Below are 62120 nucleotides of genomic sequence, written 5' to 3' on the forward strand. Positions count from 1 at the left end.
AGCCACTTGGTTTTTGCGTTTGGAGGCTGCATCATGGTGGAAACAAGAATCCTTTTAGTTGTCAGTTGAAGATGTCGCAAATTGGGAGGTTTTCAAGCATCTATTTCAGAAGAGATTTATACATCCGGAGTATTTGGATCGTAAGAGGGATGAATTCTCAAAACTGAAGCAAGGGAAAATGTCAGCCACTAAGTATCATCGAAAGTTCACTGATTTATCCAGAGATTGTTGCAAATCTTGCTGAGATGCTCCGACCTTTTAAGAAGGGTGCTTGTAAGAAGTTGCGTTCTATGGTGACTTCGACTCCCTGTTCCATATATCAAGAGTTTTTCAAAGTATTACTTTGGGTTGAGGACTCCGAGAATGCTCCGAATGATAGTGATAAGGAGGAAGAAAAAGGTAATACTCAGAAAAATAATACTAATCAGGATAAATGGCAGTCATCATACTGTATTCGTAAAACACAAAATTTTAAGCAAAATGGCAACAGTTCTGGTTCATCCAGGGGTGGTTCAAATTCTGCTACACTGCGGAGGGGTGGTAGGTTCACAAATGGTTCCCAATTCCAGAGGTAGAGAAATCCTAACAGTTCTGGTGCTCCACTTTGTTGTAGGTGTGATAATCGTCATTTTGGGGAGTGTAGACAAAGTGGCAGTGATAGATGTTTCACTTGTGGTCAAACGAGGCATAGGGCTAGCTAACCAGTGTTCGTAGAATCAACAAAAACCTCAGCCCCCTGCATTACCACCAATTGTACCCCTTCAGTAGATTCAGGGGCTTTGTGGCTATACTCCGACAGGTTATGGTGGTGCTTACCACTATCAGATAGATGTAGCTCCGTATTCCGGGGGAGCGTACCAGTATCTAGCTGATCCGTATTATTAGGGTAGTTATCCATAGTACCAGGGAGGCTATATGCCGTATATGCCCTATCAGGGCGGTACACCATAGTGATATACTGGAGGACAGTCCCAGAACCTTGATGTTGCCTCTAGCAGTGTTGGTTCGTTGAGGCAACCTAATTAGCCCAGTTAAGGACAAGGTATCTAGGGATAAGGTAATCAAGGAAATAGAGGTCATGGAGGTCAGTGATGCGAAACTTATGTGACACAAATTAAACCCTCTTGTGACAATTGTAGTATATGTATAAGTAGGGATCGTTCTTAACCGGGGATTAGGAGGGATTGCAAAATCACTTGGAAACTGACTCAAAAACGTAAAATAAAGTTTAAAACACTAAACTAAACTCAAAGAATGCAAAACTAAACACTTAAAACACTAAAACAAATCAAAAGACTCAAAACAGCACCAAAACACTCAAAACTGCCTTAAAAACACTTTCTGGGCAGTTTTGAGCACTTTGACTACTTTGGACGAATTTGGGAAATAAATTGATTCAAACACTTAGAAACACAAACTAAGATACTTTCTAACTAAATTGCACAATAAAGTAAAGGGGGATTTGGTTTTTTTGACGAAATTAACTAAAATGCACAAATTGTAATTAAGGGCAGAATGTAAATATGAATGTGATGAAAATATGGATGGAATGCTAGCTAGAAGGTTCTTCTCCACACATGTTACACTTGCATACAAGATGATTTTCAATTGGTCTTTCGATAAATTATGAAACTCAACACCCGGGGTTAATTAGGTCCGCTTAAATTAACCGTCAAGTTCTCCTTAAGTTAATGAATTGGATGGGTTAGCGCAATGCAATTCAAAACATTCTCCAAAAGTCCTTTACGTGAAAAGCATAATAAAGATACAATCAAAGATCATTAAGCATCATGAAAACTCTAAGTGTTGACGAGGCCTTCGTTACTATGATGAGCATGAAACTAGTGCCAAGAATTCATTTAACGCAATTGTTTATAAGCAACCTCCACTACTTGTGAATATAAGTTCATAACTATTAGGTGAAACTCGCTTATATTCTAGCGTCATATTCATGCATGAAAATTAAGCGTGCACTCTCAATAAACATACATAAATAAGTTATCAATCAAACAGTTAAACAAATTGAATCCACAACTCATGAAATTCCAACCAAAGGTAATCAATTCATATTGCAAGCATAAACATGGTTTCGAATCACCCCCTAGCTAAAGGGGGTTTAGTTCCTCATACGTACAAGACAAAGATAAGTAAATTTAACCATTGAAATCGAGGAAAGGAAAAACCTAAAAATTCCAACAACTCAAACTTGAATTGTATGAACGTTTAGGCCCTCTTCTCCTCCTCTTTGTTGCGGCACAAGGTCTAAGGATAGGTTTTGGGGTGGTATTTGTATGGAGGAATGGATGTGTGATGGTAGGGTAGTGTTTTGGAGGGATGGGGAGTGGTTGGAGTGGCTGCAATGGAGGAGAAAAGGTGCAGAAAATGGAAGGGGATGCACGGCAATGGTTGTGTTTTTGTGTGAAGTGTGTATGAATGGAATTGTTTTGTGATTGCTTTGTGGTTTTTGAAGTGTGTATGAATGCATGGTTTTATAGGGAGAGAATGGGAGAGAATGTGAGAGAATGTGGTTGAATGATTAAAGAGGGAATGCATGTGGAATGACAACTAGAGAGTGAATGATTAAAGAGGGAATGCATGTGGAAGTGTGGTTGATTGTTGGAAGGGGAAAAGCTGGAAATGGGATGGGAGTGCACGGCAAAGAGTGGAGAAAGGGGTGAATGTGCATGTGGCTGATTTAAAGAATGGGAGAGAGTGGAAAAACAGCTAGGTTGGTTGGTGGAAAGCTGGAATTGCAAAGGGGAATGCATGTGCACGGCAAGGTGTGGAGAAAGGGGTGAATGTGCATGTGGCTAGGTTGGAAAGAAAGGGAATGTCTTTTATTTCTGAATTTAGGCAAGGATTTAGGAATATAAAAGTGTATGTGAGTTATGGCTGAAATAGGTATGAGAAAGGAAGGTGTTTAAGTGTTTTAAAATAGGGAACAAAGCCCTTCCTTGCACAGCAAGGAAGGGAGACACAAGGAAACACACAGCATGGATTTTAATGTTGCAAGGGACATTGTTTTGTGGCCTAGAATAGGTAGGAGTCCTTGATATTGCTCAAACATAAGATCTTTAGGTCTTCAATTTTGTCCATTCCTTTTGCTCCAAGCATATGCTATCCATTCGAAGCCCAATTTTGCTCCAAAATGCTCCAAAATGCACCTTTTTGCTTCCTTAGCCATATGAACCTAGAAACACACGAAAATGGCATAAAGGACTAAAATAACTAAAGAAACACAACGTAAATGCATGAGAACAAGCCAATTAAGTCACATAAATATGCTCCTATCAGTCAGCAGCAGGTGCAGGGCCGTGTTCATCACATCACTCTGCAAGATACTCAGAGCAATCCTGATTTGATTATGGGTACATTAAATATTCTTGGTCATTTTGCTAAAGTATTAATTGATTCAGGTGCCACACATTCTATTATTTCTCATATGTTTGCTCAAAAGACTCAACCACACCCTACTCCCCTTGGTTATGAATTGGAGTTTTCCATGCCTAGAGGCGAAACTTGTTATGTTTGCTAAGAGTATCAAGGATGTCCTTTTTTTTTTTTTTTTTTTTTTTTTTTTTTGAGGATGTCATCATGCCAGCTAATCTTGATCCTCTGGATATTGTCGATTTCGATGTTATTCTGAGCATGGATTGGTTACATTACAATCGTGCCAAGTTGGATTGCAATGAGAAGGTTGTCACTTTCCATCGACCAGGCTTGCCTATGGTCACATTTGTTGGTAAGCATTGTGGATTAAGACATGGCGTTATCTTGGTCGTGAAAGCGAAGCGATTATTGAGGAAAGGATGTCAGGGCTATCTAGCTCATATGGTGCTGAATGAGGATACTTCTACTCGTGTGGGGGATGTTCGGGTAGTCAAGCATTTTCCTAATGTTTTACCTAGACTACCACCAGATCGGGAGGTGGAATTCGCTATAGATTTAATTCCAGGTACAGATCCTAGTTTTTTAACCCCTTATCAAATGGCTTATACTGAATTAAGAGAATTGAAAACCCAATTATAATAACTTATTGATAAGGGTTTCATCCAGCCGAGTACTTCACTGTGCGGAGCTCCAGTTTTATTTGCACGAAAGAAAGACGAAACTCTGAGGCTGTGTATTAACTATCGACAGTTAAACCGGGTGACGATTAAAAATCGTTATCTGTTGCCTCGTATTGATGACCTTTTTGACCAGCTTCAGGGTGCCTATGTGTTCTCAAAGATTGATCTAAGATCAAGGTACTATCAGTTAAAGATCAAGCGTGAGGATGTCCCAAAGACAGCATTTCGAACTCGTTATGGTCATTACGAGTTTCTGGTGATGCCATTCGAGTTAACTAATGCTCTAGCAGCCTTTATGGACCTAATGAATCAGGTATTTCACCCGTTTCTCGATAGGTTCGTTATTGTCTTCATTGATGATATTTTGGTAGATTCTAAATCTAAGGCGGAGAATACTAGACATCTCACTCTGGTCTTGAAGAAGTTAAGGCAAAATCGGCTGTATGCAAAATTTAGTAAATGTCAATTTTGGCTGGATCAAGTGTCGTTCTTAGGACACGTGATATCAGCCCAAGGTATTCTTGTAGACCCTCATACGGTAGTTGTAATAGAGAATTGGGAACAGCCTTATACTGTCACGGAAGTACGGAGTTTTCATGTTCTAGTCGGCTATTATCGATGTTTTGTGAAAGATTTCTCAGCTATAGCTCTGCTATTGACGAGGTTAACCCAGAAGGGAGTTAAATTTGAGTGGAGTGATGATTGTGAGCGAAGTTTTCAGCAACTGAAGTATTGTCTCACTTTTGCACCTGTGTTAGCACTTCCGGATGACAGTGGAAACTTTGAGATTTATAGTGATACTTATTTGAATGGCTTGGGCATGTACTAATGTAGCATGGTAGAGTGATTGCATATGCCTCGCGACAATTAAAGCACCATGAAATGAATTATCCCACTCATGATCTCAAGTTAGCCGCTATTATCTTTGCATTGAAAATCTGGAGGCATTATTTGTGCGGGGAAACATGTCGGATCTTCACCGACCATAAAGTCTTAAATATATTTTTACCTAGAAAGATCTTAATCTCAGGCAGCAGAGATGGGTTGAGTTGGTTAGTGACTATGACTGCACGATTGAGTATCATCATGGACGTGCAAATTCTATAGCGGATGCTTTAAGCAGGAAATCCCAGGGTCGACTCAACACCCTTTATGCACACAGTGTTCCATTCTTGACAGAGTTGCGATCTACTAGAGTCACATTAGGGGAAGATTACCAAGGAGCTTTACTTGCTAGTTTTCAAGGTAGGCCAATTTTGTTGGATAGTGTACTCAAAGCTCAGGCGAATGATCCGGAATCTCAAGAGTTAATACAAGCAGTGTCTAGAGGGAAAAGGAAAGACTTCAGGATTCGGAGACGTGATGGTATGCTTATGCAGGGTGATCAGATGTATGTACCAGACATAGCAGAATTAAAGAAAGATATACTTGATGAAGCATATATTTCGACCTATGCGATGCATCCTGGGAGTACCAAGATGTATCACACCATTCGACCTTTTTTATATTGGCCTGGTATAAAAAGAGAAATTGCTGAGTATGTGAGTAGTTGTGCAGTTTGTCAGCAAGTTAAGGCAGAGAGGAAGAAACCTTTTGGGTTGTTACAGCCACTTCCAGTACCTCAGTAGAAATGGGAAAATATTATCATGGATTTCGTGTACAAGTTACCTCGTACACGGAATGGTTATGATGGTATTTGGGTGATAGTTGATCGACTGACTAAGTCAGCACACTTCATACCAATTCGAGAGAATTACTCGTTGAGTCAGTTGGCAAAATGGTGCATTTCGGAAATTGTCAAATATCATGGTGTTCCGATGAGTATCATTTCTGATCGGGATCCCAGGTTCACTTTTAAGTTTTGGGTGGCTTTCCAGGAAGCTCTTAGTTCAAGATTGTTCTATAGTACGGTTTATCACCCTCAGACGGATAGACAATCTAAGAGAACCATTAAGACGCTAGAAAATATGCTGAGATCCTTGGTTTTGCAGTTTGGAGACTCTTGGCATAAGCATTTAGCTTTGATCGAGTTTGCTTATAATAACAGTTATCATTCTAGCATTGACATGTCACCATTTGAGGCTTTTTATGGTAAACCATGTCATACCCCGTTATATTGGTTTGAGGTTGGCAAAAGAGTGCTAGTGGGCCCTAAGATTGTGGATGAGACCACGTAGAATATTCAGGTAATTAAAGCTAACCTGAAGGCGACCCAAGATCAACAGAAAAGTATCGTGGATAAACATGCCACCGATAGAGTATATAAAGTTGGAGATTGGGTATTCCTAAAGTTATATCGGTGGAAAGGCGTGGTACGGTTCGGTAAGAAAGGTAAGTTAAGTCCTCGGTATATTGGAACCGTATCAGATCACTTAGCGAGTTGGTGAAGTTGCGTACAGACTTGAGCTACCTCTAAAGTTATCAAAGGTACATGACATTTTCCATGTGTCTATGCTTCTTCACTATGCCTTTGATCCATCACATGTAATTCCTCCTCAGTCATTGGAGATTAACCTGGATTTGACCTACGATGAAGAACCGATGACGATCTTAGATTGGAGAGATAAGGTTCTTTGGACCGTTCGTATGGTGAAAGTTTTGTGGAGGAACCATTCAGTCGAGGAGGCTACCTAGGAAATGGAAGAACACATGCGAGACTTGTATCCATGTCTGTTCTTTGATTATTGACGTGTTAATATGTAGAAATTTCGAGGATGAAATTTTCTTAAGGGGGTAGAATGTGACAATCCGTCCCAAATTATTATATATATCTTCTTCCTTAGTGTGTAAAGTGATGATATTGCCCTCGTTGGCTTAGTGACGTGGATGTACATATGTAGCTTTAAATTATTTCTCACTATCGTAATTAAATCATACTTAACGTCAAGAGCGCATTGACGCAAGTTAGGGCCGAATCGAATTCGTAACGAAAATGTTATGATTATTTGAATATGTAAATAGTTCCAATCATATATCACATATTCACCAATCACAATAGTTCCAATGTTCTTGAGCCAATCAGATTTTTGGGTTTCTTTCTTCAGGCCAATTGAGGATCCTATTTCTCCCTCCCTCTTTCTCAAGGCAGCCTAATCAGAAAATGATATTTTCTGATGTTGCCCAATCAGAGACACACACGTGCACCATTTCCCCTCTCTTTCTCGATCCTTCTCTTTCCTTTTTCTCTTTGCATCGTGACACCCACATAGACCATCATCATCAAACTCTAAACGGATTATGTCTTTGGAAACCACCATCATCTCCTCTCAACCTCACGAACTCAGCTATACCCTTAACTCATCGAACGGACGACAGGAACCTGAGAACGCAGAAGCTCCGACAAGGAGCTAGGTGGCTCTAACGTGATCGTGGACATTTCACAAGTTTTAAGACTCGAGGGAGCTTCTAAGCAACTTGTCTAGGACCGTAGAGGCGCGTTCGAGGGATTCCAGTTTTGGCTAGAACTTTAGAGAGTTTTTCTGACCATTTTCCATTGGTTTTAGGACTTCTAATAGGTATGAATGTGTTCTACTCTTCAAGACCTTCGAATCCGGCGAGGGCAAATGGCGGTGGACGTCGGATTTCGGCAGAGTAACCGGAGAAAAAGGGGAATATTCCGTTAACTTTAATGAAATATTCTAACAGTGTCAGGTACAGTCAGTTACCTTTAACGGAATATTCCTAACGGTGTCAGTCACACGGACGACACATGCCTGCGCTTGGTCGGTGCATGAGGGTGCGTCCGGCATCCAAATTTTTTTCTAAAAATATAGGGGTGTTCGTGTTGTCGAGTATATCACGTTGGTACATTCAAACACCCCATTTGAGCAATGTATGAGGAATTATTCCTAGGCTTTGTTTATGTGTTATCGAATTAACGTTAAAATAGTTGTATCGCATATACGTGAGACATACCCTGATGACGAGCGTTGACAAGCGAGGTTAATGGGCTACGATCCTGCTACTTATCAATGAGTGGGCATTTTTTTTCTATATATATATATATATGCTTCACAATTTCCAAGAAAATGTTTTTAAATGAATTTATGCCTTGTATGCCATGTCTATACCGCTTATTACTATATTGTTGCATTAGTATGAATTGTGAATTGTACTATTTGATGCTGTGGAGGCTCAGGTAAGCTTCAGGTGAGTTAGCATGTGGTTGGTCTTGTGGCATTGCATATTGCTATGCATTTATGCATTTAGAGCTTATTATGCTACACCCCGGTATTAGTGCTCCCGCCCAAGACTAGGGCACAACTTTCACATGATTGTTCACCTCCCACACCGCATGCTCACCTTGGATCTAAGTTTTGGTGCTAGCCTGTTATACAAACCACAATAGGTGGTTCCGACTCGTAGATGACCCACGATTTATCGCACAGCTTTCACGTGATCGTAGCACTTGAGCGTACTTAGTTACACTCAGCCTGTCATACATGTCACATTAGGGGACTCCGACTCGTGTGCAGATGTATGTTGATGAGTTATAGGTCCAGTCGTACAGGTTACGTTAGGTGACTCTGGCTGGCATGCTAATTTATATCGACTTTTCACCTGGCTTACATATTTTAGTGTTGAACGTTATGACATGGCATAATTATGTTTTCAATGCTCTTGAGCATTGTTTTTATATACATGTGTATTACTTTTTTTTGGAAACTATACGGATTTTACAGAGAAGGGTTATTATGTTCATAAAGATAAATGTGTTTTCAAACACTTTGTTTTTGCCCACTCACCCTTCAGTTTTGCGACCCTCCAGGTTCTAGGTAGATGTTCATCTTTGGTGGCTCACGAGGACTACATGGCGATTCTGACGTTTCCATATATAAAAGTAGGGATCATCTCCCTGTTTTTATAATTAGTACTTAGTTAGTTTGATTGCACTTTGATTTTACCTATGCTCTGATATGCATGTATCTTAAATTTGATCACTTTCACACACTTACATATTATCTCTAGTTAAATAAGTTTAGTTTTGGTTTTTAATTATTCACATTTCTTTTATTAGTACCACTTCTGTTGCGCACTTGGCTACATCACTTTCGCGTGATGGCCAGCATGTCTCGACTCCGGTCGGGGTGTGTCACTTAAGATGTTTTGAACGTGTTTAAAAACAAAGAAAATAATATTTAATAAACAACTGATGGTATGATGATTCGATACAACAATTGTAATTTACATAATAAGTCATAGCTCTTATAAATTCAAAGAGTTGTACAATTGGACTCAATGAATAATATTAGACCATGTTAGAAGAAACTCGTGGATAACAAGAATTTCAACTTTACATACTAAGTCATAGCTCTTATAAATTCAAAAAGTTGTACAGATGCAACGTGGATAACTATCCCAAAATTTCTACTCCTGCTCAACCTCTGCAATTTTTTTTCATTTCCTTATGACACCATCACACAACCTTCATGATTTTCCTTATTTTTTTATTATATTTTCCTTTCCCCTTCACATGGGCACCAACAACTTTCACTTATCCTTTCATTTTTTTTCTATTTTTTCCTCTCTTCCCACTTATATTTATATTATATTTTTATGCCAAAATTACCAAATTACCCTTGCATTATTTGATGCATTATTTTAGGCTACTTTTAAACTTTTTTGTTTTGGGAGCATTTTTGTACAAAACTTTTTGGTGAAGCCATGACCCCAAATTGGGGCTACTGGCTTTATATATAAAGAAGATATATAAAAATTCACAAATTCTAAATTCCTGTTGTGGGCCTAATTGTTGGAAATGTGCCCTAAAACCAATCATATGATGATACTTTATGGACATTTCACATGTTAAACTAATCTAGTTTAATATTAAGGGCAAAAATTATTGTTTGAGCCGTCTCATATAAATGTTATATGCTTAAACGATAAGTCCAAGGAATATGTGATTGGAAGAATGCGATCTAAAGAAGTTAGATTCATGAGACCATTCTTTCATTGACACATCCTAAACGTTCCTGATCATAGGATTGTCAATTGGGCATTGACAGTCCGTTAAGATCAGTACGTGCTATGTCTTCTCTCAGGGAGAGTAACTAGTCTCGAGTCATTGATGTGTGTGACATCAGGACAAGTACGTAGGTGCTCAATAGAGAATGAGTTCACTGAACACGATCAACGAAGAGTTCTCATATTCATGTCACATGAGAACTCATGGTTGGGATAATGCAAATTAGTCTTTTGACCTGAGGCATCACAATTGTCTTGTGGTTAGGTCCTTAATCTTTGATTATGTCAAAGTCACTCCATCAGGAGGGTGTCCACGGCATCGTTGGGGTTAAGCCACTTAGCCATGGAGGCAAGTGAATGCGCAACAAGGGATCTCTAACCTTCAAACTGTTTGAGGGAGAATACTCTATGATATGATTTAGAATCTCTGGCCAGAGTATGAATGAGATGTTGGAATGCGTTCCAGATCATATTCAAGGTAATCATATAAGCACAAGACTCACATTGGATAGTAGACATGAATAAACTATCAAACCAAACAATGTGGTCAAGAGTATTGTATTAGAGAAAGACCGTATTGCATTTGTAATCCTAAAACTGAATAGGTTCTCCACCTCTTCTGATTAGCTTGGGTAACCATGACATGCTGCTAGGCGTCAACCATGGTTTGTGGAAGCCCTAAAAGTGTATTATCACTAACGGGAGAATTGAAAGTAAGTTCCAATTCACAATCGATTTGAAAGAGTTTGAATCGCCCACTGCCTCGCTAAAAGGAACCTAATGGATCGTACACCGTGTAAGGTAAAGATTGAAGATTCAACGGAGATGAGTAAGAATAATTAAATGGTTTAATTATTTATGGCAAGGATTAATTAATATGTTAATTAATCAAACGAATAAGTTCGTTAAAGACCTCGAGATAGTTTTGGACCTTAAGGCCCAATGGGCTTCGAACGTCAAGTCCATTGACTTAAGTTGTATGACAACTTAATGAATAATGATTCACAAAGGCCCAAATAGCCCAAATAAATCCCCTTAAATTCGGCCATTTAGAGGAGGGTAGTGAACTTGGCTTAATTGCAAGTTTGCCACTCCATTGTGAGGTGGTATAAAGACATCTTTATAACCATTTCATCCTTAGGGTTTTTCTAAGGAGTAAAGATGAAAACAAACTCTCCTTTCTCTCTAAAATGGCCGGCCACTCTTGAGGAAAACATCTAGCAATCTTACTTCCTCAAGGTCACTCATTTCTTCTCCAATCTTACTTTGGTGTGGAGACTTAGAGGTTCTCAATTTTGGGAACTTGGAGAAACCTTTTCATCCATCCAAATCCATGGATCTAAGATGCAAGGAATGAAGGCCCTCTCTTTGGGTGATTAGCCTTTGCTTATGCAAAGAGGAATCTACAAAGGTATTGATTTCTCAACTCACTTTGTTTTGAGTTGAGTCTTGGTTCACCTATCTACTAGGCTTTGAAGTTCATGGGTTAAGTTTTGTTTTTGAGTGCATATAAACATGATTCCGCCTTTTAATTGTTAATTGCATGTTGTTGATGTTGCTCAAATGAACTTGTTTTTCACAAATATTCCTTCAAGTGGTATCAGAGCCTAAGTCTAGTAGTTGGTGAATCCTTTTGGGTTTTGTAGTTCATAGTTTGTGATTTGAATGTTGTAATTGTTACAAGCTTTATTCTTGCTTTTTTGAATGTAAATTTTGTTAGAAAATTTGCCATCTCAAATGTTGTAGATGTAGTTCATATGAGCATTAATTTTGGAGCTAAAATTTGGTGCCATGTTTTTGGGGAAATTCGGCCAAATCCAAAGGGTGGATTTTTGGGTTCTTGTTTGACTTGTTAAAAGTGTTTTAAAGTGACTTTTGGAACCCCTAAGTACCCTAGGATATTAACCCTCTTTTGAGTTGTGAAAATTTGAGTTTTTGGTGAAAGAAAACATCCATGGAACTATTATGAGTTTTCATGTATGTTCTTCATATTTCTTGAAGTTCTTACCAAGAACAAAAAGTTTTGAAGTTTTGATTCAAAAGTTTTATGTTTTTCATAAAGTTTTGTTTTTCAAATGGTGGGTGATAGTTATTGGTGAGATGTGACTAAAAGAATTTTAAAGTTTTATAAAAAACATTTTCTTACAAACCATCAAAGTCACCTTTGTCTCACCTACCAAAAACCACTTACAAAACTTTAGATTTTTTCAATTTTTCAACACTATGGCCGGCCACCTTTGGTAAAAGGTGATGGAGGGACTTTTGTGCAATTAAATAAAGTTTTGATACTTTTGTGTATTTGCATTTTGACCCCAAAAGTTTTTGTTTTAACAAAGTGACCCAAATTGTTGTGGTCATTGTTTTTGGCCCAAATTAGGTAGAGAACAAAATTGTTTTGTCTCTTTAAATGAGAATTGGATTTTCATTTCATTTAGCTCCATTTAAATCAATTCTATGGATACAAAAACCAAATGAAAATGTTGCATTCAAGTTTAATTAGTTAAAGCGTTAATTAATTAAAGAAAGGGTGATTATGAACCTAAGCCTACGATAATTGAGCTATGTGAATGGCCGTTTCAAATTTGTTTGAACCATGGGAATGTGTAGATTAAATTTTGGTTGTAATTTGATATGATCAATTGTTGTAAAAGAGCATAAGCTCTTCTTTACTTTAAAGTAATTTGATTTGATCAATTGTTGTAAAAGAGCATAAGCTCTTATTTACTTTGAAGTACTCCTTTCTTGTTTTATTCGATATGCATGAAATTGGAGTAGTTGGGTCCAACGCCCAATAAGACAACACGCCTTAATGTGATTAAACGCGTAACTAAAATCAATCACCATCCCTAGACCGAGATTCAACACTAGGCTCGTGTTGAATCGAATCAAAGGTTCATAGTCATCCTAAGGCCCTAAGGCAACTATATAGTCCATCAATGAATGCAAATCTTATGTTAGTAGTACCATATAGTCTTGCTTTAAAAACCGTTTTAAAAGCATAGTGGGAGTATTATATACTACTAAATCAATCATATGGACCAATAGTTGTAATAGGACCAAAATGTTTTAATTGGATTAAAATGTATGTTTATATGTGATGAGACCTAAAAACCCTCAACCAAATGATTATTAAGTTGATAAGCGAGAGATGCTTTGAATATCTCTTCGTAGGCCTTCCACCGTGGTGGGCTCCAATCGTTTGTGACTCATGCACCGGCTTCACCCTATAATGGGGAAGTACAAAGTATGTGCTTACATCCAGGAGGAGTCCATAAACATATGATGAGGTGAGGGTAGACAACGAGTATGACCAACATGATATAATTCTGAGGTTGTGCTTGAACCTCTACATAAACTAAGCATGGTGGGAATAACTTAACTAAGTGCAATGGTGCCAACATGATATAATTCTGAGGCATTCATTCTCTAGAGGCCAAACTAGATGGGTAATTACAAGAGTTGTAAATGACTAAAGTGTTATTCTCTCATCATTATTTTTGCTAACCAACATGATATAATTATGAGGTGGGCTTGGTAATGGTGAGTCTCCCATACCCCGCTAAGAGTTCAACAAAACTCTCGAATTCCGATGAGGGATATGGAATTTGCCAAAAATAGTGGGTGGTGCTATTTTGATTGAAAGACCCGGATCAAATAGCTTAAAATCAATCAATTTATATTCGTTATGTATTTGTTTACCAATATATTTGCAAACGCTATCCAAAAATTGACAAAGAAAAACCGAACGCTTAAGTTTCCGAACTTGGTACCACAATCCCATAGATTGTCTTGAATGGATTGTAAAAGTGCCTAAGTAGTCTCATCCTCACAATCTTCCTATTGATAATGTATCAATGGAAGAACATGTTAGATAAGTCTATCATGAAAAGGACAATACAAACTCTAGTGCTTGTCTCTTTGTTACACGAACAAGGAACTTGAGAAGTAAGCACAAGGGCATGGACACTTTATGTGCCATGATTCTTCACTTACAAATTGTTGTATGAAGAAATGAGAGTTGCCTTGAACAACTCTTGAAAGTTTGTAATTTTGTTGAGAACATAATGGTTGGTTGACAAAAATAGTCCATCAACATGGACTTATGATGATTTTGAATCATTGAATGTTGAAGTGTTAAACCACTTAACGAGACGGAAACTAGGCAAGGACTTCACCTTTGTGTCCCTATCCTAAATGGTTCACTAAGTTTATTGTAAACTATATAGTGAACAATAACCGCACGCTCTCCAAATCGTTTGATGTGTATAACACATTTGAAATAAGTTTCAAGAGAGATAGTGGGAGTTTAGGGACCATGACTATTGTAGTCAAAAGGGAAGTCAAATGAAGAAGGCAAAATAACTCCAAGGGAACAAACTTTCTTTATGAAAGGATGGACATTGGAAGGGGTATTTGCAAGAAATGTCTTGCAAGTGTCAAGAACACACCTTTTGAAGATATTGTAAAATGTTCTTGAAAAGTTCATAACAGTTGGTTCTTCTACTTGAATGCATGATTCTGTATTAGTAACTATGTTTTACAATTGTTGTAAAAGTGTGCTAATAAGAAGTAGAAGATTAATGAGAGAAGAGAAAGTACTTCACATTCCAAACGTGAATCGAATATAGATCTCTGCGAGAGCGGATTGTACTTACTTCCTCATATGAACTACCAAAGAAATTGGAAAAACCAAAGATTGTCTTTACGTCCCAATTTTAAGGAACTTAATTCCGTCACTATTGTAGAGATGGATGAATGTTTTGTTTGACAAAACATTGTTCTTTATAAATGAATGATTAGATGATGGTAATCTAATTAATTGTCTCTATAGTAGAGATGATGTGGTAGTGTTAACTGTTTAAGAATATAACGATGCTTAAAACCCAAAAGGTTGCAAGGTAGTGACTAATCCCAACTAAGTTGTGATACCTCTAAAACATAAATTACGAGTTGGTAATAGATGGATGCATTGGATCGTTAGACCCGGATCCAATACCTTCTTGTTATATTGTATAGAGGCGAAATGTTCGAATCTTGAATCTTTTGGAAAGAAGAAAGAATCACAAAGTTGTTAAGGATAATTCACTTAGATGTTAGTGGCACTTGTTCACAACATAATACTACTCATGTTGTATGACATTCACCGAAGATCACTCTCGGTTGGACTATAGTTTATTTTGAATAAACACAAGTCCGAATACTTTGCAAAAGGTTTCAAAGAATTCAAGAAATGTAAGTAGATGAGTAAGACGTCTAAAGTATTTACCTCCTTAGATTTGATCCAAGGAAAGATAACACTTTAGATGAGTTTCCTTGAAAGCTATCAAGGAAAATAGTATCATAAGATAATGGATTTCTCCATTAGGAGAAGAACGAACTTGAATAAAATTTAGTTCGTTGGATGTTATCTATTACCCATATATAGGATATATATACTTCTAAAACAATATGATTGTCAATTAGAAGATCTTCCAAAATTTTCATAACTCCATAAGATGTAGTTGGAAAGAAAGACAAATCTTAAACATGTTAAGATTTGGGGTTGTGTGCTAATAAGCAATATTTGTTTGATATGATCAACAAATATAACAACCTAGTTCCTACACCACAAGCTCCAAGGTAGTCGAGAAGGATTTATAAATCGTCTCAGTTGAATGGTTTGAACTTTATGACTATGTCATAGAGTTACACCTCTTAATTCGAAAGAAATAAGAATGAAAATCCTTATGACTACACTTAGTGGGACCTATAAGCATCTTATGAGAAAAAGGATCAAATCGTTTGATTTCTCATAAAGATGTAAATGAATCTTTTGTTTACTAGGTTTACAAAAGATTAGTGGGAGTTAATCATATTCCTAAATTTGAATATATATACATGATATATATTAATTTTGAAAATGAAAGGAATTCTTCATCGTTAAAGTTATGACTTTAAACATTCTATAATGATAGAATGTATATGGGAGATATAGTCTATGGGATGGAAATCTATAATGATATATTTCAAGATATAATTGGATTATATCAATCCCTAAAATAGACAAGAGATGCTAGGAAGTTTCTCATATGATGATAAACTTCAATTAGAATGACAATTCTAGTGAGACTAGGAAGTTGTTCTTCTCAAAGGGAATGTACCCTTTGACTCCCAAAGAAATTATGCGTAAATAGAATCCTTTATGCATACGCAGAAAGGTGCTTTATGTATTTCATATTGTATGAAAACATTGATATAAGTTGTACCTAGAACGGTACAAGATGATATCAGTGCAAGCCCAGGATCAGAACCATGACAACTGTCAAGTGAATCCTTAGGTATTTAAGAAATACTAAGGATGGATTCCTCAAGAATGAGGAAGAATTAGAGTAACGTAATGGAAGCGTAAATGTATTAGATTATGAATCTAATCCATCATAGAATATCTCTTCATTATGAATGAAGTGATAATGAGATATCTCTTTATTATGACTAAAGAGATATTTGGGTGGAAACGTTAAAAGTAATGACTTTAATGTGTTCCATCATGTATGCAAAATATATTGCCATATAGAAGCTTACAACATTGTTGTTTGGATGGGAAAGTTCATTTATGAACTCTCCATTCGGTTCCAACCAGAAAGTGTATGACACTAATGGGGCGATAGCTCAAGCCAGGGAATCAAGGTCTCATCAAGGTCCGAACTCAAATGAGAGACTGAACCACATGATTGAGAATCATGTATAATGGTGACGTCGTTATTCTCAAGGTTGCTTCTATGGATAACATATAGATATCCATTGTCTAGGCCTACTACTCAGCCATTTATGAAATGACTACAGAAGAGGTATCATCACTGATGACTAAGCTGATTGGCTCTAGTGCAAGTGGGAGATTGTTGGAAATGTGCCCTAAAACCAATCATATGATGATACTTTATGGACATTTCACATGTTAAACTAATCTAGTTTAATATTAAGGGCAAAGATTATTGTTTGAGCCGTCTCATATAAATGTTATATGCTTAAACGATAAGTCCAAGGAATATGTGATTGGAAGAATGCGATCTAAAGAAGTTAGATTCATGAGACCATTCTTTCGTTGACACATCCTAAACGTTCCTGATCATAGGATTGTCAATTGGGCATTGACAGTCCGTTAAGATCAGTACGTGCTATGTCTTCTCTCAGGGAGAGTGACTAGTCTCGAGTCATTGATGTGTGTGACATCAAGACAAGTACGTAGGTGCTCAATAGAGAATGAGTTCACTGAACACGATCAACGAAGAGTTCTCATATTCATGTCACATGAGAACTCATGGTTGGGATAATGCAAATTAGTCTTTTGACCTGAGGCATCACAGTTGTCTTGTGGTTAGGTCCTTAATCTTTGATTATGTCAAAGTCACTCCATCAGGAGGGTGTCCACGGCATCGTTGGGGTTAAGCCACTTAGCCATGGAGGCAAGTGAATGCGCAACAAGGGATCTCTAACCTTCAAACTGTTTGAGGGAGAATACTCTATGATATGATTTAGAATCTCTGGCCAGAGTATGAATGAGATGTTGGAATGCGTTCCAGATCACATTCAAGGTAATCATATAAGCACAAGACTCACATTGGATAGTAGACATGAATAAACTATCAAACCAAACAATGTGGTCAAGAGTATTGTATTAGAGAAAGACCGTATTGCATTTGTAATCCTAAAACTGAATAGGTTCTCCACCTCTTCTGATTAGCTTGGATAACCATGACATGCTGCTAGGCGTCAACCATGGTTTGTGGAAGCCCTAAAAGTGTATTATCACTAACGGGAGAATTGAAAGTAAGTTCCAATTCACAATCGATTTGAAAGAGTTTGAATCGCCCACTGCCTCGCTAAAAGGAACCTAATGGATCGTACACCGTGTAAGGTAAAGATCGAAGATTCAACGGAGATGAGTAAGAATAATTAAATGGTTTAATTATTTATGGCAAGGATTAATTAATATGTTAATTAATCAAACGAATAAGTTCGTTAAAGACCTCGGGATAGTTTTGGACCTTAAGGCCCAATGGGCTTCGAACGTCAAGTCCATTGACTTAAGTTGTATGACAACTTAATGAATAATGATTCACAAATGCCCAAATAGCCCAAATAAATCCCCTTAAATTCGGCCATTTAGAGGAGGGTAGTGAACTTGGATTAATTGCAAGTTTGCCACTCCATTGTGAGGTGGTATAAAGACATCTTTATAACCATTTCATCCTTAGGGTTTTTCTAAGGAGTAAAGATGAAAACAAACTCTCCTTTCTCTCTAAAATGGCCGGCCACTCTTGAGGAAAACATCTAGCAATCTTACTTCCGCAAGGTCACTCATTTCTTCTCCAATCTTATCTTGGTGTGGAGACTTAGAGGTTCTCAATTTTGGGAACTTGGAGAAACCTTTTCATCCATCCAAATCCATGGATCTAAGATGCAAGGAATGAAGGCCCTCTCTTTGGGTGATTAGCCTTTGCTTATGCAAAGAGGAATCTACAAAGGTATTGATTTCTCAACTCACTTTGTTTTGAGTTGAGTCTTGGTTCACCTATCAACTAGGCTTTGAAGTTCATGGGTTAAGTTTTGTTTTTGAGTGCATATAAACATGATTCCGCCTTTTAATTGTTAATTGCATGTTGTTGATGTTGCTCAAATGAACTTGTTTTTCACAAATATTCCTTCACTAATTTACTAAACAGTATTTAATACTAGAGAGGGACAGGGCCGACGACAAAAGAGAGAGAAGAAAGAGATGTAATTTTGAGGTGTGTAATATCTCACCCCACTGTACCTTTATTTATAGTAGTATAGAAGGTTAAATCCTTACCCTAATAGAATTACAACTCTAATAGGATATTAACTACTGAAGGGAATATTCAAAGATATCCTTAGATACACTAGGATTTACACAATCACATTTCTAATCTAATAGGACTGCAATACTCCCCCTTGAGTGTGTAAATACTTAAATAAAACATCGCATCAGATCTTCAACAGATGAGGTAGAATAGTTGATGAAGTCGTCTACACAACGGGTGAATGCGAGTCTCAAATTTAAAATAAAGTATGCATGGGTAGTAAGACTCACAAAATCTCGCTATGGTAAAACCTAAGGTAGGTAAAGACCCATAAATAACACAAAATCTTGCTATGGTAAAACCTCAGGTAGGTAAAAACCCATAAATAAGGAGAAAAGTGAGAAGTATGCATAATGTCTAAAACAAACATCAAACAGGACGAAAGTAGTGAACTCAACGGAGTGTGATCATCCCAGGATGGGTGCCTCATTAAAACCTCGTTAAGTAGCAAAAACCCAGTGGGAAAAATGCTCCTAATCGTAGGAAAAAAAGTACATTAAGATCAAGTTAGTATGCTTCTGGATACTCCCCTTATAACTTCCAAATACTCAGATAATTTATGCATACCGATTCCTTGGACGAGCTTCTGAAAAGTAGACTTGGGCAATGACTTGGTGAAGAGATCGGCTAGGTTGTCCTGGGAACGGATTTGCTTGACTTCAATGTTCTAATGTTGTTGTTGCTGGTGAGAATAAAAGAACTTCGGTGTTATGTGCTTGGTGTTGTCCCCCTTGATGTATCCCTTCTTTAACTGCTTGATACATGCTGCACTGTCTTCAAAAATCGTCGTAGAAAGGTCAAAGACGGAAGTAAGACCACTAGCGCTTCGAATATGTTCCATGACTGCTCTAAACCAAAAACACTTACGCGATGCTTCAGGTAGGGCGAGAATCTCAGCATGGTTCAAAGAAGTCATAACTAGCATTAACTTGGTAGACCTCCAAGATATAGCGGTGTCTCTAACAATAAAGACATACCCGTTTAAGAGCGTGCCATATATGGGTCAGATAGATAACCAACATTTGCATAACTAATAAGGTGGGAATCAACCCGAAGATCGAGGGGGACGGCGGCTCATCTAGAGGATTCATGGATGTAGAACAAGCCCAAATCCATCATACCCATGAGGTAGTGGAAAAGGTCTTTAACGCCATTCTAGTATCTACATGTAGGCACGTTGTTGTATCTAGCCAAAAAATTAACAGCGAAGGAGATGTCAGGTCTAGTGCATTGAGCCAAGTACAATAAAACACCAATTACACTTAGGTATGGAACTTCAGGCTCTAAAATCTTTTACTCATCCTCATTGGGATGGAAAGGATCTTGTTTAGCATCTAGAGTCCGAACGACCATAGAAGTACTTGAAGGCTTCACTTTATCCTCATTAAAATGTCGTAACATCTTTTGGATGTAGTTCGACTAGGATTCCATCCGAACAATGCTCGATCTCTAGGTCGAGAGAATATCGAGTTTTCCCAAGATCTTTCATCTTAAATTCCGATTTCAAGTGAATGGCAATTTCCTCAAGCTCTGTGGATGTTCCGATAAGGTTCATGTTGTCGACTTAAACTGCAATGATCGCAAATCCGGGATGTGACTTCTTTATGAACATACATGGGCATAGTTCGTTGTTCACATAACCCTGACATGTCAAATATTCATTCAGACGGTTATACCACATCTACCCAGATTATTTCAATCCGTAGAGTGATTTCCTCAATCTAATCAAGAAAGTTTTATGTGTTCTATAACTATTTGAACCAGTCAATGGAAGTCCTTCTGGAACTTTCATGTAGATTTTCGTATCTAGATCTTCATAGAGATATGCGATTACCACATCCATGAGCTGCATATTTAGTTTTCAAAAAACTACCAAAATGATAAGGTAGCGAAACGTTATGACGTCCATTACGGGGGAATACGTCTCCTTGTAATCAATCCCAAGGCGTTGAGAGAAGTTTTGCGTTACGAGGTGTGCTTTGTATTGCACTATTTCATTATTCTCATTACGCTTCCTCACGAAAACCTACTTGTAACCCACAGGCTTCACATGTGGTGGAGTAGAAACTACAGGCCCAAACACCTTATGTTTCGAAAGTGAATCGAGTTTGACCTGGATTGTTTGTTTCCAATTTAACCAATTTGTTCTACATCGACATTCATCAATGGAACGTGGTTCAATGTCATCGATAAGCATGATGTCGAAAGCAATTGTATACGAAAATGCATCATCGTCAATCATCTCATTCCGATTCCAAACCTCATCTAATACTGCGTAATGGACTGAAATCTCACGATTCTCGGGAGGCTGGTATGTCTCATCAAAGATATCACCGTAATCTAGAATAACTTTATGCGTTGGAACAGATGAGTAAGTAATGGTTCGATTCAAACTAAGGTTACTAGTTTGTGTCATTTTCCTCTTCGGGGGTTGTGAATCCTTTGAACCAGAGGGTCTGCCATGCTTCATGGTAGGAGTAGATGATTAGCTAGCCGCTAGTGTACCAGGTCACGTGAGAGGTGCGACTGCCCCACTTTTGGGGACTGTCTAGCCTTCCAAGGTGGTGATATGGTGTACTTTGAGTACGTCTATCCTTGCAAGTGCGTTTGCAGCGGGTCTATGTGATATCATCACCTTTGCTAGATCAGTAAAAACACCTGACCTGCTTTAAGCCATGCTTTGAAGATTTAGAATACGTCGCACTTCAGTTTTAGACTGAAGGGTGCAAGGATTTAAATGAGACATAATGGGAGTTATCCACAACAATTCGCTGCATTCTACAAGAACGTTAGTGATCTTATCTTCCCCTAACGACAGGAAGATTGTTTCATCGAAGTGACAATCTGCAAAACGTGCAGTAAAGAGATCTCCTGTCAAGGGCTCTAAGTTTAATAATTTGTGCTAGGAGTTTTGCAAATGCAGCATTATCCAGTCAAATTGACTTGATCAGATAATCAAGGTGGTGAGCCCTAAGCTTAATAATTTGTGCTAGGAGTTTTGCAAATACAGCATTGCATGTGGACAATAAGTAGACATGTGACCATCGCGTCGATGCATCAACCAACACCATGAAGTATCTATATGGTCCACATGTTGGTTGGATAAGTCCATAAATATCCCCTTGAATCCTCTTAAGAAACTTAGAGGGGTCGTGAATAATCTTTGTAAGTGAGGGTTGAATGTTCAACTTCCCAGGGAGCATGCTTTGCAAAGTGGATGACCGGGATAAGATTTTAAGTGATGCCCATGTGATACTTTGAGGATACGACACATCATATCTCATATGGGGTATCCCATTCGATCATGCCAAAGCAGGAGAGTGATCTGGAACCCAATCATAGGGCCGATCACGTGTTGGGTCTCCGTAGATCGAATGGTTGTTATGTATAACCCACTCGGGAGACGTTATGACTTCGTATGAATATGTTTCTAGCCATATTCGTAAGAATTGATACAATGAAATTCAGAACCGTTCTCTTCAGTGGTTTCAACATGATATTGATTATCTTGAATATCTCTAAAACTCAACAATGTTCTGCCTGAACGTGGAGAATAGAGTGTCTCTTTAATGGTTAATTTAGTACCATTGGACAACATAATACGGGCATTTCAGTATCCTTCTATCAGATTGGATGTGCCTGAGAGGGTTGTCAGAGGTGTATTTTTAGCTATGAAGCTAGTAAAATAGTGTTTCTCAAGCAATATGGTGTGCATGGTGGCACTATTAGTCGGACAACTAACTTCCTCATTAGTCATACCTAGAAATAAATTAATTGAATTGATCACATGCATAAATATAATTCCATTCCTTCAGTTAATCGATTCGAGATATAATATCCATAAAATAATTATTAATTCAAAACAAACCAATCTAAACAAATAATTCCAAAGACTAAGAAAAATTGTCCAAAAATTAAACCATAAACCTAAAATATAAGGGAGGGGTTCGGGCATTAGGGGTGTAAAAATGCCCTAACATGTCTTAGAAAAAGAAAACTTTATTCTTCCATGGGAGTTGATGCCTCCTGAAAATCTGAAACCTCCAGAGTTGTAGTAGTATCTTCGGAATGTTCTACATGCACAAAATTAGTCTCACGACAGGAATGATAATTGGCAATAGCCTCGGGGGTAGCTCAACATATGCCTGACCAATGATCCCTTGATAAACAGCAATAACACATGTTCAGTTCAGTGGAAGTCGATTGAACAATAGCTTTTCCCTTGTTCTTGAAGTTTGGGGCCTTATGTGCAAGGGGTTGGCACTTCTGGGTCAAATTTCCTCCCTTAGGTGGGCCTCTATTTTGTTGATCTTGGGCCTGTGGTGGGGATTGCTGCCCATTTCCAGAGCCATGACGGGGTTTTCGTCGATTGTGGCTACTAGAATTAGTCGCATGAGCTTCAGGCGGAGTGTTCGAGCGGTGGGTTGAGCTTGATGATTCTTCATTAAAAGCTGGTTCTGTTTTTAGCGAGAAGTAAAACAAATATCAAATCCGAAAATTTGGTGAACTTTTGTGCCCTATATTGTTGTTGTAGGACAATATTAGTGGCATTGAAGGATGAATAGTTCTCTAGGAGATCTTGTTTGGTTAAGTCTTCTTTACAAAACTTAAGCATTGATTAGAATCTACAGACTTCAGAGTTGTATTCATTCATATACTTAAAGTCTTGGAAGCGTAAATACTACCAGTCGTGTCTTGCTTTAGGCAAGTAAATGTCTTTTTGGTGATCGAAGTGATCGGCCAGAGCGAGCCAGAGGGTGTCACAGCCCGTCCCGGACTTTTCGTACCGTAGGGGTGAAATGACGATTTTGCCCCTATCATGTTTGTTTCTTTGTGTGGTTGTTTTTGAATTTTGTTTGGCTGGTTTTGGACCACACACACTCTCCCACACCCCCTCACCCTTTTCCTTGTCCCGTATCCCTGTCCCTTTCCCTCTCTCTCCCATTTCTATCCCCATATGTACGGACACACCCAAAAACCATTGAAACCTTCACAGATCGAGGAAACAAATTACATATTCGTGAGGATACCTTCGTTTTCACGTCGAACTCGGGATACCCCGATTTGGTCACTGTTCATGCACACATTAATTCTTGTGTTTTTGGGAATTTCAAGCTTGTAAGAAGCTTGGTGAGGTCCTTAGGAGGCTCGGGGTGGTTCGTTTGAAGGTTTTGAACGTCGGGATCATGAGTTACAAGCTTGGCCGGAGTTGGTGGTGTTTTCCTGGCGAGATTCCATGGGTTTTAGTGCTTGAAAGTGGTATGGAATTGTTCCTCTTGTTGTAAGCTTCATTTTGGTACCAATTTTGTGAAATTTGGTTGAAAAACGAAGAAGATACAATGTTTTAAAGTTTTCCCGATTTTTCGGCGCCGGCGACAGCGCCGGAGTTTCGCCAGAGAAGATGATGGAATATTCCGTCAGTTTGGACGGAATATTCCTAACGGCGTTAACGGAATCCGTCAGAGTTAACGGAATATTCCTGACGGCGTTAACTGACGCCGTCAATGTGCCAGGCACGTGCCTGCGCGTGGACGACGCGTGTGGCCGTGCCTTGGCCGGCGCGTGGAGGCGCGTGCGGCGTCGAAATTTTTTTAAAAAAATATGGGGATGTTCAGGAGGTTGAGTAAATCATGTTGGTGTATTCATACACCCAATTTGAGCATTGTATGAGAAGTTATTGTGTTGGTTATGTGCTTTATTAACGTTTTTATAGTTGTTTCGCATATAGGTGAGACTTATCCCGAGGATGAGCGCGGTCACTCGAGGCAAGGGGGTTACGACCCTTCTACATATCAGTGAGTGGGCTTTTGGTTTTCCGTATATACCTATATACTTACGTTTTTCCCAGAAAGTGATTGGAAACGTTTATACATTTCTATGCCATGCATATTGTTGTCGTTGTTTATGTATTATTAGTAGCATATATATGTTTGTATGTTGGTGTTGCGAGCGCACAGGTAAGTGCCAGGTGAGTATGGTTTATGCTTATGTTCAGTAGTGATTGAGATGCGTAGAGAGCTCATAACCTGCACCCCCGGTGTTAGTGCTCCTGCCCAGAGTTGGGCACAGTCCTTCACGTGATGTTCACCTCCCGCACCATACGCTCATCTTGGATCCAAGTTAGGTGCACATTCCTGTCATACAGACGACTTTAGGTGGTTCCGACTCGTAGGTGACTCGTGATTATTCGCCCAGCCTTCACGTGATCGTAGCACTTGAGTGTACTTATTATACACCCAGTCATGTCGTACAGACCACTCTAGGTGGTTCCGACTCGTGTGCAGGTATAGTTAGTGAGATGGAGATTTGAGCTCTAGATTCAGCCGTACAGGTCACGTTAGGTGACTCCGGCTGACAGATTACATGGCATTGAGATGACATTTCCTGAGCACTTGCGGAGGCATTGGACATGGCATAGTTCTGAGCATGATTTATATATATGTATATGCTATTTTCTGGGAAGTATACAGGTTTTACGGTGAGGGGTTAGAACTTTATTTATGAAATGGATTTTTGAAAAGCTTTGTTTTTGCCCACTCACACTTTCTGTTTTGCGCCCCTCCAGGTTCTAGTTGGCTAGCACTTGTGGTGACTCCCCAGAGGATTTTCCCTGCATATCTGACAGATTATCACCAGTGTTGGACCACCTTTGGGTATGTTTTTGTAGCGTTGTTTCTCTCGGATTGCATTACGTCTTCGTGCTCTGAATTTTGATTTCACACTTACTCTTGCACATGTTTGTTCTTACACTGTTTATAGCTGGTTTTTACTTATTCGTACTTTTATTATTATTTATTTAGCTTTCGCACTGTGCACATGGTTACGTCACTTCCACGTGACGGCCAGCATGCCCTAATCTCGATCGGGGTGTGTCAGAGGGTACGTGGATCATTCTCTGCGAAGTACTCAGTCTGCAGTGCATCATAGATGTGTCTGTGGATAAAGATCATAGCAGTAGTTTTCTGAGCTTCGTCGACAAGTTCATTGTCGGCAGGTTCCTCGATAGTAGCTCTAAGACTCTTTGCACTAAGATGGAGCTTCACGTCTTGAACCCACTTTAGCTAGTTTCTTCCAGAGACTTCTAAAGAGGTGAAATCGAGCTTGTTCAAGTTTGACATGTCCCTAAAACAGAGGGTACAACAAAACGTGGTTGGTCGTATGGAAAGCCATATACATATATTGTAGAACATGCGGGTTCTATAGACATGTATTGGTTTAATTTAAGCATGAAAGCTACGGGTTTCATGTGGTAAATTTTGAATGAAAATTGCGGGTTTCAAAGACACTAAATTCAAAACTACATGTTCGATTTAGCTATGAACGTTGAATTTATATATAGGGGTACATAGAAGAACACATAAGTCAATATACAATAAAGTGTAGTGAATTTATGGATTGTTTTAGGAACCCAAATGTGAGTGCATCGGGACTACGAAAGATAATCAATGGTTCAACGAAATGAAATAATTTATTGAATCATTAATTGCCAAAAAGTAAATGGATTGCCGATCACTTTAATTATCAGATTAATGGACTGCCGATCACTTTAATTAATTCAATAGACTATAACCATTCAGGTTTAATCATAGAAGCAAAAATAATAATAACATTTGGGTTAAAGTTATAGCCTAATCTCGGTGGGCTTGGGTGTCGTGTGCGAGGTAAGGCCCTAAAAGGGGTTTAATGGGCCACGGGTTAGCTGTAGAGCAGCCCAATCATGGCTGTAGGCTATGAGCAGTGTTTGGGATAGGCTCAGCAGTGAAGTTGCTGGTTTGTGGGCCACAAAAGGCACGGGTGCATAGGCCTAGCATGAAGCTGGCCTATGATGGGTGCGCGCAAAACCCAGCAAGAGCCGGCTATTGATGCGAGAATTATACGCACACAAATTAAACCCTCTTTTTGTCAAATTGTAGTAAGTATGTAAGTAGGGATCGTTCTTAACCGGGGATTAGGAGGGATTGTGATAGGAGCATATTTATGCGACTTAATTGGCTTGTTCTCGTGCATTTACGTTGTGTTTCTTTAGTTATTTTAGTCCTTTATGCCATTTTCGTGTGTTTCTAGGTTCATATGGCTAAGGAAGCAAAAAGGTGCATTTTGGAGCATTTTGGAGCAAAATTGGGCTTGGAATGGATAGCTTATGTTTGGAGCCAAGGTGTTGGACGAAATTGAGGCACTTTAGGACACAAAACAATGGCCCTAGCCCAATTTCATAACCTTGCCATGGCTTATCCCTTCTCCCCTTACCTTGCCATGCAAACCACCATATTTTAGGCCCATTCTATGTACTTAAGCCCTAGCCCTTTAACCTTGCAGCCATATCCCCTCTTTTATCCACATGCATTCATAATCATTCATAATCATTCACCACCAATTCAGCCACATGCACTTGTTCAATTCATCATTGCACATCAACACATTCCAGCATTTCCACATGCATTCCCCTTACAATTTCAGCCAAGCCACATGCATTTCCAACCCACATGCACCCTTTAATCATTCAACCATGCAGCACACATCACCCATTCACATCCATTTCAGCACACTCCACATGCATTTTGAGCTTTCCACCAAGTTCCTAGCTGTCATGTTCCCTCTTTTTTCACCTATAAATAAGCATCCATTGCAGCCATAATTCATTCACTCTTGCATTCACAACAACAACCATTCACGCCAGAAATTCATTCCCTCTCTCTAACACAGCCATACTTCACCATTCTTCATATTTTCTGCCCAAAAACACTCCTTGCCTTCCCCTACATCCATCCCTACCCTAAACACATCATTCTACATCATCCATAACCCCCAAAACTCACCAAAAAACCCTTGTGCCGCAACAACAAAGAGAAGGAGAAGAGGCCTAAACGTTCATACAATTCAAGTTTGAGTTGTTGGAATTTTTAGGTGTACTTCCTTTCCTTGTTTTCAATGTTTACTTTGTTATTACTCTCTAAGTTTGTTGTAATCATGAGGAACTAAACCCCCCCTTTTGCTAGGGGGGGATTTGAAATACATGTTTATGCTTGCGTTATGATTTGATTACTTCTAATTGCGTTTCATAAGTTGTGAATTCAATTTACTTATCTATGTGAATTACACTTATTTATGTATGATTTATTGAGAGTGCACGCTTAATTTTCATGCATGAATATGACGCTAGAATATAAGTGAGTTTCACCTAATAGTTATGAACTTATATTCACAAGTAGTAAAGTTTGATGATCTCAATCGCGTTAAGTAAATTCTTGGCATAAGTTTCATGCAATTCATAGTAACGAGTGCTTCGTCAATGCTTATGGTTTTCAAAGAACTTAATGATTCTTGCTTGTATCTCTATTATGCAATTCATATAGGGAACTTGTGGGGAATGTTTTGGGTTGTCGTATGCAATCATCCAATTCAATAACGTTCGGAAAATCTGAGGATTAATTAGTGCAATTCACGGTTAATCTGGGGCGTTGAGAATTCATGGTTTATTGACAAGCAATTGGAAATCGTTTTATATGCAAGTATAACATGTGTGGAGATGAACCCCTTAGCTAGCTTCCCATCCATTCAATTCCATCAAATTCATCTTTACTATCTGTTTTAATTTGAATCTGTACATTTAATTTAATTTCGTCCAAAACTCAATCCCCCTTTACTTTATTGTCTAATTTAGTTAGAAAGTGTCTTAGTTTGTGTTTATAAGAGTTTTGATTCAATTTGTTACACAAATTCGTCCAAATTCACCAAAGTGCTCAAAACTGCCCAGAAAGTGATTTTAAGGCAGTTTTGAGTGTTTTGGGTGATGTTTGAGTCTTTTGGTTTGTTTTAGTGTTTTAAAGTTTAGTTTTGCATTATTTGAGTCTAGTATAGTGTTTTATATTGTGTTTTTACGTTTGAATCAAACCATAATCTTAAATTCGTCCAACATTGGGTTTAAGGTCAGAAACTGCCTAGTTAGTGTTTTTAGGCAGTTTTGAGTCTTTTGAACTTATTTTGAGTCCTTTGAGTCTTTGTGAACGTTTTTAATTTTGTTTTTACGTTTTTGAGTCAAATCCAAGTGATTAACAATCCCTCCTAATCCCCGGTCCAGAACGATCCTTACTTATACTTATACTACAATTGACAAAAAGAGGGTTTAATTTGTGTGCGTATAAATCTCGCATCAGATTGCAAATCTCTTGGAAACTGACTCAAAAACGTAAAATAAAGTTTAAAACACTAAACTATACTCAAAGAATGCGAAACTAAACGCTTAAAACACTAAAACAAACCAAAAGACTCAAACATCACCCAAAACACTCAAAACTACCTTAAAAACACTTTCTGGGCAGTTTTGAGCACTTTGGTGAATCTGGACGAATTTGTTTAACAAATTGAATCAAAACACTTATAAACACAAACTAAGACACTTTCTAACTAAATTGGACATTAAAGTAAAGGGGGATTTAGGTTTTGACGAAATTAAACTAAATGAACAGATTGTAAGTAAAGGCAGAATGTAAATATGAATGCGATGAAAATATGGATGGAATGCTAGCTAGAAGGTTCTTCTCCACACATGTTACACTTGCATACAAGATTGATTTTCAGTTGGTCTTTCGATAAATTATGAAACTCAATACCCCCGGTTAATTAGGTCCGCTTAAATTAACCGTCGAGTTCTCCTTAAGTTAATGAATTGGATGGGTTTGCGCAACGCAATTCACAACATTCTCCAAAAGTCCTTTACGTGAAAAGCACAATAAAGATACAATCAAAGATCATTAAGCATCATGAAAACTATAAGTGTTGACGAGGCCTTCGTTACTATGAACAGCATGAAACTAGTGCCAAGAATTCATTTAACGCGATTGTTTATAAGCAACCTTCACTACTAGTGAATATAAGTTCATAACTATTAGGTGAAACTCACTTATATTCTAGCGTCATATTCATGCATGAAAATTAAGCGTGCACTCCCAATAAACATACGTAAATAAGTTATCAATCAAACAGTTAAACAAATTGAATCCACAACTTATGAAATTCCAACCAAATGTAATCAATTCATATTGCAAGCATAAACATGGTTTCGAATCACCCCCTAGCTAAAGGGGGTTTAGTTCCTCATACGTACAATACAAAGAGAATTGAAATTAAACATTGAAATCAAAGAAACACCTAAACATTCCAACAATTCAAACTTGAATTGTATGAACGTTTAGGCCCTCTTCTCTTCCTCTTTGTTACGCACAAGGTCTAAGGATAGTGTTTTGGAGGGCTTTAGGTGTATGGAGGAATGGATGTGTGATGGTATGATAGTGTAATGGTGAAGGAAGGCACGGCACAAAGTGATTGTTTTTGTGCCGTGTGTTGTGTGATTGAATGGATGGAATGGTGGAGTGAATGGATGAATTTCTGTGGTCTATTTGTGTATGAATGAATCCTCCCCTTGTGGCTGCAATGGATGTTTATTTATAGGTGAAAAAGAGGGAATATGACAGCTAGGAGGTTGGTGGAAAACTGGAAATGCAAAGGGGAATGCATGTGGCTGCAAGGTGTGAATCATTATGGGTGCATGTGGCTGAAATACTTAAAGAGTGATGGGATGCACGGCACAAAAGGGAGATGGCTGATTGAGTGTGCATGTGGCTGATTTATGAAGGGAATGCATGTGCAAAACAGCTAGAAAAAGTTGTGGAAAGCTGGAAATGCAAGGGAGGCCATGGCAAGGTTGTGTTTGGTTGCATGTGGCTGATTTAAAGAATGGGAAAGTGGCTGTTTTGATGGAGGAACAAGTGCATGTGGCTGAATTGTGGTGCAATGATGGAGGAACAAGTGCATGTGGCTGAAATGTGGTGCAATGATGAAATGGGAAATGCTGGAAATGCATGGAGATGCACGGCAAAGGATGGGAAAAAGGGATGATGAATGTGCATGTGGCTAGGTTGTGTAGTTGTGATGCATGTGGCTGAAATTGGTTTGATGAATGATGTGTTTAAATGGTTAAAAATGGGAAACAAGGCCCTTCCTTGCACGGCAAGGAAGGCAAACACAAAAGGGATACACGGCAAGGACTTTGATGATGCAAGAGACTTTGTTTTGTGACTTAGAATAGAAAGGAGTCTTCAATGTTGCTCAAACATGAGGTCTTTTAGGATTTAACTTTCCTACTTCAAGTCTTTAATTTCGTCCATCCTCTTGGCTCCAAGCATATGCAATCCATTTAATGCCCCAAACTACTCCAAAATGCACCAAAATGCACCAAAATGCACTTTCTTGCTCCTTTAGCCCTTTGTACCTACAAACACACGAAAATAGCTTAAAGTACTAAAATTACTAAGTACTAGCAACATAAATGCAAGAAAACAAGCAAACTAAGGCGCATAAATATGCTCCTATCAGCTATGTTATGGTCCAGTTCTAGGCAAGCCTAGCCATATGTTATCTTTGTTGATCGCAGGCCGAGGCAGATGGCAAGCCTAGCAAGCAAAGCTTGTTGTAGGCGGGCCGAATCGTATACAGGCAAAGCCCAACAAGCAAAGGTTGGTGGCTTGATGGGCCTAGACAAGGACAGAGCCCAGCAAAGGCTTGCTGGCCTGCTGGAGTGGACTCAAGGCTTCGAGAGGTCCATGGCGTCAAAACGATGTTGTCCTAATTGTGGCATGGCTCGGCGGTGCAGCGTGGAGCCACAGCTCAACAGCAAAAAATCCTAGAACTTTTTTTTTCGAATTTTATGGTTAAAAACCCTAATTGCTTCTAACTCAATTTCGATGCTTTACTCACAAATTCCACATAGCATAGTTGTGTATTGCATGAACAAATATATATATATATATATATATTGACAAAATATATGAACACATATGCAATATATATAATTGAAAGGAAAATATAAATATAAGGGTTCATGCATCATGGAGAATGTTTTCATGGTTTAAGGTCGTTTCAAATATCTTAATTTATTTTAAAATAACTTGTTTGGCAGAAAATAATTGAAAGCCCTTGATGTTGTAGAAGAAAGCCTCCTCCACGATCCTTCAGTTCCTTAGCTTTTGGCAAGATCGTGTCGATAACGTGTTGTAGGCCTAATTTACTGAAATGTATTTAGGACTAGAGAGGGAGAGGGCTGGCGGCAAGTGACAGAAGAGAGAGAAGTAATTATGAGGTATGTATTATCTCACCCCATTATGCCTTTATTTATAGTAGTGGGGAATGTTAAATACTTACCCTAATAGGATTACAACTTTAATAGGATATTAACTACTAAAGGGAATATTCAAAGATAAGCCTAGATACACTAAGATTTACACAATCACATTCTTAATCTAATAGGACTGCAACAATTCCATCATTTTAAATTCTCTAAAATATTCGATGCTATTAAAATAAAAAGGAAATAGTCATTTAGTATTACGGTCTAGTGATATTCCTTTTCACTTGTAAGTGAGAGGTTTTAGATTAAATTCTCGTCAAATGTGAATTTGAACCACTTTATTATTAGTTCATTATGAGATTAAGTTTAGAGATAATATGGTTTGTTTAAAAAAAAAAAAAAAAAAAAAAAAAAAAAAAAAATTCCGTGTGCGGGGAAAATAAAGGGGTCACGCTAATTGGCGGGAAAATAAAGGGTTCACGCTAATTGGCGGGAAAATAAATACACCTGTGTAGTGTGGGTGAGGTCACACCGTCTCACGTCGCAGACACATGTACTCTGAAAACCCTCAGAGAACCCAACAGCAAGAGCAAAGACGATGAACAAAGGCATAAGCAGAAAACGGCCAGCGGCGCCACAACCGGCGGCGAACCCATCCAAGCAGCAGGCCACGTCCCCAGAAGACGAATTCGTGGACGAGGACGAGGACGTCTTCCTCGACGAAACCCTTTTCGAGACTGAAGACGACCTTGTTCTCCGCGACATCGAGCAGCGCCAGTCCCTCGCTTCCCGCCTCACCAAGTGGGCCCGCCCGCCTCCCTCCCATGCCTACACTTCCGCTTCCCGAAGCGTCGGTCTGTCAGCCTTTTCCAATTTTGCTCGATTCTCTATTTTTATTTTTAATTTATTTTTTAAAAAATTTTAAAATCTCGTTCTTTCCTTTGTTGTGGGTTGTAGCTTTTCAGCAATTGGAGATTGATTATGTAATTGGAGAGAGCCATAGAGAATTGCTGCCTAATTGGTCCGGCTCTGCTGCCATTATCCGAATTTTTGGGGTTACAAAGGAAGGTTAGCTTGTGCTCCTAATTTCTTTTAGGGTTGTTATTCTGCTGTGAAAATGTTTGGTTGGTGACTGAGAAACCTGAATAAAACTGTAATTTTGTATAACCAAACCATAAGCTTTGTTTCGTCAAGCATGTTGGTTATTTGTTCGCAAAAATGCAACTTTTACCAAGTATTCTGTGTTGCTCCACGGGAATCAAATATGCTACTAAACTAAACTAAACTAAGATGATGCCTTTTCTGAGTCTGATAAGTTGTCTCATCATCTTAGGACATAGTGTTTGCTGCCATGTTCATGGATTTGAGCCATATTTCTATATTAACTGTTTCCCCGGAATGGGCCCTGACGATATTTCCAGGTTTCATCAAATTCTTGAGGTATTGTTTTGACTTTATTTCTTGAGCAGCTCAGATGTCTTTGTTTTTGTTAAGTTGCATTACTTTAATTGGTTATGTCTTTTGCGTTTGGTAATTCAACAGGGGAGGATGGGAGAGGTCAACAGGAACAGCAAGGTACCAAAATTCATTCGCCGTATTGAAATGGTGCAGAAGAGGAGTATCATGTATTACCAGCAGCAGGATTCTGAACCCTTTCTCAAAATCGTTGTTGCTTTGCCAACAATGGTGGCCAGCTGCCGGGGTAAAATTGCAGTTTCATTAACATTCAATAACATGCAGGATGTGATTACTTTCTTGAATTAAACACTGATAGGATTTTTTACCTGCGCAAATAGGGTTAAAATCATTGAAAATACTTGCAAGAATACAAGGTAATTGTAGTATAATTGCTCATGCAAGGTCGATGTCCCCAAAGATTGTTTGACTAATTCGTAATTAAATCAACTCTTAATTAACTATTAAAACAGATTTTTATCAAAGATTTGAGATTTTTGAGTTTGAAAATATTGAATTAACAATTAAAGAAACCGAGAAGTTAGAAAACAAAGGCAGCAAACAGAAAAACGTTTTTTTATTAAAATCAATTTAGGGAAAGACTAGGGTTTAGCCGTCACCGTCACAATCCTATGCAATTCTATCAATTACTTATGAATTTCCACATCCATGCTTTGAAGGTTGGGTTTTCCTAATGCATATTTTCTTTGTGATATTCAAGCGAAAACGTATATCTAACATGCAATCCGTCTGTGATGTTCAGATCAAATATAAACATGCAAGACTCATTAAACTTTGTGAAAACCCTTTGAAAAACCATGCAACCCTTAAGAGCATGATGTTCGCCTTAAGTGAACTTACAATTACTAATCACAAGAAGCCCTCCTCAATTTCAGGGTGATGTTCCAACAGAAATTGCATCAAATAACTTGTCTAAATACCCTAATGGTGATCAATCATTAAAATATATAGGTAGTTTTAATCGCGGTGATTAATAATTCAAAGCAAGCATGCATCCATTCATAAGCAAATTAATAAAATTATATATTCATGCTAAGGTTCATGGCCTAACCCTAGCAAAAGGAATTAGTTACGCATAGTCATAATTGAAATCATAGAAAATATTATTGAGAATAAAAGGAATGAAAACACCTTAAAATAGAAAATCTTCAAGAACCCTAGCAATCACTCTCTGTCTCCAAAATTTCATAAAAGAAAGCCTCCTAAAACTAAGAACGGCCAAGCAATATAATTGCTAAGCCCTTTGACAAATCCTAAGACATAGGTCTCTTATTCCAACTAGGAAACTAAATAATAATAAAATATCTTAGAAAATAAAACCCTAATTAAACTAGGAGAATCTGCCAAGTACTTGTCCAGCCACGTTTTAGCTTCAAATCTCCTCCAAATCCGGCCCATAATAGCTTACTTTAAGGATTAGAACGTTCTGAACACATCTCCAAAAGGTCACAAACCCATCTGAGGTCATCTTGGGCTCCAAAAACGCTAGTCGAGCCCAAAACGCCACTATTCCAGCACTGCGCATTGCTCCTTTATTTTATCACCAGAAAATAACCGCTTGGTGGAAAAATCTGAAATTTTGACACGATCAAGCCAAGTGACTGACGAACGTCCTCCAACTGGAATTACTCCAAAATTCGTCCATTTGATTATGTTTTGCTCCAGAAGAAGTTGAAAGTCCTGTATTGAAAATACAATTCAAAGTATCAAAATTCTTCCAAAATATTAACCAAAATATACTAAGAATAGGGTTAAATGTATATATAAAATCCGCTCATCAAACACCTACATGCAGGGAAATGCATTTTATGGGTGATTATCACATCATTTCTTTGATGATATTGTTCTCTCACTTCTTTCATGTCTTTCTTTCTGTATCATTGTGCTGATCTAATTTACTCTTTGTAAGGACTATATTTCTGACCCCACTTATTGGGAAAAAGGCTTTGTTGTTGTTGTTGTCGTAAGGACTATATTTGGAGAGCAGTTCTCATATTGTGTCTGCCACCTTGCGTATCAATATGTACTGCAATTTAGCTTATGCCTAATATTGGTTTGTTCCTCTTGTATGCTTTCCCAAACTGCCAGGCATTCTTGAAAAAGGCATACAAATTGATGGCCTTGGTATGAAGAAATTCATGACATATGACAGCAATGTTCTTTTTGCTCTTCGTTTCATGATTGATTGCAACATAGTTGGTGGAAATTGGATTGAGGTCCCTGCTGGAAAATATAAGACAACTAAGCCCTTGTCGTACTGCCAGTTAGAGTTCCATTGCCTGTATCCTTACAAATTCAAGACACTATCTGGGGTTTGGTGAACAATTGAACGAATGCCATTTACATTATGAGTTATTTCCTACTTGGTTTATCTTTCCTTGACAAACCATTTTCTTAGATATTCAGACTTGATCAGCCATACTCCAGAAGGGGAATTTTCGAAGATGGCTCCATTTCGCATATTGAGCTTTGATATTGAGTGTGCTGGCCGTAAAGGTCATTTTCCTGAGCCTACCCATGATCCTGTGATCCAGGTTCAGTTCTTTTCATTCTGAGTATCTGAAATAAAATGTTTAAGTGATTTTCATGTTGCATGGTAGATATTTTATTTTTAAAGAGCTGTTTCTGAAACGAATTGTTTTTTTTTTTTTTTCTCTTCATTTTATAGGTGGCCAACTTGGTTACTATGCAAGGAGAGAACCAACCATTTATTCGGAACGTCATGACTCTTAAGTCGTGTGCTCCAATAGTTGGTGTTGATGTGATGTCTTTCGATACAGAAAGGGAAGTCTTACTGGCTTGGAGGGTAATATAGTTGAACCTAAATAATCTTCTTTACTTAAAATAGAAAGGGGAAAGAAACCTTGTAATTTTGATGTAACACTATTGTTAATTGACTAAAAATGTATTTTTCTTTTGAGCTAACTACATTTCACACCCTTTAAGTTTGATAAGCTAAGAAAACAATCTGTATGTACTCAAGACAAAGTCCTGTATCCAATCATCTGATATCATGTTACTTGCATACCATGTGATTCTTTTCATTTTTTTCTGTAGATGTCGTCATTACCTTCATGTCTTTGACTCAGTTGTATCTGTGTCCACATATTTTTTGTCTAACTTGTTCTTTAGTGCTTATGATTTATTCATCTATAGTCTTTCGTAATGATAGATTTATGATTTTTTTTAATATGTTGTGCCTAATATGTAGGGACATTATTAATAAAAAGAAATTTTACCATAGGGAAAGAACCCTCTTTAAAAATGTAGATTACTAGATGCATCTATACCTAAAATGAAGACTAGTTAGAGTAAAAGCAAAGAACGAAGTGCACCTCCAAGGGAGATGTCAAATGGAATTTTTTATTCTATTAGTGGGTGTTTTAACTATTTTCTATGCATGAAGTTTTAGATGCTAACCTAATTACTAGGCTACTGCCATTCACATGTTGTGCACAAAAAGGTGTGTCAATCTCATATAATGCAAATCTAATTGTCATCCTTCTTTTATGCCTTGCTATGTTGAATAATAAAACTCTGCTTGTAGGATTTACTCCGCGAGGTGGATCCAGATGTCATAATTGGATATAACATCTGTAAATTTGATTTGCCATATCTCATTGAGGTAACTGAAGCATTTCATTTTTGTTTTCCATTTGATTTAACAGTATATATTCTCTAGTTTGTTGTACCAATGTGTGTCTAGTTCTGTTAATTATGTATCAATTTATGCCCATTTTGTGGAAATGGGATATCAATTCGGACTTGTTTCAGTTTTGTCAAATTCATCTACCCTGTTTTTATTTATTTATGTTTATAATGTCTGTTGACACAAACATGATAAGAATAATTTTGTGCCAAAAATCCAAACATAACACAATAGCTCGTGCCAATTTCATAGTTGTGTGATGATTTGATTATGTCCTCAAAATTTCACCCCTGAAAGAAGAGCGGGTTAGAATGCTAACTTCTCTGCAACATCATAATTTTTGCATAAGGGGTTGCACCTCCATGGTGCTTTGACAGATCATTATTCATTGACAAGAAAAAAAAGTTTCAATAATTTGTTGTCTTTGTTTTCTGGTTTTCAGAGAGCTGAGACCTTAGGAATTGCTGAATTTCCGATACTTGGCCGCATAAAAAACAGCAGGGTTCGGGTCAAAGACACTACTTTTTCTTCAAGGTAATAAATTATAAATTGTGACGAGACTTTATATTGTATCCTTTTTCTATTGTCGGTATTCCAGTGTGGACCTTTTTGATTGATGTTTTTGCGTTGTTTCTCTTTTGTATAATTGAGGTAATTTTAACAACTTATATGAGGGTTGAATTTACAGTCGACCCACAGAGTGACTTAGGCTGTGAATATTAGCTTAGTTAACTGAAACACTTCTGCAACTTTGCCACATTTATTTTTACTACTATGTAATTTATTCCACTGTTTTGATTTATTTTTGTTGTTGAAATGAAACAAATTTTATTGCAATAAACAATTAAATTGCACCAGAAGCTGACAATATGGCCACAACTTGATAAGAAAAACAATAAGAAAAATGACAGAAGCCGAAAGTGTTCTCAAACACAAAGACATAAGCACAGAACACACAACCTAGTGCATAAATAGCTTTCCAATCTAACCGAATGCTTGAATACGATAAATCCCTGAATTCTGTCTTTCACGTTGTTTTGTCTTGAATGCAATTTTAGTTGATTTGTGTTGGTAGCTGATGGTTTTGGTTTTGTTTTTTCCTTTTGGCGACATCTCATCATCGGTATTGTATCCCTGCTCTTTATTGATAAATTCTTATTTTTAATCACAAGAGACAAGAAGTTTTTGCACATTACAAGTCAATTATCAATATTATATTTGTGCTGGTGGCAGTGGAACATTGTGTTCATCCTATGATATGTTATACAATGTAACGGCTTAGAATTTCTCAATGTTTCACAAAAAGTTCCCATGTTTTTTTAATTATTCTGTTATATTTTTTTATTCACTTTTTTTTACTGTACCTCTTGCTATTACACGCAGTGGGATTAAATTCTTCTCTTCTCTCTGGGATTCTTTGTTTAAACAGTTTAATGATGTTCCCTTGAGTTTAATTGTTTTCTTTTTGTATATTTGTTCTGGTCTAAGGGTGGGTGATTCTTTTGGCCTTTGGTTGGTCTATTGGTTCTCTCTATTGTCCTTGTTCCTGTTTCATGGACTTCATGGTTCATCTTGCTTTGTACATCTTTATGCTTTTAAGTAAAATTCTTCTTTCTTATAAAAGGTATAATATTGGTAATACAGGCAGCATGGAACCAGGGAAAGTAAAGAAGTAACAGTTGAAGGGAGGGTTCAATTTGATTTACTCCAGGTATCATCTGTCTTCAGGCGCAATTACCCTGTTAGTGGTCGTTGAGATTTGTTCTTCAGCTAAAGATTCAATAAAATGTTCATGTAGATTTCTGTTGTCTTTCTTGTAGGCTATGCAACGAGATTACAAATTAAGTTCTTATTCATTGAATTCTGTCTCAGCGCACTTTCTTTCTGAGCAGGTGAGGTTTTGATGTATTTCTTGTACATATATTCAATTACCCTTTTTCACAGCTTTTATTAAAAATCGCGATTTAGCCCAGAAATAATTTTTTAGTGTGGTTGCCTATTAATATAATAATACATGTTTTTATTTAGCAATGTCGAAAAAGAGGGTACTTGCTGCTTTTTACTTTCTTTATGCTTATTTTTTTTTCCTGAATTTCCAAAACATGGTTCGATTGCACTCAAATACCATTTTTCTTGATCGGACACTAAATGACCCTTATTATGTCCCCAATAAATTGTTTTCTTCATTATTTTAATAGGAATTGTTATTGGCACTCTGAAAATCTAATTATGCAATCCAAACTCTCTGTATTTTTATTTAGATAGAAAAATACACTTACTAAGAGAGCGCAATGAGATTTTTGGAATGCTAATAAAAATTTCCATTTTAATATACATTGGAATCTGTAAAAGATTTGAGAAAATTATTAAGAGAGCGCAACTTTTGAATCATGTGCAGAAAGAGGATGTCCACCATTCAATTATATCTGATCTTCAGAACGGGAATGCGGAAACTAGGAGGCGACTTGCTGTGTATTGTCTGAAAGTATGTATTTAATTATTTTGATTCTTCCAACTTAACTGTCTTATATAATCTTCAGGAGTAGTTCTTTTACAATATAAGAAGGTTGCAGAAAAGTTACATCTACCTGTTATTTGTTACTGTGATGAAATTTGTAATGAAAGTAATCCCTGAGATTGTTTAGTATTTTACTTTCTTGGGTACAGAGTTTAGTTTGTGGTAATAGAAAAATACTGATGTAATTGCATGTCTTATATTTATATGAGAATATTTATGGGGCATTGGCAAAGGTGTTAATGGACACTAATATCTAACACTCTGTTTCAAGCTGGAGCAAATACGTCCAAGTCCAGCTTGCTTAAAGAAGCATGGGAAGGACAATTGAAAGGATTTTGAAACATATCAGCTTGCCTACAGAAGTGTGATTTGATTTTTTTCTCTAGTGTTGAGTAGTATCCTAAGCAAACATAATGGTAGAGCTGTTAACACAATATATGCAGAAGAGTCATTACAAATCCCAGAGCCATGGCATGAGATGCAGCCTCTGTTGCTTTTTTGTCAGAGAAGCATAAACTATCAGGGATGGGGAAGCAAGCTCAGACTTTATAGGCATGTATAGTTTTGGAAGTGTTATGGGTAATCTGGATGGAAAGAAATAGGATGATTTTTGAAGATTTGGTAGGTAACAGCAGAGGTGTATGGAAGAAAGTTTGTTTCTGGATTGAAAGCTGCTATTAGTTATATCTTAGTTTTCTTTTAGGGGGCTTTTATTTTTCTTTCACTGTTTGTTCTTGAGTTTTTGTGGACTTCTTGTCCACTTCTGTATTTTTTGAGGCAGCCTCAATAATTAGATAGATACTAAGTCAGTTTGCTCATAAAGCTTTCTAGGGGGCCATGCTTTCTCAACAGTAAGATGCTTGTTAGGTTCTCTTCCTACACAATTAGTTTAGATAATCATTATCGTAAGTTTAGTGATTGGGATTGAATCTCAGACGGAGAAGTTATTCATAGGAGGAGATTTAAATGGACATATGGGCAAGGAGACGGGCGATTACGGAAGTTTTCATGGCCATGGTTTTGGGGAGAGAAACGAGGATGGGGAATCCATTTTGGATTTTGCAATGGCATATGATATCTTTTTAGCCAACACCTTTAAGAAGCGAGAAGAGCATATGATCACCTACAAGAGTGGGTCATCAAAAACACAAATAGATTTCCTTTTAATGAGGAAGGGGGATCGTATAACTTGTAAGAATTGCAAAGTTATACCGGGAGAAAGCCTGGCTAACCAACTTTGCTTGCTGGTCATGGATGTACATATCAAAAGAGATAGGAGAAAGAACAAGACCTTGAAGTGTCCAAGGACTACATGGTGGAATCTAAAAGGAGAAAAACATTTCAATTTCAAAGAGAGTACTCACCCAATGTGAATCTGTATTCCATTCTTGGTATCCTGATCATAGTTCTTATGGATTTGTTGTACATTCTATCATACTGTATCTGTATTCCATTCCATATATGCGTAATATTGACAAGAATATTAACAGTTAAACGTCAAATAAAAGACAATCATCTGCAAGTTAAGTGGCACAAGTAATCAACTTTGATGTTTCATTGCAGGATGCTTACCTCCCACAAAGGCTTTTGGACAAACTGATGTATATTTACAATTATGTAGAGATGGCTAGAGTGACAGGTGTTCCAATGTCATTTCTTCTTTCCAGAGGACAGAGCATCAAAGTTAGTTTTGCAAATGAATACCTGTGAAAAGCACAATAATTCAGCTGTGAAGAGATTTAATGCATCAACAAAACCTTTTTCAGGTACTTTCGCAGCTTCTTAGGAAGGCAAAGCAAAAGAACCTGCTTATTCCTTATGTTAAAAAGGCTGGATCGGAGCAAGGAACGTATGAAGGTGCCACTGTAAGTTCATGAATGCTCAACATGTCATTATCATGCTTGCTGTTTTAAATAACTGCATTTCTCTTGACAAAGTGGGTCGGGGGGTGGGGAAGGTGTTTGACGTTTATGATCAGATCTTATACTCTCTTTCTGGATTTCTTGTTGTCAAATTGTTTGTAAACATTTTGCCTGGTTGTATAAATACAACATTGTCTTTGGTGGGCAGGTGTTTCAGCCTATTAAGTGTAGTTTTGTTTGCATGCATGTATGGTGGCTGCCCAAAACTTTAGAGTTAGATCCTAAATCTAACCTCCATTAAGATGTTATATACCCTAACTAAGCAACACTGTCCGAAAAATGGATCAAAACTAACAAACATATCATGAAAACTTGCAGCTAGTTGATAGAGCTAAATCATAAAATTAATTCCTGGCAGGTCGCCTGTCCCTGATGTAGGACAGTGAGAAGAGTTGGGTGAAAATCACAGAACTCTGATTTTAAGGGATTACAAAGTAGTCCCTTTTACAGGCCAATGGGTAAATTAATCTGGAAAGATCCACAATAATGTACTTGGAAATTCAGAATTCGTACATTTTGACATACACAGAAACTCAAAGACAATGAACCCGCGCATGCATGTGTAAATTGCTGTTGTTATATAAGAAACTAGAAAGACATTCACTTGTTAATACTTTTGAACAAGGCTCCTGCATCAATCCCCCTTTTCCGTGTCGATCTGCTCCTCGTCTAGGCTTTATAAAACTCTGGATGTCCTGCACTGAGAAAATTTTGTATATATATATTTAAATACATGGAAAGTGAGTTGTAGTTCATTTTCCATTTTTAGTTTTTAGAGTTGAGCACAGATGCCTAGGGTGAATATTGTAACACTTATACTCTTAATACAACAAGCATTGTTATTAGCATTATTTTATATTTAACAGTAATTGTTAACAATACAACATATTAGTCCTTTGCCAACCTACGGTTCCCTCCCACTGTTTGAACCTAGAGCCATTTTCTTGATTGGTTATAAAGTGGAGGATATTCAGGAGAATGAATGTGTTGTAACAGACTCACAGAGTACATAACTTGTGCTTTCTAACCTGGAACTTACTATATCGGGTTTCTCTCTTTGTGCATTTGATGTTTTCGTTTTGTTCCTTATACCGGCTTTAAATGACATGAGACATCATATGGGCTTTGATATTAATAGTTTACAAATCCAGGTTTTGGAAGCAAAGGCAGGATTCTATGAAAAGCCAATTGCCACTTTGGATTTTGCATCTTTATATCCATCAATCATGATGGCCTATAATCTATGCTATTGCACTTTGGTAAGTCTCCTGACATTTTTTCTTTCATCTGCCTTTTCTGTAACTTTGGAATTGATTTTTTAGTCTAACATCAAATATGCAATTTCACTTGGTAATTCTCCTGACGTTTTCTCGGTAATATGTCCTTTCTATATTTTGATTTCTTTTTCTAACATCAAAGAAGCTCATGTTGAGAAACATTTGGCCAAAATGGTATCCCTTTTCTTCTGTGAAGGTGACACCTGAAGATGTTCGCAAACTCAATATTCCTCCAGAATGTGTCAACAAAACTCCATCTGGAGAAACATTTGTTAAATCCAATTTGCAGAAGGTCATATTTATTTTATATTCCTCAATGTTGTTTTTTCTGTTTTTTTTAATCAAGAACCATCCGTAGTTTTGAAATTTTTTTATTTAATTATCTGTATGACAAATAATTACTTCATCTCATCAAGTAAATCAATTATATTAATAAGATTGCAATATGCTTTCCAGGGAATACTTCCTGAAATTCTTGAAGAATTATTGGCTGCTCGGAAGAGAGCAAAAGCGGATTTGAAGGTAACTTTTACTATGTGTACAATGGCTTTTCCCCACTGTTTTGGAAAGAAAAATGCGGACAGGTGCATGCAATTTTATGAACTACCAATTTTTTTGGGCTGATATCATTTTTTTGTTCTAGGAAGCAAAAGATCCACTTGAGAAGGCAGTGCTTGATGGTCGACAATTGGCCTTAAAGGTATATTCTGAACTGTTACATTCACCATTGTCTTTATCGAATAGTTTTGCAACTAATCGTATGCATGTATTTACGTATAAGTATACATATATTCATTTGTCCCTATATCCAGATAAGTGCCAATTCCGTATATGGGTTTACTGGAGCTACTGTTGGCCAGTTACCATGTTTAGAGATATCATCAAGTGTCACCAGCTATGGTACGTTTCAAACAGAATTGTTATGATGTACTGAACTTGTTGAGATGTGCCTAATGTTATGTGGTTTTGTAAAGGTCGACAGATGATTGAGCACACAAAGAACCTTGTAAAAGACAAATTTACCACACTTAAAGGCTATGAGCACAATGCTGAGGTATGCCAGCTCAGATTTTCTCAGTAATGGGTTCATAATTGTTGGAAGCCCATGTTAATTTACTATAGTATTGTTCTTCCTTGGTCTTCTTTACGGCTTCTCCTATAAGGGTCTTCTTCCCATAGTGTAAAATATAAACTATGTGGTAGGACTCTTATTTAGCCAATCAATTAGAGCTATATGTTAACATTAACTCTTTTTCCTTTTTGATATCATATGCACTAGGACTCTCATAGTGTAGGCCCATTCATGACAACCCATATGGAGGCTCTTTCCTTCTTCGTTTTCGCTTCTACTTTGGGTCTGCAAGCCCTATTTAGGGTGGTTTTCTTGCTAGATTCATGACAACCCATATTAAGCTAACGAGGTCTTATATGCGTGACCTTTTGTAGATAGGATAGTCACCAAAATTTATAGTATTTCGAGGCTTTAGACTAAGACTGATAATAGTATTGCGTGACCTTTTAATTATTTTTTTGTTATTATTTATTTTTTTTTAGGAGAAGCACTTTTCTTGTTATTTGTCTTGGCATGTCCGGTAGATTTCCAATAACTGGAATGCCATGATCTGCGTTTCCAGCGGAAAACGTGGCTGTGCTTCTGTTCCTTTTATAGTTCTTTATTCTGTATCAAATTATTTAAACTTGAAATTAGTTCTGATAAATCATTTGTTATGAAATCAAGTCAAATGATCTCATAAAAGAATAAAAAAAAAAGAAAAGTCAAATGTTCATCTTTTTGGGGTTTAGGCTTTAAAATTTTATTTTATTGGAAAGTAGCTGGAGGATATATTATTTTTTAGTTAATTAACTAACCTTGGCTTGGCCACTGTTTCTATTTTTGGTCTTTTTGGTGTTTAATGGTCAGTCTTTATTGAAGTTCTATGCTCCCTTATCATATTATAATCTTCATCACATATCAAGTAACTGCTCAAAAATTGGAAATTAATTTTAACAGTATGAGCATATGATGTCAAGAAAAAAAAAGAGTGAATACACATGGATATTTGAAAAAATAAATCTCATTTTATTGAGATGATTATATACGCTTCACATTTCTAGTGCTACATGTATACTATGTATGCATTCATAAATTTATCCAATTGCTGTTTCTTCTCATGCATGATGTCAATGATTTTTCCTTTTTATTCTGCCTTTATCCTATAATAATTTGACACTAAAGTATTACTTTAGGTTATATACGGGGACACAGACTCAGTTATGGTGCAATTTGGGGTTCCCACCGTTGAAGTAGCAATGGACTTGGGGAGAGAAGCTGCCGAACACATCAGTGGAACTTTCATAAAAGTAGGAGTTGATGCCACTTTATTTCTTGTTTAATTGGTTTCTTGAACTCATGTCTTTTTTTGCTCTTTAGTATAGTGCTAAACTAGAGATTCTGATAAATCTTTCACACACATGCATGCACAGAAAGTTCTTGACAACATCTTAATAAATACTTTCAAGCTGGAATGAAGGTGACTAGAGAAAATCGAAGTTGATTAATATGGAATTTATGTAGACTATATAAACTTTACATGCTAATCTTTTGGTGAAATGATTTCAGTGATTAGCATATGTAAGAGGGTATTGATGTGCCCTAAACTAATTTTTTTCACACAAGTGTTACTGGACATAATGGGAATGACAAAGCTGAAACCTTATTAAGTAGACTACTTGTCAATTGCATTTATTTGTGGGGAAAAGGAGGGGCAAAATGGGTGGGGGGAGGTTAATGCCCTTTTTCATAAAGCTGTAAAGCCCTACAGATTTTGTTGGTTCTTTCATTATCTTATGTGTAGGGTAATTTTTATAATGGTTATTTAGCTATGAGACTTTACCATGAACGTGACATGATAGTAATTCGTCCTTTGATGCTTATTTTTTTGTGTATTTTTTGTAGCTGATTTTTACCATTCTTTGATTTTAATTTGCTATTGGGTTTTTGTATCATGAAGCCTATCAAACTTGAATTTGAGAAGGTTTATCATCCATATCTTCTGATTAGCAAGAAGAGATATGCTGGTTTATTGTGGACAAATCCTGGCAAGTTCGACAAAATGGATACTAAAGGTTAATCAGAATTTCTCAACCCCTTTATCATCTTCCAGTGTTTTGTTGAATATGTCGCTTATTTCGCATCCATCGATGACAGGAATCGAAACCGTAAGAAGAGACAATTGCTTATTGGTCAAAAACCTGGTAAATGAATGCCTGCACAAAATACTGATTGATAGAGATATTCCTGGGGCAGTCCAGTATGTCAAGAATACCATCTCAGATCTTCTCATGAATCGCATGGATTTGTCTCTTTTGGTTATCACCAAGGTTGGAATATTTTCTTGCTAGAATAGTGCTGTAGCTGTCATTGCTTTGTGCCTTGGTTCTTGCCCAACTCTGCCAGTGTCAATGGGCCGCTGCACGTTGGCCTGACCCATTTACAGTGGGGCAATTCGTGCTCTGTGTCTAGCCTATGCTGACACCAATTTTATAATCCTGTCGTATTTATGCCATGACAAATAGCCAAAACCAGGTGTGGCAAGACCCACAACCTATTATTACTTGATGTTAGTCTTTTGGTTTGTTTGGTGTTTGAATTTATATTGGATTTTACTTTTGTTATGATTGAATATTCAAATTATGTAAGAAAAATGATTTTGCTTGTTGAAAATATTTGTTTTCAAAGGAAAACAATGTTGAGTGGACCGCTCCAAGTTCAAGCCCATCTTTTGTTTCGTTCTTTGCTTATTTTGTATTGGCGTTGTGGTACCTGATGAGCTAAGAAACTTCAGCTCAAGCCTCACCATTTACTTGTGTCATGCTTGTGCCAGTCCGGTGAATTTTATTCTCCTTTACAGTAAATTTACAATGAAAGTTTGTTTAGCACTTCCCTGATGAAAGTTGACCTGGTATGTTCAAACATAATTTTGCAGGGTCTTACAAAAACGGGGGATGATTATGGAGTAAAGGCAGCTCATGTTGAACTTGCTGAACGTATGCGCAAGGTATGCAGCATTGACGTAGTTTGCTTTAAATTTCTTGTAAAAGAAATGCTTCTAGAAAAAAAAAAAAAAAAAAAAAAAACTAAGGAAAATGCTTGTTGCCATTATTTGTTTGCATGCAGTTGGCATAAGTAGTACTTTTAACCTACCTTGTATGGTGGCAAATTCAAATGGGTCAGTTACTATGATCTCTGTTACTCAGAAAATAAGAGATTATTCGTATGTGCAATTATTTGTTGAAATTTTTGAATTGGGTCATAGTCATACTACTTTGAAACAATTTGTGTTTTTAGCAGTGTTAGTTGGTGCATTTCTTATCCGCTTTTTGTCGTTCTCTGTTATTGGTTTATATGGAGTTGTGGGTATGGCTACAAACGGATTTTGTATCAATCTCTATTTTCTTGCTCCAACTTGAAATCTGACTGAAATTCAATAGTTTTAGTGATGTTTCAAGTTGTAAATGCATTTTTAAGGTAGTTATTGAACTATACTATGAAAGAAATATATGAGAGAGAGTTTCCCCTTTCCAAAAGCAAGAACAAAATGAAAACTTATATGACAGATATGCCACGAGAATTACCCTAAGAAACCCATAGTTTAAATAATAATTATTTAAGGAATTAAGTTTTAGCCTACCTGCTTGATAAGTTTACCACGTACAATTTCTGTATGCGAATGAGCCTACTTCCTCTAGAGACATGCCTTCCTCCACTGGGCCACACGTTTCCTGACTTTTCTGCTTCAGGATTCCATAAGCTGAAAGAATACATATAATTAACCAAGATCTCAAATAATTAGAAGAGATGAGGGGCAAATGCGTCCTTGACTTTATTTTCTTTTTGCTATTTGTTTTCCGCATATATGCGTAGGAAGTTGCTAGATTTCTCATTTATTAAACAATCATCCCTAGTTACCAAATTCTTGTTTCCCTTTAGATATTTGTTTTGTGTTTCTCCTAGAGCAAATGTCGAGCTTATTACCCTTATTTGTCACTTACAGAGCTTATTAGCAGTGTTAAGGGGGAGGCAAAAGTCTAACCCTTGTATAAAAATGTAAACCTCTACTGTATGAATCTTCTCGTGTTTCTAATACAGGTTTAATCCTAGATTGAACACAATTTTCTGTTTATTATTATTTTTTAATGAACTCTAAAACACATACTAGACTAGGGGAACAAGGTGTCCATCACTGAGGTGATACTCATAGAAAACAAATCCATGCTACTTCTTTGATATTGTAAGAAATCGTCATTCAACTCTGAAAATCACCTTGGCGCTTGCAATCTTTATAAAATTAAAGTAAACAACGATACTTTTTCTTTTTTTCTTGATTAAGAAAATGAGAGATGCCTGAAGGCTAGAAAGAGAAACACAAAGATGCTTCAAACTTGACTCTTTCCTAAGTGTTCTTTTCATCCCCACAATAATTCTAATAAATTTTTCTATTTCTGGCGACCGAATTACCCAATAAACCGCCTGGACTGGAAAACTCCACAAAACTCTAGCCCTCTACTAGAGGAAATACTTATTACAAATTATGTTTGATGGGTAACCCAGTTAACCCCTGCAATCTCAACCAGCCACCACCACAGCCCCAAAGCACATGAAAAAGATTACACCTCCTTTTTTGCACAAAATTCCAGCAAGGAGGCAGACAAACAGGGTCTTCTTTCTACATAATAATGAATGTTTTCTCTTGAATGAGCTATGATCGATGTCAAAAATGAACCTTAGGAGGAACACTAGGATTCCTGATCACTTTAGCAGGCTGGAACACGTGAATGGATTGCTTATGACACAGAAATGTGAACATTCTTTAAGATAAAAACTTTATTCATTCCTGTTCAACTTTGTTTAAACTAGCTATAGTTAGTTGTTCAATATATTCCCTATCTGAATGTCCTAGTAAATTGCTCTCGTCTTTGGACTATCAAATAAGGTACCTCATCTCTTACCTATCCTTCTTCAATTTGGCATTCACAGCGAGATGCTGCCACTGCTCCAAATGTTGGGGATCGGGTGCCTTATGTCATTATTAAGGCTGCAAAAGGTGCCAAGGTAATCTTTGTGTAGAATTTTTCATATATTTTCACTGCAAATGCTTTAGGCTGGGGTATGAATATTAATGGATATATGACAATCAGGCTTACGAGAAGTCAGAGGATCCCATCTATGTGCTTGAGAATAACATTCCCATAGATCCTCAATACTATCTTGAAAATCAAATTAGCAAGGTAAAGTTTTTACTGCTATTATTTTCAGTTTGGCAAGCTAAAAGTGAGTTTAAAGTACTGCACTTTAAATACTGTATTATATAATATACTTTATTTTCTTACATGCTTCGGTACATTTTCATCTTACAGCCACTCTTAAGAATTTTTGAGCCCATCTTGAAGAATGCTAGCAAGGAACTTCTCCATGGAAGCCACACAAGATCTATTTCAATCTCCACCCCTGCAAACAGTGGAATAATGAGATTTGCAAAGAAACAACTCACATGCGTTGGCTGCAAAGCTCTACTTAGGTACAAGTATATACTGACTTTATTGTACTTTAAATGAGTGCTTTTCTTGGTAGGCCTGATTAGTATATAAACGGAACTGAACTGAACTGAACTTAAAAATGTTGTTTATCATAATACGGTTTGAATTTTAATCACAATTTCGATGAAAAACTTAGTTTGGACAGAAATTATGGTAGAAATTATCTTTGGTCACTAAGTTTCACCAAGTTAAACGTGCATGGCTAAAGCAGATTGTTTGTATGAGTTGCAAGACCAGGAAAGCTATGGCTTAAGTTCCAAAGTATTCTTCAAAATTTATAGAGGACCGCCAACTTGAGAAGTTTTGAGCATAGGTGGGAGGGACAATGGACAAGGTTTTAACCTAGTTTTATGGCTTTTATAAATCTCTTAACTTTGCTGGGATAGGGTTAGAATTTACCCACCTAAGCGTTGGACACAAAAAGGACCTCTACTAAGTACCAAAGCACACAGCAGGTTATCACGTTTGCAATTTTAGTGGTAGGTTTTGATCCATTTGTAGGCATAAAGTCTCAAACATCTTGTCAAAATCTTATGGGTCAACCTTTAGGGGACTTTGGATACTCCTACCCTATTTGTGAAAAATGTTAGGATGAGAGGTTAAGATTACCGTTTAAGGACGAAGTACACATCTTTGGCACATAACTTGAGAGGTCCATAATGTCTGAAACTTTTTATAGTATACAGAAGAACATAACTCTAAGAAATCAAAGACTCTTTCTAGCATCTTTGAGATTTTAGAAGGGTGAATTTGAAAAGCTTATTAATATTTTGTTATTCTTAGCAAGTCGGACCATACTCTTTGCTCACATTGTAAGGGAAGAGAAGCTGAACTCTATTGCAAAACAGTGGCTCATGGTATGAATCAATATCATAAGTGTATTTTATGCTAAATTTTTGTTTTGCATTCATTTATATTTGGACCAAAGTGCTCAACTTTGTGGAATGTTGCAGTGTCTGGGCTAGAGACACTATTTGGGCGGTTATGGACGCAGTGCCAAGAGTGCCAAGGCTCTCTGCATCAAGATGTGCTCTGCACAAGGTATTGTAGTTGACGAGTTTGAGTGATTTTTATACGTTAGTATATATTGTTATCTTGTCATGTGGGTATTTTGGGAACATATTCATGCATTTGGAGTTGGAATATGTACATTGCAAAACTCCAAATGCACGGATGCATGCTTGCTTTGTATGTGACTCTTAGTTTGTATTCTTCCAGTCGGGACTGCCCTATATTCTATAGGAGAAAGAAGGCACAGAAAGACATGGCTGAAGCTAAAGTGCAGTTAGACCGGTGGAGCTTTTGAAATTTACCCGACGTTTGGTTTTTATTTCTACATATTTATGCGGGAGCAGGGCAGATTTGTGCAATTGTAATGCTCAAGGAACTTTTGGATCAACCAACCAAAAATTGGAAATGGGCGTTATTGCTTTTGAACTGAGACGAAGTGAAGGGTCTCATGTTAAGAGGAACAAGAGGACTGCATTTGTTCGGCTTGAAAGACTTGAGAGACCATAAAACCCAAACCTGTTGCCCAACAAATTGCTGTCCATGTTGAAATGTAAATTCGTCACTGGTTTAATATATTCCTTAACAGCAAGGATTTGTTTTGAATTAAGTTGGACAAGTGTAGGGTCTTGATTAGATCAATGTTTGTAGGACTTATGTCCCTGATAGATGACAAGTGTCATGCTCATATTGCTGGCTATAATGAAAAAAGAATGTTTCCGTTGGAATGAATCTGTGCGTGCACTGTCATGTCTATTGCAGCAGTAACAAACTTACTCTCCTCTAAGAGCTTCATTTTCTACTTCTTTCTGCAATTCTTGTTTTCTTCTCAGTTTCATTTGTGATGGCAGATTTGGGAAGAAATATAAGCTCTGATTCGAACTTCAACATGGTATTTAGAGCTCAGGTTCAAATCTGAATCTGGGCGTCGTGAAAACTCAGAACGACGTCAAGGAAATTTAACGAAGATAACCTCTATCTCGTGGATTTAGTCTTATTATGGCTGGATTTGGAATGAGCAAGCTACGTGCTCCCATTTTCAATGGAAGCAACTATGATTTCTAGAGAATCAAGATGTGCACGATTTTTAAATCGCACCAAGTTCTGGGATGTGGTTGAACATGGCTACAAAAAACCAGTAAAGGAGGAAGGTGGTGCTCTTACTGCAGCTCAGAAGCTCGCACTGGAGGAGGGTGTCGCTAAAGATGCTAAGGTGTTGGGACTGATTCAAAATGCAGTTTCCGATGATATTTTTCCCAGAATCGCACTACAAGGATGCTTGGGAGATTTTGCAACAAGAATTTCGAGGAGATAAAAAGGTATGATCTGTAAAATTGCTAGCACTTAGAAGGGAATTGAATATACACGTATGCAAGATGATGGATCCTTGTCTGGGTATATAACAAAATTGCTTGAGCTAGTAAATCAAATGAAATCCTACGGAGAAGAAATCACTAATCAAAGAGTTGTACAAAAACTTTTGAATAGTTTGTCTTGAGAATATGATTCCATTGCAGAGGTGATAGAAGAAATAAGGGATACAGAGACATTAGGAGTTCAAGAGGTCATTGGCTCTTTGAAATCCCATGAACAACGATTGCAAAGGCATACTAAGAAACTTACAGAAAAGGATTGGAAACTCCAAGTTTAAGAAGAATTGGAAACCACAAAAGTGGAAGAAATGGGATGTGTAGTCTGGAAACAATTTCAAGAAGGAAAATCACAATGAAGGAACAAAGGGTCCTTGAAAGATATGTGATAAGCTCCACTATGGTCCTTGTTGGTTCAAAGGCAAGCCTAAGTGCCACAAATGTGACAGGTTTGGTCACTTAGCAAAAGATTGCAGAGGCAAGACACTTCTGACAACCAACTATGCAAATCATATGGAGGAAGAAGGAACAATGTTTTATACATGCCATGCTGTGTCAGTGTAAAGAACAATGATGTGTGGTATGTGGGTAGTGCTTGTAGCAATCACATGACCTCACATGAGTCCCTTCTTATTAATGTTGATACAAATGTCATTGCAAAGGTAAAAATGGGAACATGAGAATTGGTTCAGGCCATTGGTAAAGACACTTTAGTGATTGCCACTAAGTTTGGACCAAGGTACATTAAGGAAGTCATGCTTGTACCAGGTCTAGATGAAAATTTGCTTAGTGTTGGGCAAATGATTGAGCATGGATACTTCTTACTCTTTAGAGATTTCTTGGTAAATATATTTGATGACAGATCACTAGAGCACCTTGTTGCTAAAGTTCCAATTAGACTTGGCATTCGTGTTGTGTCGTTTTCGTGACATACACGATATCTTAACGGTTCATGTTGTGTAACACCTGTTAAAGCAAACGGGTAATATGACCCGACCCGAAATCGACCCGTTAATATTATCAGGTAATATGACCCGACTTGTTACCTGTTAAAGAAAATATACTTTATGTCACATCCTGGCTCGGGCCCCTACCACATCCCGAGCTCGACTCCACCGTAGCACGATATTGTCCTTTTTGGGCCCCTACCACACCCTCGCGATTTTGTTTTTGGGAACTCACACGAGCACTTGCCAGTGGGTCACCCATCCAGGGATTGCTCTCGTGCGAACTCGCTTAACTTCGAAGTTTCGATGGAACCCGGAGCTAGTGGGTTCCCAAAAGGCCTCGTGCTAGGTAGAGATGGGAATATACATATAAGGCTTATAGGATCCACACCCTGGGCGATGTGGGATGTTACAATATAATGCATACGACATGGTATTTAGAACGCAAAGACCATTTAAACGGTTTCTGGGAAACATAAGGCATATATTATATTATATATATATATATATATATATATATATATATATATATATATATATATATATATATATATATATAACCAAAAGCCCACTCACTGGTATGTAGCCGGGTCGTAACCACCCCCCATGGTCCTCTGGAAACGTTTTACCAATATGTGAAACAACTAATTTAATGTTATTTTAAAGCACATAACCATCACTATGAAATAACTTTTCATACGTTGCTCAATTGGGGTGTTTGAATATACCATCATGGCCCACTCAACACTACGAGCATCCCCATATTTTTAGAATAATTTTTCGACGTTCCACATGCTGGGCAAAGCACGGCCACACATGCAGCCACTTGCCTGGCACGTTGGACGGAATCTTTAACGCCGTTAAAGAATATTCCGTTAAATAATGGAATACACCGCTAAATATACCTAATGCCATTAGGTATATTCCGTCAAACTTGACGGAATATTCGTCTTCTTCCCTGGTGGTTCACTGGATTCCATCGCCGGCCGCCGACTGTGTCACCGGAAATTGGAAAAGCTTAAAATGTTAACATCTTTATCATTTCTCAACCAAATTTCATGAAATTTATATGGATTTAAAGCTCTCAACAAGGAGAACACATCCATACCTGTTAAAACTCCAAAATCCAATGGAAAATGGCTGGAAAAAATCCTTGAAAAACCAACTATTCCTGCATACCCACTACCGAGCTTTTTTCGACATCCAAACTTAACCAAAACTAGTCTAACGTGCCAGGGAAGTTGAGTAATTACCTTACTAAGCCTCAAAACTAACTAAAACCTTCGCGATCACATCGGAGAAAATTACACCCCTTGTCAGAGCTCAGATATCTCAAGTTCTACTAGTCATTTCCTCAAACCAAGGGTACGGCTCAACTCATGAGGTCGAAAGAAGCACGATGATGCTAACCTTACACTCGATCAGTGAACTTTTGAAAGGATTTTGGGAGCTGTGAGTTCAGATTGTACGGAAAGAGAGAGTTTGAGAACGAGAGAGCATGTGAAGGAAAAAGGGCACGTGTGGTGTAGGTGTGTGTGACCTTGTCCGGATTAGGCAATTTTAAGTTGCCATAATTTCTATTAGGCTACAACTTAGGGCCACCAATTTGGTCCTAAACAACCCTACAATTTTAATTGGATCCCAAGGGATAGGAAATAAGGTAATTGGTCCATTGTCTTGGTCATTTTTCTATTTTCTTAGTCCGCTTATACAACCACCATACATCATTTCAAGGGCAAAATCATCATTCCCACGCTTTCGAAGATAAAATATATTATAATTCAGGACGGGTCGTCACAACCTACCCCCCTTAAGAAAATTTCGTCCTTGAAATTTCATACAATAACACAACAACCACTAATATTCATAAAACAAGCGTGGATACATATCTCGCATACGATCCTCTGTCTCCCAGGTGGCTTCTTCCACTGAGTGGTTCCTCCACAAAACTTTCACCAAGCGCACTGTTTTGTTCCTCAAAACCTTATCAATCCAAAATCGTTATTGGCTCCTCATCATATGTCAAATCTGGATTAATTTCCAGTGGTTGAGGAGGTAATACATGTGACAGATCAGAAACATAATGGCGAAGCATGGAAACATGAAAGACATCGTGTACTTTCGCTAGTTCTGGAGGTAACTCAAGTCTGTAGGCAACTTCACCGACTCGCTTGGTGATCTGGTAAGGTTTGATGTAGCGAGGACTTAGCTTACCCTTCTTACCAAATTGCACTATGCCTTTCCATGGGGATAATTTCAAGCATACCCAATCTCCCACATTATACACTCTATTTGTGGCGGTCAGCAAGGCTCTTTTGTCGATCCTGGGCTGCTTTCAGGTTAAATTTAACTACCTGAATATTCTGAGTAGTGTCGTCCACAATCTCTGGGCCCACTAATACCTTCTCACCAACTTCTGACCAACAAAGAGGGGTACGACAAGATTTACCATATAACGCCTCAAAATGTGTCATCTCGATGCTAGAATGGTAACTATTATTATAAGCAAACTCCATCAAATTCAAACGCTTACGTCAAGCATCACCAAACTGTAGTACCGAAGATCTCAGCATATCCTCTAATGTCTGGATAGTCCTCTCGGATTGTCCGTCAGTATGGGGGTGATATGCCGTACTATAAAGTAATCTCGAACCAAGTGCCTCCTGAAAATGCCACCCAAAACTTAGAAGTAAACCTAGGATCCCAATCAGAAATGATACTAATTGGAATCCTGTGTTATTTAACAATTACTGAGATAAACAACTCAGCTAATCGGCTTAAGGAATAGTTCTCCCGAATTCGTATGAAGTGTGTTGACTTAGTAAGCCGATCTAGTATACCCAAATGCTGTCATAACCATTTCGTGTATGAGGAAGCTTGTACACAAAATCCATAGTAATATTTTTCCATTTCCATTAGGGAACGGGAAGTGGCTGCATCAACCCAAAAGGTCTCTTCCTTTCAGCTTTAACTTGCTGGCAAATTGCACATCTACTCACATACTCGGCAATCTCCTTTTTCATGCCAGGCCAATAGTAGAAAAGGCCAAATGGTATGATACATTTTAGTACTTCTAGGACGCATTGCATAAGCTAAAACATGTGCCTCATCAAGAATATCTTTCTTTAGCTCAGCAATATTCGATACGTACATCCATTTCTCCTGCATAAGCATGCCATCAGATTCCCGCACTCTAAGGTCTTTCTTTTTCCTTTGTGACACTGCCTGAATTAACTCTTGAATTTCTTCATCATTCACCTAAACCTCGAGTACATGATCAATCAAAATCGACCTGACCTGAAAGTTAGCAAGTAAAGCTTCCTCCCGACCTTCCACCCCCAATTTCACTCTAGTGGATCTCAAGTCTGCGAGAAGAGGAACACAACAAGCATATAAAGCATTAACTCGACCTTGGGATTTTTTGCTAAGCGCGTCTGCCACTACATTTAAACGACCAGGTGATACTTAGTCGTGCAATCATAATCGCTGAGCAATTCTATCCACCTCCGTTGTTGGAGGTTAAGATCTCTCTGGGTGAAAAGATACTGAAGACTCTTATGATCTGTAAAGATCTTACACTTTTCTCCATATAAATAATGCCTCCAAATCTTCAAGGCAAAGATAATGGCTGCTAACTCAAGATCATGCGTTGGATAATTCATCTTCAACAAACTTTGTTTTTGCCCATTCACATTTTCTGTTTTGCATCCCTCCAGGTTTTAGTTGCTGAAAGTTCGTATCTACGAGGATTCTTGGCAAGTCTCAGTATAGGTGGCCACCTCTAAGGGTATAATCCTTACCTACTCTACTATACTTTACTTATGCTCTGATGTCACGTGTGAATTGGTTCATTCCTACACCAGTGCACTCTGGTATTTAGGCACTCTTAGGTTTAAATTTATTCACACTTTCCACATTACTACACTTTATGACTTCGTCACCTTCCAGGTGTCGGCCATCACAACTCAATTCGGAGTCCTAGTGGACATTCCGGGTCAGGGTGTGTCAATTGTCACATCCCGGCCCGGGCCCTCACCACATCTTGGGCCCGACTCCACCATAGCACGATATTGTCCACTTTGGGCCCCTACCACACCCTCACGGTTTTGTTGCTGGGAACTCACACGAGAACTTCCTAGTGGGTCACCCATCCTGGGATTGCTCTCTGCAAACTCGCGCGAACTCGCTTGACTTTCGAGTTCCTACGGAAACCGAAGCCAATAAGCTCCCAAAAGGCCTTGTGCTAGGTAGAGATGGGAATATACATATAAGGCTTATAGGATCCACTCCCTTGGGCGATGTGGGATGTTACAATCTCACATCCCGGCCCGAGCCCTCACCACATCCCGGGCCTGATTGCACCGTAGCACGATATTGTCCGCTTGGGCCCTGACCACGCCCTCACGGTTTTGTTTCTGGGAACTTGCACGAGAACTTCCCAGTGGGTCACCCATCATGGGATTGCTCTCGTGCGAACTTGCTTAACTTCGGAGTTCCGATGGAATCCGAAGCCAGTAAGCTCCTCGTGCTAGGTAGAGATGGGAATATACATATAAGGCTTACAGGATCCACTCCTCTAGGTGATGTGGGATCTTACAATCCACCCCCCTTAGGGGCTCGACGTCCTCGTCGGCACACTTCCGGGCAGGGATTGGCTCTGATACCAAATTATCACATCTTGGCCCGGGCCCCTACTACATCCCAGGCCCGACTCCATCGTAGCACGATATTGTCTGTTTTAGGCCTCGACCATGCCCTCACAGTTTTGTTTCTGGGAACTCACATAAGAACTTCCCAGTGGGTCACCCATCCTAGAATTGCTCTCGCACGAACTCGCTTAACTCGGAGTTCTGATGGAATCCGAAGCCAGTGAGCTCCCAAAAGACCTTGTGCTAGGTAGAGATGGGAATATACACATAAGGCTTACAGAATCCACTCCCCTGGGCGATGTGGGCCTCGTGCTAGGTAGAGATGAGAATAGACATATAAGGCTTACAGGATCGACACATTGGGCGATGTGGGATGTTACACTTTAAATCAATAAATATTGGAAATGAAAAACATAATTTGACTAAAAAAAATGGAAAACATAATACTAAATTAGTATATGCATACCACGTATACTCTTTCACCAATCTCAGGGCCCACCAGTACTCTTTCACCAACCTCTGACCAACACAATGGCATACGACAAGACTTACCATAAAGTGCCTCAAAAGGTGACATACCAATGCTCGAATGGTAGCTGTTATTGTAGGCAAACTCCATCAAATCTAAACACTTATGCCAAACATCACCAAACTGTAATACCGAAGATCTTAGCATATCCTCAAGCGTCTGAATAGTCCTCTCAAATTGCCCATCCGTTTGAGGGTGATACGTCGTACCATAAAGTAACCTCGAACCAAGAGCCTCCTGAAATGCCACCTAGAACTTAGAAGTGAATCTAGGATCCCGATAAGAAACAATACTAACTGGAACCCCATGGTATTTAACAATCTTCGATATGAATAACTCAGCTAATCGGCTTAAGGAATATTTCTCTCGTATTGGAATAAAGTGTGTTGATTTAGTAAGCCGACCCACTATCACCCAAATGTCATCATAGCCATTTCGTGTACGAGGAAGCTTGTACACGAAATCCATGGTAATATCTTCCCATTTCCACTGTTGAACGGGAAATGACTGCATTAATCCAAACGCCTTTTTCCTCTTAGCTCTGACTTGCTGACAAATCACACAACGACTCACATATTCAGCAATTTCTCTTTTCATGCCAGGCCAGTAATAAAATGGTCGAATGGTATGATACATTTTAGTACCTCCAGGATGCATTGCATAAGCCGATACATGCGCTTCATCAAGAATTTCTTTCTTTAACTCTGCATTATTCGGCACATACATTCTTTTCTCTTGCATAAGCAAACCGTCTAATTCTCTAAATCTGAGATCTTTCTTTTTCCCCTAATTTCTTGCCTGAATTAACTCTTGGGTTTCTTCATCATTAATCTGAGCCTTGAGCACTCGATCAATTAATATTGGCATGACCTGAAAATTAGCAAGTAAGGCTTCCCTTCGATCTTTCACCCCTAACTTCACTCTAGTGGACCTCAAGTCTGCATAAAGAAGGATACGACAAGCGTATAAAGCATTAATTTGGCCTTGTGACTTCCTACTAAGTGCGTCAGCCGCCACATTTGCACGACCAGGGTGATACTTAATCGTGCAGTCATAATCATTAAGCAATTCAATCCATCTTTGTTGTCGAAGATTAAGACCCCTTTGAGTGAAAAGATACTAAAGACTTTTATGATCTGTAAAAATCTTACATTTTTCACCATAAAGATAATGTCTCCAAATCTTGAAGGCAAAGATAATGGCTGCTAATTCAAGATCATGAGTAGGATAATTCATCCCATGAGGCTTCAACTGTCGCGAAGCATAAACAATCACCTTACCATGCTACATCAACACATATCCTAGACCATTCAAGGAAGCATCACTGTAAATCTCAAAATTACCACTGTCATCTAGGAGTGCCAAAACAAGTGCATGAGTGAGACAATACTTCAACTGCTGGAAACTCTGCTTACAATTATCGTCCCATTCAAATTTAACATCTTTTCTTGTCAACCTCGTTAGTGGTAATGCAATAACTGAAAAATCTTTAACAAACCGTCGATAATAACCTGCCAGACCAAGGAAACTCCGTACCTCTGTGACGGTTCGTGGCTGCTCCCAATTCTCAATGGATGCTACCTTTTGAGGGTCTATCTGAATACCTTGGGTGTATATAACATGTCCCAAAAATGCCACTTGATTTAACCAAAATTGACATTTGCTAAACTTAGCATACAATTGATGTTCCCTCAATTTCTTCAACACTAAAGTGAGATGTTGAACATGCTCTGCTTTAGACATAGAGTACACCAGAATATTGTCAATAAAGATAATGACAAATCTATCTAGATATGGTTGGAATACTCGATTCATCAAGTCCATAAAAGCTGTAGGTGCATTAGTTAACCCGAATGGCATCACAAGAAACTCATAATGACCATATCGAGTCCTAAAAGTTGTCTTAGGAACATCTTCACTTTTGATCTTCAATTGATAGTGATAGGAGCATATTCATGCGACTTAAATAGCTTGTTCTCGTGCATTTACGTTATGTTTCTTTAGTTATTTTAGTACTTTAAGCTATTTTCGTGTGTTTGTAGGTCCAAAGGGCTAAATGATGCGAGAATTATACGCACACAAATTAAACCCTCTTTTCGTCAAATTGTAGTATATGTATAAGTAGGGATCGTTCTGGACCGGGGATTAGGAGGGATTGTTAATCACTTGGATTTGACTCAAAAACGTAAAAACACAAAATAAAATGATTTCTAACTAATTTGACATTAAAGTAAAGGGGGATTTAGATTTTGAACGAAATTAAACTAAATGCACAGATTCTAATTAAAACAGAATGTAAAAACGAAATGGATGAAATAAAATGATGAGAAACTAGTTAGAGGGTTCCTTATCCACACATGAACATAAGCATATAAATTGACTCCCAGTTATGACTTCAACAAACGATGAATGACAATGCTCCAAGTTAATTAGGTACGCTTAAATTAACCTTCAGATTTCCCTAGATTCATTGGATTGAATGGGATACGCATTACAACCAAATTATTCCTAATCAAAGTCCCTAACATGGAATACGCATGATAGAGACATTCAACAAAGATCATTAAGTTCAACGGAAATCATAAACATCGACTAGGCATTCATAACTATGGAATACGCATGTTAATCCAGCCTAGGGTTTACTAAACACAATCGTGACTAGCGATCTTTACTACTCATGAATATAAGTTCATAACGATTAGGTGAAATTCCCTTATATCCTAGCATCAAGTTTAGGCATGCAAATTAAGTGTCGACCCTCAACCCAATACATAAACAAGTTCTTAATCAAAACAGAAAAGTAACCCACATCTAAAGTTCATGAGTTCATAACTGGAGTAAATCAAATCATAACCAACATATGTCCATGGTTTCAAATTCGCCTCTAACTAAAAAGAAATTAGTTCCACATGTTTAACATAATTGAATAACAAGTTAAATTAAACATGAAAACAGAAATAAGAAAAGAAAGAACAAATGGATGGAAAGTTAGCTACGGGGTTCATCTCCACATATATTATACTTGCATAATAAAACGATTTCCAATTGCATTTCAATAAATCATTAATTCTCAACACTCCAAGTTAACCGTGATGCACTAATTAACCTTCAAATCTTCCTAACGTTATTGAATTGGATGATTGCATACGACAACCCAAAACATTCCTCACAAGTCCCCTACATGATTGCATAATAGAGATACAAGCAAGAATCATTACGCTCTATGAAGATTATAAGTTTTGACGAGACATTCGTTACTATGATTGCATGAAACTTATGCCAAGAATTCGTTTAACGCGATTGTTTATAAGCAACCTCCACTACTTGTGAATATAAGTTCATAACGATTAGGTGAAATTCACTTATATTCTAGCGTCATATTTATGCATGAAAATTAAGCGCGCATTCTTAATAAACATTCATAAATAAGTTATCAATCAAACGGTTAAACAAATTGAATCCACAACTTATGAAACGCAATTAGAAGTAATCAAATCAAAATGCAAGCATAAATATATATTTCGAATCCCCCCCTAGCCAAGGGGGGGTTTAGTTCCTCATACAAAACAAAGAGAATTAAAATTAAACATTGAAATCAAAGAAGCACCTAAACATTCCAACAACTCAAACTTGAATTGTATGAACGTTTAGGCCCTCTTCTCTTCCTCTTTATTGTAGCATAAGGTCTAGGGATAATTGGTTTGGGGGATGGAAGTGTGGAATGGAAGAGGAGTGGTGGAGAAGTGGAAGGGGAATGGAAAAATGGTGTTTGGATTACAAGGGAACTCACGACTAGGGGAGGGAATGGAAGTGTTTGAGGGGTGTTGTGTTGTGAATGAGATGATATTGAATGAATGAATGCAAGGGTATTTATAGGAGTAATGGAGGGAACATGACAACTTGGAGGTGGGTGGAAATGTGGCTGCAAGTTTGGTGAATGATTATGAGTGAATGCATGTGAATGTGGCTAGGTTGGAAAGCTGGAAATCTGAAAATGCAAATAGGAATGCTGAAATGCAAAGGTGGCCACGGTTTTGAGTGTGTTTTGTGTTGGAAATGCATGTGAATGCATGTGAATGTTGTTTGTGTGAAGTGTGTGTGGGTTAAAGAGTGAATGGTGGTGTAATGATGAAGTGTGATGGCTGAAAATGTCAAGG

General features: G+C 37.8%; 2 protein-coding genes across 2 annotated transcripts; one reads left to right on the top strand and one right to left on the bottom strand.

Moving 5' to 3' along the window:
• Positions 1-32520: 32520 nt before the first annotated feature.
• Positions 32521-51200, top strand: LOC148699379 (DNA polymerase delta catalytic subunit-like). Its single transcript, XM_088699780.1, has 30 exons — positions 32521-32875; positions 32979-33089; positions 33355-33461; positions 33564-33723; positions 35586-35778; positions 35896-36031; positions 36166-36303; positions 37045-37122; positions 37589-37680; positions 38791-38857; positions 38967-39038; positions 39545-39631; positions 41228-41347; positions 41431-41529; positions 42738-42845; positions 43060-43155; positions 43320-43385; positions 43507-43563; positions 43676-43763; positions 43838-43917; positions 45111-45224; positions 45875-45989; positions 46072-46244; positions 46850-46921; positions 48901-48975; positions 49062-49151; positions 49281-49441; positions 50244-50317; positions 50414-50501; positions 50679-51200. The coding sequence occupies exons 1-30, from the start codon at positions 32620-32622 to the stop codon at positions 50764-50766; spliced, it is 3261 nt and encodes a 1086-aa protein (XP_088555906.1). The 5' UTR covers positions 32521-32619; the 3' UTR covers positions 50767-51200.
• A 3572-nt stretch (positions 51201-54772) lies between these two features.
• On the bottom strand, positions 54773-59706 carry LOC137734265 (uncharacterized). The gene is made up of 6 exons (XM_088698619.1): positions 59307-59706; positions 58762-58901; positions 57987-58212; positions 56083-56150; positions 55344-55448; positions 54773-55114 (listed from the first exon to the last, which is right to left on the bottom strand). The coding sequence occupies exons 1-6, from the start codon at positions 59704-59706 to the stop codon at positions 54773-54775; spliced, it is 1281 nt and encodes a 426-aa protein (XP_088554745.1).
• Between the last annotated feature and the right edge of the window lie 2414 nt (positions 59707-62120).

This window comes from Pyrus communis, chromosome 1 (genome assembly GCF_041283825.1).
Source record: "Pyrus communis isolate YQ-2024b chromosome 1, ASM4128382v1, whole genome shotgun sequence".
NCBI lineage: Eukaryota > Viridiplantae > Streptophyta > Magnoliopsida > Rosales > Rosaceae > Pyrus > Pyrus communis.

Bases quoted from the DNA above. Each gene is read 5' to 3' on its own strand.
- LOC137734265 (XM_088698619.1), bottom strand. From the start codon at position 59,706: ATGTCTAAAGCAGAGCATGTTCAACATCTCACTTTAGTGTTGAAGAAA. The intron at 55,449-56,082 runs GTCAGGTCGATT...TGGCATTTTCAG, and splicing joins CTTTACTTGCTAACTTTCAG to GAGGCACTTGGTTCGAGATT. The intron at 55,115-55,343 runs GTACTACAGTTT...ACCTGAAAGCAG, and splicing joins AGGATATGCTGAGATCTTCG to CCCAGGATCGACAAAAGAGC.
- LOC148699379 (XM_088699780.1), top strand. From the start codon at position 32,620: ATGAACAAAGGCATAAGCAGAAAACGGCCAGCGGCGCCACAACCGGCG. The intron at 39,632-41,227 runs GTATGTATTTAA...GTTTCATTGCAG, and splicing joins TTGCTGTGTATTGTCTGAAA to GATGCTTACCTCCCACAAAG. The intron at 43,764-43,837 runs GTACGTTTCAAA...GGTTTTGTAAAG, and splicing joins ATCAAGTGTCACCAGCTATG to GTCGACAGATGATTGAGCAC.